General features: G+C 32.2%; 7 protein-coding genes and 1 pseudogene across 12 annotated transcripts; all 8 read left to right on the top strand.

Annotated features, from left to right (window-relative positions):
* Nucleotides 1–12447: 12447 nt before the first annotated feature.
* LOC137837157 (cystinosin homolog) lies at nucleotides 12448–28407 on the top strand. Of its 4 annotated transcripts, none has more exons than XM_068646044.1 (9): nucleotides 12448–12638; nucleotides 12724–12856; nucleotides 12967–13056; nucleotides 13167–13291; nucleotides 14832–14874; nucleotides 15459–15576; nucleotides 15662–15711; nucleotides 15976–16162; nucleotides 27489–28407. In XM_068646044.1, the coding sequence occupies exons 1-8, from the start codon at nucleotides 12520–12522 to the stop codon at nucleotides 16159–16161; spliced, it is 864 nt and encodes a 287-aa protein (XP_068502145.1). In that variant the 5' UTR covers nucleotides 12448–12519; the 3' UTR covers nucleotide 16162; nucleotides 27489–28407. The 4 variants fall into 4 exon arrangements, with proteins under 4 accessions (XP_068502145.1, XP_068502146.1, XP_068502147.1 ...); XM_068646045.1 differs by lacking the exon at nucleotides 27489–28407 and adding an exon at nucleotides 23753–23771; XM_068646043.1 differs by lacking the exon at nucleotides 27489–28407 and having other exon boundaries at nucleotides 12449–12638; nucleotides 15976–16380.
* On the top strand, nucleotides 23780–24400 carry LOC137838243 (uncharacterized). Its single transcript, XM_068647496.1, has one exon. The coding sequence runs from the start codon at nucleotides 23780–23782 to the stop codon at nucleotides 24398–24400; it is 621 nt and encodes a 206-aa protein (XP_068503597.1).
* Nucleotides 24205–27359, top strand: LOC137837156 (uncharacterized). Its single transcript, XM_068646042.1, has 2 exons — nucleotides 24205–24526; nucleotides 25585–27359. Exon 2 carries the CDS (start codon nucleotides 26191–26193, stop codon nucleotides 27112–27114), a length of 924 nt encoding a protein of 307 aa, XP_068502143.1. The 5' UTR covers nucleotides 24205–24526; nucleotides 25585–26190; the 3' UTR covers nucleotides 27115–27359.
* Nucleotides 28408–33859: 5452 nt separating the features above from the next.
* On the top strand, nucleotides 33860–36528 carry LOC137838242 (cystinosin homolog; annotated as a pseudogene).
* Nucleotides 36529–37392: 864 nt separating this feature from the next.
* On the top strand, nucleotides 37393–49735 carry LOC137837155 (uncharacterized). Of its 3 annotated transcripts, none has more exons than XM_068646040.1 (2): nucleotides 37393–37504; nucleotides 46912–49735. In XM_068646040.1, exon 2 carries the CDS (start codon nucleotides 47518–47520, stop codon nucleotides 48439–48441), a length of 924 nt encoding a protein of 307 aa, XP_068502141.1. In that variant the 5' UTR covers nucleotides 37393–37504; nucleotides 46912–47517; the 3' UTR covers nucleotides 48442–49735. The 3 variants fall into 3 exon arrangements, with proteins under 3 accessions (XP_068502141.1, XP_068502140.1, XP_068502142.1); XM_068646039.1 differs by lacking the exon at nucleotides 37393–37504 and adding an exon at nucleotides 41991–45854; XM_068646041.1 differs by lacking the exon at nucleotides 37393–37504 and adding an exon at nucleotides 41991–45854 and having other exon boundaries at nucleotides 46506–49735.
* Nucleotides 45109–45825, top strand: LOC137838241 (uncharacterized). Its single transcript, XM_068647495.1, has one exon. It carries the CDS (start codon nucleotides 45109–45111, stop codon nucleotides 45823–45825), a length of 717 nt encoding a protein of 238 aa, XP_068503596.1.
* Nucleotides 49736–55173: 5438 nt separating the features above from the next.
* On the top strand, nucleotides 55174–59189 carry LOC137837154 (cystinosin homolog). Its single transcript, XM_068646038.1, has 8 exons — nucleotides 55174–55395; nucleotides 55491–55623; nucleotides 55743–55832; nucleotides 55948–56072; nucleotides 57597–57639; nucleotides 58242–58359; nucleotides 58449–58498; nucleotides 58789–59189. The coding sequence occupies exons 1-8, from the start codon at nucleotides 55277–55279 to the stop codon at nucleotides 58972–58974; spliced, it is 864 nt and encodes a 287-aa protein (XP_068502139.1). The 5' UTR covers nucleotides 55174–55276; the 3' UTR covers nucleotides 58975–59189.
* Nucleotides 59190–65659: 6470 nt separating this feature from the next.
* Nucleotides 65660–69651, top strand: LOC137837153 (cystinosin homolog). Its single transcript, XM_068646037.1, has 8 exons — nucleotides 65660–65845; nucleotides 65931–66063; nucleotides 66180–66269; nucleotides 66385–66509; nucleotides 68010–68052; nucleotides 68670–68787; nucleotides 68874–68923; nucleotides 69213–69651. Exons 1-8 carry the CDS (start codon nucleotides 65727–65729, stop codon nucleotides 69396–69398), a joined length of 864 nt encoding a protein of 287 aa, XP_068502138.1. The 5' UTR covers nucleotides 65660–65726; the 3' UTR covers nucleotides 69399–69651.
* The last annotated feature ends 2438 nt before the right edge of the window (nucleotides 69652–72089 follow it).

Raw genomic sequence — 72089 nt, 5'->3', positions numbered from 1 at the left:
AACAATCGGTTGTTTCGACAAAACAATCGGTTGTTTTAACTTAGTTTGAAAACATTTTAATTTCACAAAGATTGAGATGCTTATGCTTTAGATTTAATCAAAGGGTGGATTACGACATCCAAACTACCCCAGAACTAAGCTAAACCAGCACAGCAACATCAAGCACAACAGAGGCTACAACATCCTTCAAAGGATTTGGATTCTTCAAAACTTGAACACCACGTGGTTCAACAATCTCCCCCTATTTGATGAAGACAAATCCCTTATGCTTGTGTTGTACCTGATTAAATCTGAAGCAGTTCCTGCAATAGAACTTTGAACAAAGCATAGAACTTCTGATATTTGGTTAGCACAGATAAACAGTAATAAACTTTAGAACTAAATATCAGAAAATATTTCTCATCCCAAACTGTTTTAACAATAATAAAAAGAAACTTAAACACAACAGAAACACAACATATATCTCCCCCTATTTGTCTTCACAAATAGACAATGAGAAGAGATAAAAACAAGATATTGTTTTGATTACATCAGAATTAAAGCAGTAACAACAGAAAGAAAGAAATTTAAAAAAACCAGAAATAACAGCCAAAAAGACAATTGATTGTTCCGATAACCAATCGGTTGTTTTTCCTTCATTCTTCTTCATCAACAAACTGAATATCAAAGATTTGATTCTGGACAGCTTCAATCTGTTCATCCAGAGTCATAAACCTTGCATCCATGTTGTCAAACCTGGTGTCAATCCTCTGGAAATTACTAACACAGAGATCATGGAGGCTCCTTTGATTTTCAGCAAAGCTATCAAGCCTATTCACCATGAGTCTTTCAAAAGGCGACATGGTTTGCATCCTTTCTCCTTGATTTCCAGCACCAACACTTGGTCCGACATCTTAATAATCTTCAGGTGGATCTTCATGTTGAACATCCATATCAGCAGGTTCATCTTGTTCAAGATTAGCAGCACCACTAGATGAGGCACCATGATCACCATCCTTGCTTATCCATTTTCCACCTACTTTTGTAAAACCCATTTTGCTGAGTGATCCATTGTTCAACTCTTGAGTTGACTTGACCAACTCAGATGTTTCATCTTCAAGGTTTACTTCAAAATAGAGTAGAAATTTAGATACCAAAACAACATATGGATAATGATAATCACCTAACCTCATGGCTTTTTGCATGTGCTCTTTGATGATGTGGATCCAATTGATTTTGATTTTCTTGGTGATGCAGAAGATATATACCAGATCTTCTTCAGTTAGAACAGAATGATTACTCCCCCTTGGAGTTAGAATCCAAGTTACAATGAAAGCAAGCAATCTCTCATCAAGCTTTAAACCTCCAACCGAGCATGTACTTACTTGAGCATGTTAATTCTTCAAGCAACTCTTGTAGAAACTCTTGTAGAGTTGGATTTTGTTACAATCCTCCACCACTCCAAGGTTTCCCTTGTTGATTCTAAGACAAGAGAACTTGAGACCAGCAACAACAGTTCATACTTCATGAGTTATCTCCATTTCTACTCCCTTCACATGAGAAACTAGATTGTTTCCCTCAAACTTTAGGTTTGTGTAGAACACCCTCACTAAATCTGGATATATGTTTCCCTTCATCACCAATAACTTTTTGAGAGATTGATCCTTGAGCAGCCTTCTCACATTATCAAGCTTTTGACTTTTCAGCCAATCAAAGCATACAATCTTGGGGTTGTTTATCTTCTTGATATTTGTTTCATACCTATATCTCTCATTGTCTCCAGAAAACCAGCCTTCTAGCCTTCCTCCAGACCTTACAGCCCTGGTTTTGACTCTCTTTGAGGTGGGAGGAGTTGATTCCATGATGGCAGAGAAGAAAACAGAGAAGAACTCACTTCACAGATTTTTGCAAGAGATGTTGCAATTGGTTGTTCTTGTGGAAGAGATCAGCTGCACCAGATTTTATAGCAGAAAAAGAATCAATTTGCATTTAATTTTATTCAGTGGGTACCTAATTTTCAGAGAGAGAGGACTTGACTCTGCTTTTCACAGAAAATGTCAGAAAAAGCTGAGAATCACATGATCCTCACATGTGATCTTTGACTAGTCATTAAGGCTCTTGAATTTCCAAGATTTTGGAATATTTTCCTTTATGACTGTTGTAACTCCTCTTTGAACATAATCAACTTTCAACACAGATTCTTTGACCAAGATTCTCTCTTTTGAATTGATCTGCAACAGATAGAAATTCAAAATAGCAATTAAAACAATTTCTTCATAGTGCTGTCAAACCCAAAACAATCGGTTGTTTCGAAGAAACAATCAGTTGTTTTTTTGCAGCAGTTAAAACTGTTTTTGAATTTTAACCATGAGCAGAAGAAGTTCAAAGCAGATGACATTGATCATAAAAAGATTGTATAACCATGAGAAAGAACTTTGAAACAGAAATTAAGAACAAATAAAGGAAAGTCTTATCCTTATGTTAATTCTTCAATGAGCCATGTGCTTTATGATCAAGAAGCCTCTTTTCACTATTGAGGTCTTTTGCATAGCATTGATTCAGCTTCAATGACTGTCTTTTTCTTAAAAAGCTTGATCAGATGACTCAGTCCCTCCTTTTTCTTTAGTTTTCCTGCATAAAAGATTTCAAGCAGCAAGATTTGGTCCCCTTACAAATTTGGGTCCGTTTGACTTTTCTTTGCAGTTAAAAACTTCACATCCCTTACGAATCCATTTCATAAAACCTCTTGGAACAGAATATATCCTTATTTTACAGAACCTAACAGAGTGGCCTTTCTTCATGCAGTAAAAGCATGTAACAACCGGTTGTTTCATCTTAACAATCGGTTGTTTTTATGATTTTCTTGAAAAACTTTTTGAAAACTTATCTTGCTTGTTCTGTGGATTAAAGCCTAAACCAGCCTTTCCAAAATCACAGCTTTGAGATGCCAAGACATTCTCAAAGTTTGATTTCCCTTTTGAAAGTTTGTCCACAATTTCAACAAGATAGTGAACCTTTTTCTCAAGATTTTCACAATTTTCGCAAATGAGAGTATCACACTTGCAAGAGGCATTTTTGAAATGATTTTCCAATTTTTCAAAATCACTTTTTGCTTTTTCCAGATCCTCTTCAAGTGATTTAACTCTCTTTTCAAGCCAACTGTTAAGATCTTTCAATCGATTGTTTGAAAGGACCAATCTATTAGCTTCATCATGTGTTTCTTGAAAAGCTTCAAGCAATTCACTGTAATTTTGTTCATTTAAGGAAGCACATGAATTTACCTCACTTGAGCTGCAAGATTCATCATCATTTTCAGCTACCAAACATATGTTTGTTTTTTCATCTTCACTTGATGAAGAACTTGATGATGACACCTCATTTTCATCCCAAGCTATGTAGGCTTTTTTTGTCTTGCGTTTCTTCTCTTTGTAGTTAGACTTTTTCTCTTTGCTCTTGTTTGGACAATCTGCCTTTATATGACATTGCTCACCACAACCAAAACAAGTATAGTTATTTGAATTGAAATCATTGGATTTCTTGTTTCCATACCTATCTTTGTTGTTGTCTTTGTTGCGGTTTCTCTTTAGGAATTTGCTGAATTTTCTTGACAACAAGCTGAGGTTTTCCTCATCACTATCATCACTGGAATCTTGCTTTCCCTTGTGCTTGGAAGCTTTTAAGGCTATGCTCCTTGTGTGCTTATCTTCACTCTCTTGAACATTGAGTCTATTCATCTCTAGCTCATGTTCCCTAAGCTTTCCAAACAAAGAAGCAACACTTAATGATGTTAGATCTTTAGATTCGGAAATAGCAGTTACCTTTGGTTGCCATGCTCTATCAAGACATTTTAAAGATCTTGATGTTCAGCTCTTCTTTATCAAAGTTCTTGTCAAGGCTCATAAGGTGATTGATGATGTGCGTAAATCTTTTATGCACCTCAACAATTGTTTCTCCTTTAAGCATTCTAAACATCTCATACTCTTCGATAAGAGCATGCTTTCTAGCTCTTTTCACCTCATTTGTTCCTTCATGAGTGACTTCCAAAGTGTCCCACATTTCTTTTGATGATTTGCATTGCGAGACCCTGAAAAACACATCAGAATTTAAAGCAGAGGTTATAATATTTTTGGCAATGCAATCAAATTTGGCCTTTTTGCTTTCTGCATCAGTCCATTGAGACCATGGTTTCTCAATGACAGATCCATCCTTTTCAAACTTTGGGACAAAAAAACCATTTTCAATTGCATCCCAAATTCCTTTGTCAAGAGATTCCATAAATATTTTCATTCTTACTTTCCAAAACTGGTAGTTCAAACCACAAAACAAAGGTGGTCTATTAATTTGAGCACCTTCCCCAAAAGGTAGTCTATCAGCCATTAAAAAAGATTTTCAAGATCAACTTGAATAACTTTCAAGAACCAAGCTCTTGATGCCAATTGTTAGAATAAATGGCTTTAAACTAGAGGGGGGGGGGTGAATTGTTTAAAGAGAATTTTCGTAAACTTAAAAAAAAAAAGAATGAAATTATCTCAAGAAATAATGGATTCAGAAATTCAGTTCGCCAAAACAGCAAGCAAAAGCTGCAGTACCAGAAAAACAATTGGTTGTTTCGCAGAAACAATCGGTTGTTTTGGTACTTAACAGTTCAACCATTTTAAAAACAGTTTTCAATCTTTTTCTCAAAACACCTAAGTACAAACAATCGGTTGTTTCGACAAAATAATCGGTTATTTTAACTTAGTTTGAAAACATTTTACTTTCACAAAGATTGAGATGCTTATGCTTTAGATTTAATCAAAGGGTGGATTACAACATCCAAACTACCACAGAACTAAGCTAAACCAGCACAGCAACATCAAACACAGCAGAGGCTACAACATCCTTCAAAGGATTTGGATTCTTCAAAGCTTGAACACCACTTGGTTCAACAAATAGGCCAATGCAATGTTGAGGTGGGATTTGAAGCAAGTAGAGTATACTACACTACCTCAACACAAAGATTTATTAATGTTGTTTTCAGAGTATTTATCTTTGAACTTTTTTATCTCCCAATAGTTTCAAAAGATCAATTCCTACTTGTTCACCAATTCAATTAGGTATAGTCTCCTTTATCCTAGCTTTGGTGAGCATATCACAAAAGTGTTTTTCTTACTTTAGCTTCATAAACATGTCAAATTTGTCACTCATCATGAGATACCAAAGTAACTCTAGCATGTAAAAAAAACATAAAATCAAATTCATCATAATAAAAGAATGTTTAGTATGGTAATTCATTAAAATTATTGTATGAAGTCACCTTAAAATATTTCCACAATTTAGCTTGGGCATCCTTAGTGATAACCTCGTACTAATGATTGAGACCCATAAATTGTGACCTAATTGTATGGCCAATTGTATCAATGGCATAATGATTAGGCGTCCAACTATTCAACATCCAAAGAAAAATATTAAGCATTAAGTTCCAAAATTAAAATGAAAAATCAATAATAAATAGATTTACCATTTATCCTTTGATTGTATGATGAACCTTCCATTATCATCACATTACATCTCCTCGTTGGAGACATTGTAGTCCACAATAGAACAATCATGTATATTTTTATCTTCCTCAGCGATAGTCGTTACAGGGGTGGGTTGGATTGGAAAAAAATGAGTGGGCTCGACTAGGAGAGCAAGGATGGGCTAAACTAGTGCAATAGTGACTAATAATCACACTCAAAGAGATGACACTACAAGAAAAAAATATTTTAACGGAGGTTTTTTAGCGAAGGTTGATATAACTTTAGAATTGATTTAATTAACAAAGGATTTTTTAACCTTCGTTAAGTTCCAAAGGTTACTCAAAAACCTCAAAAAAATAACCAAGGTTTTTTTAACCTTCGTTAAATTTCAAAGGTTTATTTAAAAACCTCAGCAAACTAGCGGAGGTTTTTTTAACATTCGTTAAATTTCAAAATATTTATTCTAAAACCTTAGCAAAATAACAGAGGTTTTTTTAACCTTGGTTAAATTCCAAAGGTTTTTTCCTAAAACCTCAACAAAATAATGGAGGTTTTTTTAACCTTTATTAAATTCCAAAGATTTATTGTAGAACCTCAATAAAAGACTCCAGATTTTTCAAAATTCAATAAATAAATATAATTAAATCTATTTATAAATAAATAATTAAAAACTACATAGTTTTAATATATTTTTATATATTTTATAACTAAATTCTCTAAAATTTTGAAAGTGTAACTTTACATTACAAATAAGTTTTCTAAAGTTTCAAAAATTTATTTTAAAAACTCAACAAAATAACCTTGGATAATAAGTATATCAACGATTAATCTTGGATAATAAGTATTTCAAGAGTATTTTCATATTTTTTTTATAATTGATGGTAATTGGTTTATATAATTCCTAATCTTTTTTGTTACGAGCTTATAGTTCAAAAAACTTGATTTATTTTGTTTTAGCTTTTGATGTACGTATATTTTATGTGCAATTTTGGTTTTAGTTATAATTGATAATATTTAATTCTCATAATTTTGAAATATTTTAAATTAAGGCTTTTATTTTAAAAATGCATCTAATAATTAGTGAGAAGTGATAATGTTAATTTCTCCTTGCAATATGTTCTTGCAATCTTTAGCCAAGAAAACACATGGCTTTGAAGCCCACATATGATAGATAATGCAATTATTTAGGATATATAAAGCAGTGATAAACACCAGCTGTGGTCGAGTTAGGTAACAGTAACTTATGACCCACGTTGAGACAATAAGGTTATGGAAGAAGTAATATTAGAGTAAGAAGGGGTTGAAGATGGGTGCAAATGGGGTTGAAGGTTATTTCAAATGGAAAGTCATAAATTGAGCCCATGGTATTTTACAGAAGTTTTAAAACTCATGGTATTTTACGGAGGTTTTTAAACCAAGGTATTTTATGGAAGTTTTGAGCCCATGGTATTTTACGGAGGTTCTTAAACCTATGGTATTTAACAAGGGTTCTGAAAGGCTTTTCCTGAGGTTTAAAAAAACTTCGGGGAACACGTTCCCTAATGATGGTTTAGAGAGGGAAACTGCAAGGGTAAACAACTTAATAGAGATTTTAACCTGGATAATATAAAAATAAACTCCCGTTAAAAACATTTTTTTCTTGTAGTGTGAAGAATGAAAAACTCTCAAAGAATGGGTAAGAAAGAATGTCTCATACATTCATAATTAATCACATACAAGTATCTTTATCGTACTTAAGCATCTTGTATCCTACAATAAACATGAACCTCCCATATAAAAAGCTACAATACATTACAAGTTAGTTAGAAGTACTCTAACCAACTCTTATAAAAAAATAGAATAAATTATACAATGATTATTGATCACTACATGTTGTATTATGAGTCATCAAATGTAATAAACAAATAAGACGAGTCTAAAGTTATTAGACATTCAACACCATAGTATTTACATAACTATTAGATGATACCTTAAGACGAGATATCTATTACCACTATATGTACATTTTAGAAAGTCTTTAGTACACCAAGATTTACATTTTGAAATCAATCAAACATGATGTGTTATTTTTCTTCAACAATTTATATTAACAAGAAAATACATTGAGCTTTTTTTCTTTCTTTAATTGAAAGTCACACATTTCCTTAATTGTCTTGAAGATATAAAGAGATAAAAAAGATAACATAAGCAAATAACATAAGAAAAAGATAAAAAGAGAGAAATTATTGCAATTGCATGAACATGAGAATTATTAACACAAGAATTGGTGGTAGCAAATTGGAAACACACTCTTAATAGTAATATAAAATATAAGAAATTCAAATTAAGATAAAGATAAAGAATTTAAATAACAAATTAGGAGAGTATTAAGGAAATAATAATTATCAAATTATATGCAATTATTGTATGCAATATTTGACGATATTGTACACAATTATATGCAATTAATTTAATAATTATAGAATCTCATGATTAGTATCCTACCTAATTAGATTGTAATTTGGGGAAGAGAACTCCCTATATATTTCCTATACATGAAGTGATGTAATATACACATAAGAGAATAAGAAACTTCTCTTCTTCTTACCATTTTTTATCATTTTCTTATATGGTATCAGAGCACCGATCTTGGTGCCCTGACAGCCTCTCCATTCTTATCCCCTAAATAAAAAATCATGTCTGGCAAAGAAGGCACCAGTAACAAGTCCGATAGAAACCTCGTACAACGCTTCAGTGTCGAGCAAATTCAGCAATTGGCAAGGGCTATTTACTCGCTCAACAATAACGGTAAAAGTGACACGTTTGTTAGCTCTGCCGGTCTGCTTGCCCATAACTCCTCTTCTAATTCTGCTTTTACAAAACCATGGATTTTGGATAGCGGAGCAATCCATCACATTGCATCTGATTCACAATTTTTCACACACACTTCATCATCATTTATTTCAAATGTTAATCTGCCCACAGGCTCAACTGCGCCTATCTCATCTACAAGCACAATTAAATTCAATGACAAAATCACTCTCAAAGATGTTCTTTGTGTTCCTTCTTTTAATTTAAATCTCATGTCCATTAGTAAGATAACCAGTTCACTAAATTGTTGTGTCGTTTTTACTCCACATGGTTGCGTTTTACAGGACTTGGCTACGGGGAGGATGATTGACTCGGATAAACAACACGCAGGCTTATACTACATCTCCCCTCTTCCAAACCAAGCCCACGCATCTCAAATATCGACCGATCCTGATTTATGGCACAAGCGCCTTGGACATCCTTCTCCGGCGTGTCTACAACTTGTATCTTCCTTACTACCTATCCCTATCAGTAAAAATCTCATTCCCATTCATAATCATTGTAGTATTTGTCCCAAAGCTAAACAGACAAGGCTACCCTTTCCTTTAAGCACAATAAAATCTCATTCTCCATTTAATCTATTGCATGTGACATTTAGGGTCCTCATAAAACCCCAACTCATTTTGGAAAACGTTTTTTTTCTCACTATAGTCGATGACTATACTAGATGTACTTGGCTATTTCTTATGAATCACAAATCTGAAACCCAACATCTCTTAGATTCATTCATTACATTTGCACAAAATCAATTTCAGGCATCTATTAAAACCATTCGTGTTGACAACGGACTGTAATTTATTTCAATGTATGATTTTTTTTCTTAAAAAAGGTATTGAATGTCAACGCACTTGCGTTTACACTCCTCAACAAAATGGAGTAGTAGAACGCAAACATAGACATGTTTTAAACACAGCACGAGCCCTCCTATTTCAGTTGAATTTACCATTAGAATTTTGGGGAGAATGTGTTTTAACCGCCACATATATCATTATCACCTTTACTAAAAAATAAATCACCTTTTGAGCTACTATATAATCAACTACCTTCACTTTCTCACCTACAAACTTTTGGTTGCCTCTGTTACGCAACTGTTGTTTCACCTAAGCAAAAATTTGATCCGCGCGCCTGACAATGCATCTTCATTGGTTATCCTCACAGTAAAAAAGCATACAAATTATTTGATATAGATGCAGACACTTTTTTTACAAGTCGGGATGTCATCTTCCATGAAAGTGTTTTCCCATTCTGCCAACAGTCACAGACACAATCCTCACCTCCATTACAAGGTATTTTGCCCACTATTGACATTGACTTACCCACTCCTACTCCTGTCCAACTTTCACTCGATCAACCTTCTTCTCTTACTCATCACAATGCACCTGAACCTCCATCAAACCAACCTTCTTCTCCTACTCGTCACAATACACCTGAACCTCCATCAAACCAACTCTCTTCTCCTACTCGTCACAATGCACCTGAACCTCCATCAAACCAACCTTCTTCTCCTACTCGTCATAATACACCTGAACCTCTAGTAGACCAACCTTCTTCTTCCATGCCAAGAAGTTTAGCACCCATTACCAAACCTTCTCCAACCGACCTTCCTGTTCGACGATCCAGTCGCACATCAACCCAACCTTCCTGGCTTCAAGACTACGTAACGGGATCCCAAGCCAATCATTCGACCACTGCCCAAGACCGACCGAATGGAACCAGGTATCCTATGCATCATTTTCTTTCTAATTCACGATTTTCTTCTACACATAGTGCATATCTTGCTAACATCACAGCCACCAAAGAACCTCACACTTATGCTCAAGCTATCCTTGATCCAAATTGGCAAAAAGCAATGGACGAAGAGCTTTCCACCTTGCTGCTAAATCAAAGGTGGACCTTGACACAGTTACCCGTTGGGCAGAAACCCATCAGATGCAAATGGGTCTATAAAATAAAGTACAACTCAGATGGTAGCGTCGACAGATATAAGGAGCGCCTTGTCGCAAAGGGGTACACTCAGATTGAAGGTGTCGACTATTCTGAAACTTTTTCACCAACAGCAAAATTAACAACTTTGAGGTGTCTCCTCACCATTGCAGCAGCCAGAAATTGGTTTACTCACCAGCTAGATGTGCAAAATGCCTTCTTACATGGCACATTGCATGAAATTATTTACATGGACTTGCCACCCGGGCATCATCGACAGGGGGAGAACATTGTATGTCGACTCAACAAATCCCTTTATGGTCTCAAACAAGCATCTCGAACATGGTTTTCAACATTTTCTCGTGTGATTAATATGTAGGATTTCAACAGTCCAAGACAGATTACTCTCTATTCACAAGACAGAATAACTCATCATTTACTGCCCTTTTGATTTATGTGGATGATATTCTTTTGACAGGAAATGATTTGACAGAAATTCAGCGTGTTAAAGATTGTTTATTACAACAATTTTGCATTAAAGATCTTGGAGACCTAAAATATTTTCTAGGGATTGAATTTTCCCGTTCCAAAGCTGGTATTTACATGTCCCAAAGAAAATATGCGCTTGATATTTTGCAGGATACGGGACTCATAGGTGCTCGTCCAGGCAAATTTCCAATGGAACAATACTTAAAACTCACACCAGACGATGGAGAGTTATTAAAGGATCCAGTCAAATACAGGCGACTCGTGGGACGACTAATATACCTCATGGTTACTCGGCCTGACATAGCATTTTCGGTTCGGACCCTAAGTCAATATATACAGGATCCACGGAAACCTCATTGGGATGCCGCAATTCGAGTCCTAAAGTACATCAAAGGATCACCAGGACAAGGATTGCTATTGCCATTCGAAAACAATCTGACATTGACAGCTTATTGCGACTCAGACTAGGGAGGTTGTCAGACAACTCGGAGATCAGTATCTGGATATTGCATTTTTCTTGGTTACTCTATTATCTCATGGAAGTAAAAAAAACAGACAAACGTATCAAGATCATCAGCGGAAGCACAATACCGCGCAATGGCAAATACTTGTTTGGAGATAGTTTGGTTGCGATATCTGTTGCAGGATTTAAAGGTGTCATGTAACTTGTCAGCTCAACTTTTCTGTGACAATCAAACGGCATTACATATAGCAGCAAACCCAGTATTTCATGAACGCACAAAACACATTGAGATAGACTGCCACATTGTGCGAGAAAAATTACAAGCTGGGATAATCAGTCCTTCATATGTGCCGACACAGTATCAGCTCGTAGATATTTTTACGAAGGCATTGGGTAAGGAACGATTTTTTACTCTACGACACAAGTTGGGGTTCTTGATCTTCACCTACCAACTTGAGGGGAGTATTAAGGAAATAATAATTATCAAATTATATGCAATTATTGTATGCAATATTTGACGATATTGTACCCAATTATATGCAATTAATTTAATAATTATAGAATCTCATGATTAGTATCCTACCTAATTAGATTGTAATTTGGGGGAGAGAACTCCCTATATATTTCCTATACATAAGAGAATAAGAAACATCTCTTCTTCTTACCATTTTTTATCATTTTCTTATAGAGAGTGGAAGAAAAATTATATATAATTATTGAAAAGTTGAAGGAAGAAACCAAATTTGTAGGGTTAATTAAAGATGGTCTCTTCTCACATGTCAAAGACGTGGACACCTCAACCTTTCTATGTTGTATCTTTGTTAATATAAAGTTTCAACCTTTCTTTTGGTTTCGATTTTTTTAATATAAGTACCACATCTCAATAATTTTGAATATATTAATTAATTACTTTGATCTTAACTACTAAGAGACTCATCTAATTATTATTTTATAGAAAGTTATGCAATTATTGATGCCACCACCTTATCCTTATTCATATCTTATTGGAACATACTATACACCAACTTATATATTACATTGCATATTGCATGTTTATATTTTTTATAATAACAAAAACAAAATCATTTAAAATATTTGATGTATTATTATTACAACAAAAAAAATAAAAATATAGACGTTGATGCACCTGTGTTTTCATATTTTTATTATATTGTCTTTTATATATATATATATACGAAAATATCATCTAAACAATAATTATAATAATAAGATTTTAGAAATATTTGGACGATTTAGACACCCATTGAAAGACAAACTCATTGATTCCTCTGTGGCAGAAAGAGAGACAAAGAAATGGTTCCTTGGAAGTCATTTCCATTAGAAGTGACTTACCAAGTATTTGGTTGGTTAGCTTTTCTTTCATGGGCAGTTGCCGGCTACCCACAAATCATCCTCAATTTTCGTAGGAAAAGGTGGTTTTTTTCATGTTCTATAATCATTGCTGTTGTTGTTTTTCCTTTGGGATGGATTCTTAAGTGGTTTTGTATTCAAACTCAGTGTGGTGGGATTAAGCTTGGATTTTGCGCTTCTTAACTTAACCAAGCAGTGTTCATATCTCATATACAATGCTTCCCTCTACTTTAGCCCTGTTGTTCAGAAGCAGTATTTTGAGAGGTATGGTTATGGACAGGTATGTTCTTTTCAACCAAGACTTTAACTTCAATGCCATCATACATAAGTTTATATTAGTATTTAATGATACAAATTGATTATGTATTTTTGGTTTATAACCTCTTGCAGATAATTCCTGTTGCAGCTAATGATGTTGCTTTCTCTAGTTATGCAGTCATATTACTTCTAATTATATTTTCCCAAATTGCTATGTTTGATGTAAGTATTATCACAAGTTCTTCTTAAGAGATTGTTCTCTCATGAATATACGTTTTAGCTTCTGGTCTTATTAATTCAAAGATAGTGAATGATCTGCTACTAATTTGCAGCGTGGAAATCAGAAATTTTCGTATTATTCCATTGCAATAGCTGTTGTTGTGTGGTTTTCTGGCGCTGTTTGCTTTTTCATAGCATTGCCTAGCCAATCCTGGCTTTGGCTAGTCTCCATCTTCAAGTAAGTTTCGCTACTTCTGTGATAAACGACTCCAAATCATGTACAAAAGTTCGGTTAGATGATGTGAAAGAGAAGTTAGATCATATAGTAAGTATTTGTTATAATTGTCTTAACGGTTTCTGTTTTGAATGATCTTCTATTACTTCTTCTACATAGGGTCTATATATATAAAGTTCTTGTGATCTTTGTAAAGATATTGTTGTCTGACCGTTCTTTGTGTATAGATATTTTGTTATCAAATAAAGTGTTTTCTTTAATCTTGTTTTTATTTGTTTTGCTTCATTATTATTGAGAACCCAATAATTGGCATTGTTTGTGAGGACAAAAAAAAAAGTCAAGAAGATAAAGAAATGACCACCAAGTTTGACATTGTTAAGTTTTTTTGGGAAGAACGACTTTGGGTTGTGAAGACTCAAGATGGAAGCCATCTTAATTCAACAAGGTTGTGTTGATGCTTTGAAGGATGAAACGAGAACATGCCAGCATCTATGTCTCAGAAGGAAAAGATTGACATGATCAACAGAGCCAAGAGCGTCATAATCTTGTACCTTGGTGATAAGGCACTGAGAGAAGTCACGAAGGAGAAGACTGTTGAGAAGACTGTTGCATCGTCGATGTGGGGAAGCTTGAGTCATTGTATATGACCAAGTCATTGACACATAGATTTTGTCCGAAACATAATTGTATTCGTTCAGAATGATCGATTAAAAAATATGGTTGAACAGTTGGTAGATTTCAATAAAATCTTGGATGAATTGAACAATATGGAGATGAAATTGGAAAATGAGGATAAGGTTTTACTTCTTATTACCCAAGACGTAAGAACATTTTAAAGAGTTTTGTTCGGAAAGGAGCAGGGTATTTGCTCAAAGTTCTAATGATACAAATAAATATAAGGCAACATATGTTGTTTCCCTTTTAAAACCTTTATTCCTATTGCTGGCGTTTATTAATCAAGGTTAAAAAAGGGCATCATGAATCTATTATTCTCAAGCACTTTATTCTGTTTTCAATATGTGATTATTGCACTCTTTGCACTTTCATTATTGCACTCTTTGCGCTTTCTAAGATTCACATTATGTGTGGGGTAAGCAAGATGCCACTGAGCATAGAGTACTTAATTAATGGTCAAGCTCAAACTTGGCTTAAAGAAATTTTGCAGAACTATGAAGTAGAGAGGCTATGGCTGAATAGTATGCAGTCTTTTCACATATTTATGACTACTGATATATACATTTCAAATGTGATTATTTCTCATATCTATGAATCAACTACCCTTGAGGATTCCTAACTTGTTCAAAAAGGAACGGTGTTATAAATTGAGTCACGTTTCCTTTTGGAATAGTTAAGTCATTTTAGTGTATCACAGTGCAAAACATCAACCTCTTGAAGGACTTTTGAATGGAATGTTGATATTTTTCTGTCTCTTCATATTTATTTATTTCTTAATATAATTGTTAATTTTATGGAGTTCTTTTTCTTTTTCTTTGCTATAATTTCATTTCTCTCTAATAATTTGAGGAAATCAATTATATTGCAGCCTAATTCAAGGAATTATGAGCCTCGTCAATTATTTTCCACAGGTCAGAATGCCTTAACCTCCTCTATATCATGTTCTATGCATAGCATGTGTAGAAAATTGGTACCATGCCCCAGAAGTGGATTTTCCTGTTGTTTACTCATAAGCAAATACCTTCCCACGTTTTGTAGCATAACTGACTTGATTTGATGTTTTCTTAATGAGTTTCCAAACATGCATATGATCTTAGAATTTGACTGCATTTGCTTACTTCAGATTTTCGTACTTTTTGGTGACACATTGGTAATATTCTGACAAATATTTTGTGTTTTTGCCATATTCTCAGTTAACAGAAGAAGATTGAATGTATTTCTAAATGTGTTTACAAATGTGATTTCAGTCAAAATTTATATACTATATAAATAATAGGTAATTAGACCTATAAATAACAGATAATTAAGGCTAGATAAATCAAATCAAATCATCAAAAGATAACAAATTTATCCTCATAAATAGAAAACAGAATCAGCACTAAGTTCTTACAGACTTTGTAGTTTGACAGAATAACACTGACAAACAAAAATAATAATGAAATAATATTTATCTGGTGTAGTTACTGAGTAATGGTTACTTGCTTATGAAATCTAGACATTCCTGAACTTCTCGAGGAAGAGCACAAATGGATTGAGCATTGGCACTATTCTACTTGATTTTTCTGGAGGTGTCTTTAATTATTCACAAATGGTTGTGCAGTCCATAGACCAAGGTGTGTGAAGTAATTATGAATTTGACCCTCTCATCAGATTTTATCTTTGAATATCTACAATGATTTCAATTTTATTCAAATGTAGATTCCTGGGTGAACTTCCATGGAAACATTGGGAAAGTACTTATATCCTTGGTATGAAATTCTGTGCTACTCCATATTCTTCTTGGGAAATCATTGTTGTCTCTTCAACTTAAATCATGTATTAAGTTTTACATTCTAAATGTTTTTTCAGATTCAACTACAAAAACTTGTTGAACATATTATTATTACATACTTTTAAGAAAAATGACACACTGAATGCAATTTCTTAGTTTTTGAATATTATAAAGACTCAGTGAACCACTTGTATCACAGATGATGTATATCATGAATTCTGATTTGTTTTAACCATTGTAGGTAACAATATTCTATGATTCTATCTTAATATGTCAACATTATGTTCTGTACCCTGATAACAAGAAAGGGCTTCCTTCTAAAAGTTCTGAAGAAATCAGGCAACCACTAATCTGTGCAAGTCCAATTGATCAAGAACAAATCAATGATTCAGTTATATCTTCACATCAATCTCCACCAGAAGTTTGAGGTATATATAACTTGGATCATGCAGTGCACAAATTTGTTGTTTCAGCTAGCTTTAATTATGTTGTTGAAGAGCATATAAAATTGAAATTTAGAAAAATTATGACATTGTCCTTGATTTGATCCAGAGGTGAGAATATCGATGATACTTATATTCTAAATCCTAAACACATACACATTTATAACTTTATGTGAAGTGATTACATTTTTCTATATGCGTTATATTATTGAGTTTTAAATTTTTTTTAGTACTAATAATAAATTGGGTTATTATTCATATTTTATTTTAATTTTATATTTTCAGTTCATCTCATTTTTATTTATTGTTTTGGTCATAAACTATTTGGTAGATTTCTTTTTAGTTAATTCTAGTTTTATTAGATTGTATATTTTTAGAGTTTCAAAATGAAAATATGATTTGTTTTTTTAGTTCTCTACTATATTTTATGACTTTTTTGAAGTTGAGATAGATTTGCTAAAATCTTATAAATCAATCCATGTAGATTAGTTTTTTCTCATATTAGTTTAAACTTTTGTAATTGAACTTATTGACCTACTTAAGCCTATATTTAGGTTCGTATTTACTTTAGATTTCTGACCATTTAAATAGTGTAGATGTACTCTAAACCTATACACAAAAATAATTTTACTAAATTTCAGAGCTTCATTTATTATCTCCTCATCTTTTTTTCTCTCTTTTCTTTCATTTTTGGTTTTGTCTCTTTCTTTTTGAATTTCTTCTTTTGGCTTGGTGTTCTTCATCCATGGAGAACTAAATCTTGACAATCAATCTACATAATCAAAATTAAACAATTCGAATTGAGTTTTGCATTGATCGTTTAATCTTCTGAGTTTACTCTTCTCTTCTCTAATCTCGATTTTATTTTTGTGATTGCAAAATTTGCGTTTCTGAGTTTAGAATCAAATTAGAAATCAATTGAATCTTGATTTAATTATTAAATATGGATTAAATTGAATGATATTTTGATTTAATTTATATAACTAATTTAGTTGATTAATTGACTCGATTGATTATTCAAACTTGGATGTAAATCTTTAGAGAACTATTATAAGAGGATGGTTTAATTCTTGAATATAAGAGGATGGTTTAGTTCTTGAATATGTGGATTGGTTTCTTTTCATCTAGTTGATTTTTGCTTTTAATCTCTCTATCATTTCCAATTTGCATTTTACCTTCTTAAACCTCTAAACTAATTTGTACATAAAAAATACTAAAAATTGAATGCAACAAATATGTGTTTTTTTTTTTGGAGAATCAACCTAAGAAGTTGTATTCTATTTTACAAAATCTTAGGATAAACTTAAAATGTTTGAAAATCAAACCTAAGAATCACACTTCATATAAAAGAGAATAGGAGAATGATCTTATAATTATTACCATCTTTGTTGTCTCATAGCTGTTGGGAAAAACGGGTAATTTTCCCACTAAAACAAAACCCTAACAGAGCTACCCGACAGATAATATTGAATAAATAAAGCGGAATAATAAAAGAGATAAAGAGGAAAGAACACACCCGAAAATTGTTAACGGAGTTCGGCCTGTTTAGCCTAATCTCCGAGCACAGCAAAAACAGCTCACTTTTATTACTATGAGAGAAGATATTACAAATTGGGATATATAACAGTGAAGGAGGGGATGTTAATATATAACCCTCAAACCTCCTTCCCAAACAATGAACCCACCGATGTGGGACTTGAGATTAAGCCAAAATCAACAAATCTCCACCTTGGCTTAATTTCAAGTCCCACCTAAAACAAATCTTCTCAAAACATAACAAAAACAAAACTTTACAGTGCTTCAAATTTGCGCCTCTGGGCGCCAACTTCAAATGTGCAAAATATTAACCAAGTCTAAACAATGTTCAAACTTGGCCCTTGTAACCACCTTGGTGAGCATATCTGCAGAATTCTCCGTAGTGTGAATCTTCTGGAGAACAATCTCCTCTTCTTCGAGAATCTCACGCACAAAGTGATAGCGAACATCAATGTGCTTCGTCCGTGCATGAAAGACTTGATTCTTTGCTAAATGAATAGCACTCTGACTGTCAGAATATAACTCAAGTTGTTTCTGACCAACTCCCAAGTCTTTAAGCAACCCATGAAGCCAAATTGCTTCCTTCACAGCCTCTGTAATCGCCATATACTCTGCCTCTGTCGTAGACAAAGCCACCGTAGACTGCAAGGTAGACTTCCAACTGACTGGCGCTTTTGCTAAAGTGAACAAATAGCCAGTTGTAGACCGTCGCTTATCCAAATCACCTGCATAATCAGAATCACAATATCCAACTATGCATTGACCAAGTGATTCATATTGCTCAAATGCCAATCCAACATCTAAGGTATTTTGGAGGTACCGTAGAATCCATCTCACAGCTTGCCAATGACCCTTGCCCGGATCATGCATGTACCTGCTAACAACACTCACAGCCTGTGAAATATCTGGTCTTGTACACACCATTGCATACATCAAGCTTCCAACTACATTTGCATATGGGACTTTCGCCATGTATTCTCGTTCTTCATCAGTCGTCGGAGATAAACGACTACTCAATTTCAAATGAGGAGCAAGTGGGGTACTTACAGGTTTTGTATCTTCGTGTATACCAAAACGTTGTAGTACCTTCTGCAAATACTGCTTCTGTGACAGCCAAAGTTTTCCCCTCTCTCTGTCCCTATTTATCTCCATGCCGAGAATCTTCTTGGCTTCCCCCAAATCCTTCATCTCGAACTCTTTACTCAACTGAGCCTTTAACCTATCAATCTCAACTTGGCTCTTTGTTGCAATCAGCACATCATCAACATATAAGAGTAAGTAAATGTAGGAACCATCTTCAAGTCTGCGCAAATACACACATTGATCATATTTGCTTCTCTTGTACTTCTGATCCTTCATGAACTTATCAAATCGTTTGTACCACTGTCTCGGAGATTGTTTTAGTCCGTACAACGATTTGCTAAGTTTACAAACCCAATCTTCTTTACCATCAACCTTGTATCCTTCTGGTTGAGTCATATAGATTTCCTCATTCAAATCACCGTGTAGGAACGCGGTCTTTACATCAAGTTGAGCAAGCTCCAAATTCAACTGTGCTACCAAGGCCAACAAAATTCGAATGGAGGAATGTTTAACAACTGGAGAAAATACCTCATTATAATCAATTCCCTCCCTCTGAGCAAAGCCTTTAGCAACCAACCTTGCCTTGTAGCGAACATCTTCTTTATTAGGAAATCCTTCTTTCTTTGCAAATACCCATTTGCACCCAATTGCCTTCTTACCTTTCGGTAATTGTGCCAGCTTCCACATCTTGTTCTTCTTCAAAGACTGCATCTCCTCTTCCATCGCACCTGCCCAATTACCACTCTCTGAACTCAGAATGGCTTCTGGGTAAGTGGATGGAATGTCATCAACAACTGGAAGTGCATAGGCAACCATATCCATGAAACGAGTAGGCTTCTGAATGTCTCGTCTCTGTCTTCTAACTGCAATTGGCGCTGATTGTTTTTTAGATTCTTGGGTAGGAACCTCTTCCTCATCTGACTCTTCTTCTGCCATAGGAGAGTGACTTGTGGTATTTCGTGTTGGGATCACCACTGTCGGCTCAAACTCCACCTGCTTCCGGGCACACTCCACCTGTTGTGGAGTACTATCAGCTCCTTCTGGATTTACCTTCTTTAACATGGCAGATTCATCAAAGGTAACATCCCTGCTGATAATCGTCTTCTTTGCCTCTAGACACCACAAACGGTATCCCTTCACTCCAGGACTAAAGCCCATGAAAAGAGCTTTCTTTGCCCGTGGATCCAACTTTGATTCAATCACATGATAATATGCAATAGAACCAAAAATATGCAAAGAATCATAATCAGTTGCAGGTTTTCCAGACCATACCTCTAACGGGGTTTTGCCATCTATAGCAGATGATGGCAAACGATTGACGAGATGTTGAACGTATGTCACAGCCTCAGCCCAAAACTCTCTGCCTAACTCAGCATTAGACAACATACAACGAACTTTCTCCACAAGTGTCTTGTTCATACGCTCCGAAACCCCATTCTGCTGTGGTGTTTTTCTAACAGTGAAGTGCCGAACTATGCCACAATCTTGGCATACATTCAGGAACGGATCACTCTTGTATTCTCCTCCATTATCTGTTCGGAGAACCTTAATCTTCCTTCCTGTCTGGTTTTCAACTTGAGCTTTCCACTTAAGGAAAATTCCAAGCACATCATTTTTGTTCTTCATAGTAAACACCCAAACTCTCCTGGAAAAATCATCAACAAAAGTGACAAAATAATGCCTACCTCCGATTGACGGAGTCTTGGCAGGTCCCCACACATCTGAATGCACATAATCCAGAATACCCTTGGTATTGTGAATTGCAGTGCCAAACTTCACTCTTCGTTGTTTTCCCAGAACACAATGCTCACAAAATTCAAGTTTGCAAGCCTTCGTACCTTTCAACAGTCCCTGCTTGGTAAGAATTTGCAAGGATTTCTCTCCAGCATGTCCTAACCTCATATGCCACAACTTCGCTGCCTCAGCATCCTTCTTAGAGCTAGAAGTTGCTGTCGCTACTGTCCCCACCACTGTACTACCTTGATAGTAATACAAATTGTTCTTCCTCACACCTTTCATCATCACCAGTGCTCCTGAAGTTGCTTTAAGAATTCCATCTCGCATCGTCACAACTAGGCCTTTAGATTCTAAAGCCCCCAATGAGATAAGATTCTTCTTCAACTTTGGAACGTACCGTACATCCCGCAAAATTCTAGTGGATCCATCATGATTCCGCAACTTGATTGAACCTATCCCGACTGTCTTACATGGATTATCATTACCCATGTAAACAACCCCGCCATCGAGTTCTTGAAAATCAAAGAACCACTCCCGAATGGGACACATATGATAGGTACAACCTGAATCCAATATCCACTCATCTGGATGCAATGATGCTGAAAGCGAGACAATCAACACATCACTTTTGCTTTCTGCAACATTTGTATCTTGCAGAGCCTTCCCTTCTTGATCTTTATTTGCCATTACAAACTCACAATATAATATTCAATATTACAAATAATTTCAAACAACCCAAGGCGAACCTTCGGCTCTTGATACCACTTGTTGGGAAAAACGGGTAATTTTCCCACTAAAACAAAACCCTAACAGAGCTACCCGACAAATAATATTGAATAAATAAAGCGGAATAATAAAAGAGATAAAGAGGAAAGAACACACCCGAAATTGTTAACGGAGTTCGGCCTGTTTAGCCTAATCTCCGAGCACAACAAAAACAGCTCACTTTTATTACTATGAGAGAAGATATTACAAATTGGGATATATAACAGTGAAGGAGGGGATGTTAATATATAACCATCAAACCTCCTTCCCAAACAATGAACCCACCGATGTGGGACTTGAGATTAAGCCAAAATCAACAATAGCAAGCTCCAAAACAATCTACCCTTTGAGTCTCAAATTAGACCCACGACATAAATAAAATTAACGACTAAATATAGTTTTTTTAAATTAGATTGTTTAATATTTGAGGTTTGGTCGAGAACCAATTTAGTTTTCTACCATCATATTCATAAATTGATATTATATACATTTCTAAATTTAAATCCAAACTTTTATAATATTGTTGGAAGAATACAAATTGAACTACACAATTTCCAAATATAAATCTTGTACATGTTAACATCAAAATCCAAATTCAATTTACCATTTTTAAATCAAAATTGAATGTTGTTACAAAGTGTTAGGAGAATCCAAATTAAAAATTAAGCATTTCCAAATTTAAATTAAACTTTTCAAATTAAAATTTTAATATTTCCAAATTTAAATTAAACTTTTCAAATTGAAATTTTAATATTTCCAAAAGAAATGTTGCAAGACGTGAAGGAAAAGAGATATATACCTAAATATAAATAAAGACAATCTCATAATACAACATTATTGAGAGAATCCAAATTCAATTTTACCATTTCCCATACATTATGATTAACTAGGAGCGGTCTTTCTTACTTTCATATGTAGATAGTGAGGACATTATCAATCATGTTATCAAAGCATATAACAATTTTTGTTTACCTTAAAATTGTTGATCAAGAGTGATCAAGTGCTTTGAAGAATCCAAATCCAAGGTGTTTGATGAAAGGCTGGTGTTATTGCTATGTGTGGGTGGAATCTGGGTAGATTAAAGTGTGATCCACTCTTTTGTTGAATCTAAAACAGATGTGAATTAAAACCTTTTTGAAATTCTATGTTTTTTCAACTAAGTGAAAAACAACCTGTTATTTTTTCAAATCAACTGGTTGTTTTTTCAAATCAACTGGTTGTTTTGTAGTTAGATGTTTTTGAAAAAAGTTGAAGGTTGTTTGACTTGGTTGACTAAACTGTCAAACCAAATCAATCGTTTGTTTCGTGGTTTCAACTTATTGTTTCTCTGAAAATCCTAACAAAATTTTGTTTTTGATTGGTGAATCTGTTTTAAATGATTTCTAAGTAAATACGCTCCTTCATTAAATGTTTTGACCAATCTTTGGAAAATATAAATAGTTTGTTATATGTTTCTAAAGGGTAAGAAACAATTTTGAGAAATTCAATTTTGACATATTTGATCTCAAGTTTTCAAGATTCACATCAAGCTTTGGATTTTCAAGAGAGAGTGAAATAGGATTGCAATTGTATTCTTTTCAGATTTTTCTTTGATTAGGTGTAATCTTTTGTCAATCATTCGTATTTCTGTTGTTGTATTGCCAAGGAGTGTTGTGTGTTCTTGAGGTGTTCAAGATCAATACTCTCGGTGTGGTTTGCCAAAGGTAGTGTGTTTCTTGAGGGGTTCAAGGTCACTAATTTGATGTGTGGTGATTTGTAATCTGGTTTGATTGCTTAGTGGATTACCCAGTCGTTTCTGGGAACTAGATGTAGCTCTTGTTATAAGAGTGAACTAGTATAAACTGTTTGTGTGCATTTCTCTTTCCATTAAACTCCTTTAAATTATTTTTTTAAGTTTTGACTGGTATAACCAACCAATTGATTCGAAGAAACAACCGATTGTTTTTCTGTGCTTTGCTTTAAAAGAGTTTGTGTTCTTGGCTAACTTGATTCCTCTTCTGGATTTCTACACAAAATTTTATTGAACCTTCAAAAGTTTTTGAAAATCTCTTATAAACAATTCACCCCCCCCCCTCCTTGTTTAAGGCCATATATTCTAACAATTGGCATCAAGAGCTAAGTTCTTGTAGTTACTCAAGTTTTCGATCCTAAGTCTTTTTTCTATGGCTAAAAACTACCTTTTGGGGATGGTGGCTCAATTAACAGGCCACCTTTGTTTGTGGTTTGAACTATCACTTTTGGAAGGTTAGAATGAAAATTTTTGTTGAATCTCTTGATAAAGGGATTTGGGATGCAATTGAAAATGACCCTTTTATTCCAAAATTTGAAAAGGAAGGTGCTTCTATTGAAAAACCTTAGTCCCAATGGACTGATGCTGAAAATAAAAAGGTCAAGCTTGATTGCATTGCCAATAATATCATAACCTCTGCTTTGAACTCTATTGAATTTTTCAAGATCTCACAATGCGCATCGGCTAAGGAAATGTGGGATACTCTAGAGGTCACCCATGAAGGGACTAATGATGTGAAAAGGGCAAGGAAACATACTCTAATACAAGAGTATGAGATGTTCAGAATGCTCAAAGGAGAATCAATTGTTGAAGTGCAAAAGAGATTCACTCACATAGTCAATCATCTTATGAGTCTTGGAAAAATCTTTGACAAGGAGGAGTTGAACATCAAGATTATAAAGTGTCTTGATAGATCTTGGCAACCAAAAGTTACTGCCATCTCTGAGTCTAAAGATTTGACATGCTTAACCATAGCCTCCTTGTTTGGAAAGCTTAGAGAACATGAGTTGGAGATGAATAGACTCTGTGTTCAAGAAAGTGAAGACAAGCATGTAAGGAACATAGCCTTGAAAGCTGCCAAGAAGAAAAATAAACAAGACTCAAGTGATGAAAGTGAGGGAGAAACTCTAAGTTTGCTATCCCAAAAATTCAACAAATTTTTGAAGAGAAACCGCAACAAAGAATCCAACAAAGAAAGGTATGGAAACAAGAAAACTAGTGATTTTAATCCTAACAATTACACTTGTTTTGGTTGTGGAGAACAAGGGCATATGAAATCTGAATGCCCAAATAAAGAAGGCAAGGAAAAATAGTCAAGCAAGAAAGGGAAATGAAAAAAGGCATACATTGCTTGGGATGAAAATGAAGTCTCCTCATCAAGTGAAGATAAAAAAGCAAATTTGTGTTTGATGGCAGAGGGAGAAAATGATTCAAGCAGTGTAAGTTCTTGTGCCTCTTTAAATGTTGAAAACTATAGTCAATTGCTTCAAGCTTTTAAAGAAACTCATGAGGAAGCTAACTGATTGGCTCTCTTGAATAACTGGTTGAAAGGATTGAACAACTGACTTGAAAATAGAGTCAAGACTCTTGAAGAATAATTAGAAAATTCAAAAACTGATTTTGAAAATTTTGAAATGCATTGCGAAAATTCTTCTTGCTTGTGTCACTCAAAAGCTTGTAAAAACTGTAAAACTCTTGAGAGTAAAGTCCACTATCTTGTAAGAACTGTGGATAAACTTTCAAAGGGTAAATCTAACTTTGAAGATGTCTTGGCATCCCAAAAATGTGTTTTTGAAAAATCTGGTTTGGGGTTTAATCCTCAAAGCAAGAAAAATGTGATTTCAAAGCCTTTTTCAAAAGTGCCAGAAAAACAACCAATTGAAAAATCGAAACAACCGGTTCTTACATGCTTTTATTGCATGAAGAGATGCCACTCTGTTAGATTTTGTAAAATTAGGAAATATTTTGTTCCTAAAGGTATTATGAGATGGATTCCCAAAGATTCTGAAGTTCCTAATCATAAATGTAAATCAAAAGGACCCACTTTTGTAAGGGGACCAAATCTTGTTGCTTGAATTTATTGTGTTGTAGGAATTCTAAGAGAAGCATGGACTCTTGAGTCATCAAATCAAGCTTTTTGAAGGAAAAGACCCTGTCTGGAATTGAACTAAGTATTTTGTACCAGCTTAAGTCTTCTTAAAAGCCAAAAGAAGTTCTCTTGATCATGCATTATGTCTTATTGAAAAGGCTCTATGACAAAAGAATAAGGCTTTCTTTGTTTCTGTTGTTTTTCTTTTCTTAATTTGTGTTAAATCTTCATCTAAATTGTGATATATCTGGAGCAATAACATTTTGATTCTTCTCTGTTATTGAAAATTGTAATTTGTTGCTAATTCAGAAAAACAACCGATTGTTTTCTCGAAACAACCGATTGTTTCTTCTCTGACAGCATTGCATAAAATTGATTTGATTTCTTTATGCATTCTATCTTTTACAGATTTCAATCTTGAAGGAATTATGAGTCAATAAAGCAGTCATAAGAGTCTGATTTGGTTCAAGAGGAGGTTACTTCTTGTCATAAAAGGAATATATTCCATATCTTGGAAATTCAAGTGCCTTTATGACTAGTCAAATCCACATGTGTTGACCGTGTGTTTTCCTGGTATGGGCTGATGTGGTTACTGTGCAAGCTTGGACCAGATTCCTTTTCTTGAAGACTGAAACCCACTGCAACCAAAGGATAAAAAAGGATTTTAGTTTTGCTATAAAACCCTTTGCAACTGTTTTTCTACACAAAAACAACCCATTAGCACATCTCTTGCCGCATCTCATATTTTTCTCTGTTTTCTTTTTCTCTCATTCTGTTATCATGGATTCCACTCCTCCGTCATAAAAAAGGATTAAAACTAGGGCAGTAAGAACAAGAAGGCGTCTTGAAGGCTGGTTTTCAGGAGATAATGAGTTGATTGAAAAATATCGCTTTGAAACAAGTAGAAAAGTGATAAACAACCCAAAAGTTGTCTCTTTCAGCTGGTTAAAAAGTCAAAAGTTGGATGATGTAAGAAATCTTCTCAAAGAACAGCTATTGAAGAGGTTCTTAGAGATGAAAGGGAACATTTATCCTAATCTTATTCGGGTTTTCTACACCAACTTAAAGTTTGTTGGCAACAACCTTGTTTCTCATGTCAAAGGTGTGGATATGGAGATTACTCATGAGGTATGGACTGTTGTAACTGGTTTAAAGTATGTTGGGCTGAGAATCAACAAAGGGAATATTGGTGTAGTGGAAGATTTCAACAAGATTCAGTATTATAAAAGTTGTTTTAAGAATCCTCAAGCACAAGCAAGAACTTGTTTTGTTGGAGGGTTGAAGTTGAATGAAAGGTTGTTGGCTCTCATTGTAACTTGTATTCTAACACCAAGAGGGAGAAATCATTATGTTCTCACTGAGGAAGATCTTATCTACATATACTACATTATGAGCAAAGTCAAGATAAATTGGATCCATATCATCAAGGAACACATGCAGAAATCTATGAGGTTAAGTGACTATCATTATCCTTATGCCATCTTAATTTCTAAAATCTTAAACTATTTTGAAGTAGATCTTGAGGAAGAAACATCTGAATTAGTGAAATCAACACATGAAGTGAACAATGGTTCACTATGCAAGATGGGTTTTATCAAGATTGGTGGAAGATGGGTAAGCAAGGATGGTGAACATGGTGGTTCCTCAAGTGGTGCACATGTTGAACATGATGAAGAAGATCAAAAAGTTGCTGAAGGTGCTGATGTAGATGCTCAAGATGAAGATCAACCTGCTGCTAACATAGGTGTTGGAACAAGTGCTGAAAATCAAGGAAATAGAATTCTCTCAAGGTCTCCTTTTGAGAGATTCATGGTCAATAGGTTGGACAGCTTTGCTGAAAATCAAAGGAATCTTCATGATCTTTGTGCTACAAACTTTCATAACTTTGACAACAGATTTCGAAGCATGGATACACGTTTTCAGACCCTTGATGAATAGATTGAAGCTATTCAAAAGCAACTTTTTGAGTTGTAGTGTGGGAAAGAAGATTGAAGCCAAGTTTTGTTAAAATTCTATGTTAGTATTGCTTTATTTTTGAACTATTCTATTATTATCTCTTCGTAAATTCTATTTGTGAAGAAAAATAGGGAGAGAATATGGTTTATGTGTTGTCTTAAAACAGCTATAAACTGCTATAACTCTGGTTTAAGTTTTTGTTGCATATGACATATGTTTTGGTGCTGTAGTTTGGTGTGTTTTGGCATAGTTCATGGCTGGTTTTTCTACTCTTTTGATTACGAAGAAAACTGGTTGATGTGTAATCATAACCTGCTATTAGAGATGGTCTGGATTGCATAGTTTCTGTTTTGCAGGTGCTGCTTCAGATTCAAAAAGATCAACACAAGCAACCAAGGATTTGTCTTCATCAAATAAGGGGAGATTGTTGATCAAGAGTGATCATGTACTTTGAAGAATCCAAATCCAAGGTGTTTGATGAAAGACTGGTGTTGCTGTTGTGTATGGGTGGGATCTGGGTAGATTAAAGTGTGATCCACTCTTTTGTTGAATCTAAAACAGATGTGAATTAAAACCTTTTTGAAATTCTAAGTTTTCCAACTAAGTGAAAAACAACATGTTGTTTTGTCGAATCAACCGGTTGTTTTGTTCTTAGATGTTTTGAAAAAGGTTGAAAGTTGTTTGACTTGGTTGGCTAAACTGTCAAACCAAATTAATTGGTTGTTTCGTGGTTTCAACTGATTGTTTCTTTGAAAATCCTAACAAAAATTTGTTTTTGATTGGTGAATCTGTTTTAAATGGTTTCTAAGTGAATACGCTCCTTCATTAAATGTTTTGACCAATCTTTGGAAAATATAAATAGTGTGTTATATGTTTCTAAAGGGTAAGAACAATTTTGAGAAATTCAGTTTTGACATATTTGATCTCAAGTTTTCAAGATTCACATCAAGCTTTGGATTTTCAAGAGAGAGTGGAATAGGATTGGAATTGTATTTTTTTCATATTGTTCTTTGATAAGGTGTAATCCTTTCTCAATCATTTGTATTTTTGTTGTTGTATTGCCAATGAGTGTTGTGTGTTCTTCAGGTGTTCAAGATCAATACTCTTGGTGTGGTTTTCCAAAGGTAGTGTGTTTCTTGAGCGGTTCAAGGTCACTACTTTGGTGTGTGGTGTTTTGTAATCTGGTTTGATTGCTTAGTGGATTACCCAATGGTTTCTGGGAACTGGATGTAGCTTTTGTTATAAGAGTGAACTAGTATAAGTTGTTTGTGTGCATTTCTCTTTCTCTTAAACTCCTTTAAATTCTATTTTTAAGTTGTTTAAGTTTTAACTGGTATAAACAACCGATTGATTCGGAAAAAAACAACCGATTGTTTTTTTGTGCTTTTCTTTAAAACAGTTTGTGTTCTTGGCTAACTTGATTCCTCTTCTGGATTTCTACACAAAATTTCATTGAACCTTCAAAAGTTTTCGAAAATCTCTTATAAACAATTCACCCCTCTTTTTGTTTAAGGTCATATATTCTAACAAAAATGAGGTTGAAGTTCAACTCAAAGGTTGGTTTCTAAAGTATTTAGCATGGTGAGGATGCACTTAATTAGTGACAGTTCAAACTATCTCGAATTTGTTGTTTTAAACCCATGTCTATTGTTCTTGTATAATCTCCATTCTCTTCTCCAATAATGCATACCTTTTATTTGCCTGAAAGTAAGCATATAGTTGTTGCATTATCTCTTTCATATACTTCTTTAACTTCTTTAAAAAAAAATTAGTCTCAGCTAATAGTTTGTGTTTGACCAGCGATAAGAACTAAAGTTGAGGGTTGAGTGCGGGATGACACATTATGTCAAGTCCCAAGTGTCATATGTTAGAATGTGTGACCAAAACAAGATGGGGGTGAATGTTTTGACAAGATTTTTCGCAAAGTTTGGAAGTAGAGTAAAAAGTTGTGAAAAATCAACCAATTATTTCCTGTTCAACTGGATAAAATTTCAGTTTTATAGTTCTTTACAGAAATTCAACTGGTTGTATAAGAACAATGATGAAAATAATGTATAAGAGAAGGGATAGAGAGATTCACACAAAGCGATTTATATTGATTCACTCTTAACCAAGAGCTACATCCAGTCCTCATTTAAGAATTCACTATGCAATCAAAACTAGATTACAAAAACACACTAAGAATGTTGATGTTGAACCCCTAGAGAACACACAACACTTCTTAGCCAAAACCACACAAAGAATGTTGATCTCGAACCTGTCAAAAACACACAACACTCCTTGGCAACACCTCAATTTACAGAAAGTCTTTCTGAAACTGATTTACACATATTACAACAGATTTACAGTGTTCAAAAGAAGAAAATCGAGTACACCTGGGATTTACAAAGTAGTGGTACAAAAGTATACAAAAACCCAGTCCTATTTCACACACAATGATGATCCCAAACTCTTGATTCTCTTGAAAATATTTTTTATAAGCTCTCTATCTTATTTTTTTTTAAAACATCATCAAACAGTCTTTAAAACTGTTAGATCATAAATCAAAAGCAGTTGGAATCATTTAAAAACAATTTCAAACTCTTAACAGAATTGTTATAAAAAACAACAGATTGCTTTACAAAACAACTGATTGAAATAATTTTTCTGTTAAGGATTCAAATAAACATCTAGTTGTTTTATCGAAATAACTAGTTGTTTCAGTTTGACAACAAAGACAAAAGAAAACAAAACTTTTCCAAAACATTTTGAAAACCATTAAGTGTCAAACAACCAGTTGTTTCGACAATTCAACAGGTTGAAAAACTTGCTTTAGCCTCAATACCTTTGAGTAACATCCTTTTCAACTGGTTGATTATAAAAACAACTGACTAAAATTTCTTGGCTTTAGTAAGAAAAACAACTTACTATGTTAATTTATGAAAATTATTGGTATGAAGTCACCTAAAATATTTCCACAGTTTAGCTGGACATCCTTAATGATAACCTCATACTAATGATTGGGACCCATAAATTGTGACCTAATTGCATGGCCAATTGTCTTAATGACATAATGATTAGGTGTCCAACTATATAATATCCAAAGAAAAATATTAAGCATTAAGTTCCAAAATTAAAATGAAAATTCAAACAATAATAGATTTACCATTTATCCTTTGTTTGTATGATGAACCTTCCATTATCATCACATTACATCTCCTCATTGAAGACATTTAGTCCACAATAGGACAACCATGTATATCTTATCTTCCTCATCAATAGTCGTAAGAGGGGTGGTTGGATTGGAAGAACATGATGGGCTCGACTAGGAGAGCCAGGAGGATTAAACTAGTGCAATAGTGACTAATAATCACACTCAAAGAGATGACACTACAAGAAAAAAAGATTTTAACGGATGTTATTTAGCGGAGGTTGATATAAACCTTAGGAATTGATTTAATTAACAAAGGTTTTTTTTTAACCTTCGTTAAGTTCCAAAGGTTATTCAAAAATCTTAACAAAATAACAGAGGTTTTTTTAACCTTCATTAAATTTCAAAAAGTTTATTTTAAAACCTTAGCAAAATAGCAGAGGTTTTTTTAACATTCGTTAAATTTCAAAGATTATTCTAAAAAATTAGCAAAATAACAGAGATTTTTTAACCTTAGTTAAATTCCAAAGGTTTTTTCTAAAATCTCAGCAAAATAACAAAGTTTTTTTTAACCTTCGTTAAATTCCAAAAAATTATTGTAAAACCTCAATAAAAGACTCCAATTTTCAAACTCAATAAATAAATATAATAAATTAATTTATAAATTAATAATTAAAAAACTACATAGTTTTAATATATTTTTATATATTTATAACTAAATTCTCTAAAAATTTTGAAAGTGTAACTTTACATTACAAATAAGTTTTCTAAAGTTTCAAAAGTTTATTTAAAAAACTCAGCAAAATAACCTTGGATAATAAGTATTTCAACAATATTTGCATAATTTTTTTTATGATTGATGGTAATTGGGTTAGATAATTCCTAGTTTTTTTGTAACGAGCTCATACTTCAAAAAAAATTGATTTATTTGTTTTACCTTTTGATGTAACGTATATTTTATGTGCAATTTTAGTTTTAGTTATAATTGTTAATATTTAATTCTCATAATTTTGAAATATTTTAAATTAAGGCTTTTATTTTAAAATGCATCTAATAATTGTGAGAAGTGATAATGTTAATTTCTCCCTCGCAATATGTTCTTGCAATCTTTAGCCAAGAAAACACATGCTTTGAAGTCCACGTCTGATAAATAATGCAATTATTAGGATATATAAAGCAGTGATAAACCCAGTTGTTGTCGAGTTAGGTAACAGTGGCTTGTGACCCAAGTTGGGGCAGTAAGGTGGTGGAAGAAGCAATGTTGGAGTAAGAAGAAGATAGTGCCTTATTTAATGTTTCTTCTCCTTATATATACTAGACATAAATGTGGCTGAATTGTGATTCCTTGTTAGGACTGTCGTCCGGCGGCCATTGAGCCTATGTCAGAGAGAAGTGTGTCTAACGTGGAAGAGAGAAGTCAGGAGGATCGTTAAAGATGGTGGAAAATGGGATGAAGGTTATTTCAAATGGCAAGTCATTTACAAAGATTTTGAAAACTCATGGTATTTTTACTAAGGTTCTTAAACCCATGATATTTTACGGAGATTTTTAAACCCATGGTATTTTACGAAGGTTTTTAAACACATGGTATTTTATGGAGGTTCTTAAACCTATGGTATTTAACAAATGTTCTTAAAGGCTTTTCTTGAGGTTTAAAAAAACCTCGGGGAACACGTTCCACATGAATGGTTTAGCGAGGAAAATGCAACCTTAGGTAAATGACTTAATAGAAGTTTTAACCCTGAAAAATATAAAAATAAACTCCTGTTAAAACCATTTTTCTTCTAGTGTGAAGAATGAAAAACTCTCAAAAAATGGGTAAGAAAGAATGTCTCATACATTCACAATTAATCACATACAAGTATCTTTATCATACTTAAGTATCTTGTATCCAACAATAAATATGGACCTCCCATATAAAAGCTACAAAACATTACAACTTAGTTAAGTACTCTAACTAACTCTTATAGAAAAATAGAATAAATTGTACAATGATTATTGGTCACTAGATGTTGTATTATGAGTCATCAAATACTCCAAACAAATAAGATGAGCTTAAAGTTATTAGACATCCAACACCATAAGTATTTACATAGTTATTAGACGATACTTAAGAACGAGATTTCTATTACAACTATATGTACATCTTAAAAAAGAGTTTATTATACCAAAATTTGCAATTTGAAAATCGATCAAACATACAAAGTATGTGTTATTTCTCTTCAACAATTTATATTAACAAGTAAATAAATTGAGTGTTTTTTTCTTCAATTCAAGGTCACACATTTCCATAATTCTCTTCAAGATATGGAAGATATGGACATTTGAATATTTTTCTTTATATATTTTATGAAAGTCATAGAGTTTAACAAATGTCTCTATTAAGACTATAGTGTTTTTAGAATAAACTATCCATCTAATAATACTAATTTTGAAAAAGAAATCAATCCATTTTAAAAAAAAAATGTACATTTTATTTTTGATAAAAAAAGTAAATCAATTTTTAAAGTAGCAAAAAATTTATTTAACTCTTGATATTTTATTTCATTCTGTTTGAATATGTAATATTTTATAATTATATATATATATTAATCACTTAGAATGAGAAAAATATTAATATATGAAAAATGACATGTAATAATTATAGGACACATAAATAATAGTAATAATAATAGTTATTATTATTATTACAGATAAATATACATATACTTGTGAAATTATAATAAAAGAAAAATAAGCAATAAGTGCTCTGTTAAAGAAAATATATTTTATAAAGTTAGAAAATTTGAATTGTGAGAAAATCAAGAGACAAACATTAATAGAATTTCAATAATAATTAATAATAAAATAAATCGAATAGATTATAACGATATCTTTTTATCAATACTTTTTGAATTATTTATCATACGTTATATAGACAGAAGAATCTAACAAATCTACAAATGTATACCAAGCAAATAACATAAGCAAAAAGATAAAAAAGAGAGAAATTATTGCAATTGCATGAACATAAGAATTATTAACACAAGAATTGGTGGTAGCAAATTGGAAAAACACTCTTAAAACAATATAAAATATAAGAAATTCAAATTAAGATGAAGAATTTAAATAATAACTTAGGAGAGTGGAAGAAAAATTATAATAATTGAAAAATTTAAGGAAGACGTGGACCTATGTTGTAGCTTTGTTAATATAAAGTTTCAACCTTTCTTTTGGTTTGTATTTTTTTAATAAAAGTACAACATCTCAATAATTTTGAATATATTAATTAATTACTTTGATCTTAACTACTCAGAGACTCATCTAATTATTATTTTATAGAAAGTTATGCAATTATTGATGCCACCACCTTATCCTTATTCATATCTTATTGGAACATACTATACACCAATTTATATATTGCATTGCATGTTTATATTTTTTATAATAAAAAAAAAATCATTTAAAATATTTTATGTATTATTATTAAAAAAATAATATAGACGTTGATGCACCTGTGTTTTCATATTTTTATATATATATATATATATACACGAAAATATCATCTAAACAATAATTATAATAATAAGATTTTAAAATATTTGGACGATTTAGACACCCATTGAAAGACAAACTCATTGATTCCTCTGTGGCAGAAAGAGAGACAAAGAAATGGTTCCTTGGAAGTCATTTCCATTAGAAGTGACTTACCAAGTATTTGGTTGGTTAGCTTTTCTTTCATGGGCAGTTGCCGGCTACCCCACAAATCATCCTCAATTTTCGTAGGAAAAGGTGGTTTTTTTTCATGTTCTATAATCATTGCTGTTGTTTTTCCTTTGGGATGGATTCTTAAGTGGTTTTGTATTCAAACTCAGTGTGGTGGGATTAAGCTTGGATTTTGCGCTTCTTAACTTAACCAAGCAGTGTTCATATCTCATATACAATGCTTCCCTCTACTTTAGCCCTGTTGTTCAGAAGCAGTATTTTGAGAGGTATGGTTATGGACAGGTATGTTCTTTTCAACCAAGACTTTAACTTCAATGCCATCATACATAAGTTTATATTAGTATTTAATGATACAAATTGATTATGTATTTTTGTTTATAACCTCTTGCAGATAATTCCTGTTGCAGCTAATGATGTTGCTTTCTTTAGTTATGCAGTCATTACTTCTATTTATTCCCAAATTGCTATGTTTGATGTAAGTATTATCACAAGTTCTTCTTAAGAGATGTTCTCTCATGAATATACGTTTTAGCTTCTGGTCTTATTAATTCAAGATAGTAATGATCTCTACTAATTTGCAGCGTGGAAATCAGAAATTTTCGTATTATTCCATTGCAATAGCTGTTGTTGTGTGGTTTTCTGGCGCTGTTTGCTTTTTCATAGCATTGCCTAGCCAATCCTGGCTTTGGCTAGTCTCCATCTTCAAGTAAGTTTCGCTACTTCTGTGATAAACGACTCCAAATCATGTACAAAAGTTCGGTTAGATGATGTGAAAGAGAAGTTAGATCATATAGTAAGTATTTGTTATAATTGTCTTAACGGTTTCTGTTTTGAATGATCTTCTATTACTTCTTCTACATAGGGTCTATATATATAAAGTTCTTGTGATCTTTGTAAAGATATTGTTGTCTGACCGTTCTTGTGTATAGATATTTGTTATCAAATAAAGTGTTTTCTTTAATCTGTTTTTTTTGTTTTGCTTCATTATTATTGAGAACCCATAATTGGCATTGTTTGTGAGGACAAAAAAAAAAGTCAAGAAGATAAAGAAATGACCACCAGTTTGACATTGTTAAGTTTTTTTGGGAAGAACGACTTGGGTTGTGAAGACTCAAGATGGAAGCCATCTTAATTCAACAAGGTTTGTGATGCTTTGAAGGATGAAACGAGAAATGCCAGCATCTATGTCTCAGAAGGAAAAGATTGACATGATCAACAGAGCCAAGAGCGTCATAATCTTGTACCTTGGTGATAAGGCACTGAGAGAAGTCACGAAGGAGAAGACTGTTGAGAAGACTGTTGCATCGTCGATGTGGGGAAGCTTGAGTCATTGTATATGACCAAGTCATTGACACATAGATTTTGTCCGAAACATAATTGTATTCGTTCAGATGATCGATTAAAAAATATGGTTGAACAGTTGGTAGATTTCAATAAAATCTTGGATGAATTGAACAATATGGAGATGAAATTGGAAAATGAGGATAAGGTTTTACTTCTTATTACCCAAGACGTAAGAACATTTTAAAGAGTTTTGTTCGGAAAGGAGCAGGGTATTGCTCAAAGTTCTAATGATACAAATAAAATAAGGCAACATATGTTGTTTCCCTTTTAAAACCTTTATTCCTATTGCTGGCGTTTATTAATCAAGGTTAAAAAAGGGCATCATGAATCTTATTCTCAAGCACTTTATTCTGTTTTCAATATGTGATTATTGCACTCTTTGCACTTTCATTATTGCACTCTTTGCGCTTTCTAAGATTCACATTATGTGTGGGGTAAGCAAGATGCCACTGAGCATAGAGTACTTAATTAATGGTCAAGCTCAAACTTGGCTTAAAGAAATTTTGCAGAACTATGAAGTAGAGAGGCTATGGCTGAATAGTATGCAGTCTTTTCACATATTTATGACTACTGATATATACATTTCAAATGTGATTATTCTCATATCTATGAATCAACTACCCTTGAGGATTCCTAACTTGTTCAAAAAGGAACGGTGTTATAAATTGAGTCACGTTCCTTTTGGAATAGTTAATCATTTTAGTGTATCACAGTGCAAACATCAACCTCTTGAAGGACTTTTGAATGGAATGTTGATATTTTCTGTCTCTTCATATTATTTATTTCTTAATATAATTGTTAATTTTATGGAGTTCTTTTTCTTTTTCTTTGCTATAATTTCATTTCTCTCTAATAATTGAGGAAATCAATTATATTGCAGCCTAATTCAAGGAATTATGAGCCTCGTCAATTATTTCCACAGGTCAGAATGCCTTAACCTCCTCTATATCATGTTCTATGCATAGCATGTGTAGAAAATTGGTACCATGCCCCAGAAGTGGATTTTCCTGTTGTTTACTCATAAGCAAATACCTTCCCACGTTTTGTAGCATAACTGACTTGATTTGATGTTTCTTAATGAGTTTCCAAACATGCATATGATCTTAGAATTGACTGCATTTGCTTACTTCAGATTTCGTACTTTTGGTGACACATTGGTAATATTCTGACAAATATTTGTGTTTTTGCCATATTCTCAGTTAACAGAAGAAGATTGAATGTATTTCTAAATGTGTTTACAAATGTGATTCAGTCAAAATTATATACTATATAAATAATAGGTAATTAGACCTATAAATAACAGATATTAAGGCTAGATAAATCAAATCAAATCATCAAAAGATAACAAATTTATCCTCATAAATAGAAAACAGAATCAGCACTAAGTTCTTACAGACTTTGTAGTTTGACAGAATAACACTGACAAACAAAAATAATAATGAAATAATATTTATCTGGTGTAGTTACTGAGTAATGGTTACTTGCTTATGAAATCTAGACATTCCTGAACTTCTCGAGGAAGAGCACAAATGGATTGAGCATTGGCACTATTCTACTTGATTTTTCTGGAGGTGTCTTTAATTATTCACAAATGGTTGTGCAGTCCATAGACCAAGGTGTTGGAAATTATGAATTTGACCCTCTCATCAGATTTTATCTTTGAATATCTACAATGATTTCAATTTATTCAAATGTAGATTCCTGGGTGAACTTCCATGGAAACATTGGGAAAGTACTTATATCCTTGGTATGAAATTCTGTGCTACTCCATATTCTTCTTGGGAAATCATTTTGTCTCTTCAACTTAAATCATGTATAAGTTTTACATTCTAAATGTTTTTTCAGATTCAACTACAAAAACTGTTGAACATATTATTATTACATACTTTTAAGAAAAATGACACACTGAATGCAATTTCTTAGTTTTTGAATATTATAAAGACTCAGTGAACCACTTGTATCACAGATGATGTATATCATGAATTCTGATTTGTTTAACCATTGTACGGTAACAATATTCTATGATTCTATCTTAATATGTCAACATTATGTTCTGTACCCTGATAACAGAAAGGGCTTCCTCTAAAAGTTCTGAAGAAATCAGGCAACCACTAATCTGTGCAAGTCCAATTGATCAAGAACAAATCAATGATTCAGTTATATCTTCACATCAATCTCCACCAGAAGTTTGAGGTATATATAACTTGGATCATGCAGTGCACAAATTTGTTGTTTCAGCTAGCTTTAATTATGTTGTTGAGAGCATATAAAATTGAAATTTAGAAAAATTATGACATGTCCTTGATTTGATCCAGAGGTGAGAATATCGATGATACTTATATTCTAAATCCTAAACACATACACATTTATAACTTTATGTGAAGTGATTACATTTTCTATATGCGTTATATTATTGAGTTTTAAATTTTTTTAGTACTAATAATAAATTGGGTTATTATCATATTTTATTTTAATTTTATATTTTCAGTTCATCTCATTTTTATTTATTGTTTTGGTCATAAACTATTTGGTAGATTTCTTTTTAGTTAATTCTAGTTTTATTAGATTGTATATTTTTAGAGTTTCAAAATGAAAATATGATTTGTTTTTTTAGTTCTCTACTATATTTTATGACTTTTTGAAGTTGAGATAGATTTGCTAAAATCTTATAAATCAATCCATGTAGATTAGTTTTTTCTCATATTAGTTTAAACTTTGTAATTGAACTTATTGACCTACTTAAGCCTATATTTAGGTTCGTATTACTTTAGATTTCTGACCATTTAAATAGTGTAGATGTACTCTAAACCTATACACAAAAATAATTTTACTAAATTTCAGAGCTTCATTTATTATCTCCTCATCTTTTTTTCTCTCTTTTCTTTCATTTTTGGTTTTGTCTCTTTCTTTTTGAATTTCTTCTTTTGGCTTGGTGTTCTTCATCCATGGAGAACTAAATCTTGACAATCAATCTACATAATCAAAATTAAACAATTCGAATGAGTTTTGCATTGATCGTTTAATCTTCTGAGTTTACTCTTCTCTTCTCTAATCTCGATTTTATTTTTGTGATTGCAAAATTTGCGTTTCTGAGTTTAGAATCAAATTAGAAATCAATTGAATCTTGATTTAATTATTAATATGGATTAAATTGAATGATATTTGATTTAATTTATATAACTAATTTAGTTGATTAATTGACTCGATTGATTATTCAAACTTGGATGTAAATCTTTAGAGAACTATTATAAGAGGATGGTTTAATTCTTGAATATAAGAGGATGGTTTAGTTCTTGAATATGTGGATTGGTTTCTTTTCATCTAGTTGATTTTTGCTTTTAATCTCTCTATCATTTCCAATTTGCATTTTACCTTCTTAAACCTCTAAACTAATTTGTACATAAAAAATACTAAAAATTGAATGCAACAAATATGTGTTTTTTTTTTTGGAGAATCAACCTAAGAAGTTGTATTCTATTTTACAAAATCTTAGGATAAACTTAAAATGTTTGAAAATCAAACCTAAGAATCACACTTCATATAAAAGAGAATAGGAGAATGATCTTATAATTATTACCATCTTTGTTGTCTCATAGCTGTTGGGAAAAACGGGTAATTTTCCCACTAAAACAAAACCCTAACAGAGCTACCCGACAGATAATATTGAATAAATAAAGCGGAATAATAAAAGAGATAAAGAGGAAAGAACACACCCGAAAATTGTTAACGGAGTTCGGCCTGTTTAGCCTAATCTCCGAGCACAGCAAAAACAGCTCACTTTTATTACTATGAGAGAAGATATTACAAATTGGGATATATAACAGTGAAGGAGGGGATGTTAATATATAACCCTCAAACCTCCTTCCCAAACAATGAACCCACCGATGTGGGACTTGAGATTAAGCCAAAATCAACAAATCTCCACCTTGGCTTAATTTCAAGTCCCACCTAAAACAAATCTTCTCAAAACATAACAAAAACAAAACTTTACAGTGCTTCAAATTTGCGCCTCTGGGCGCCAACTTCAAATGTGCAAAATATTAACCAAGTCTAAACAATGTTCAAACTTGGCCCTTGTAACCACCTTGGTGAGCATATCTGCAGAATTCTCCGTAGTGTGAATCTTCTGGAGAACAATCTCCTCTTCTTCGAGAATCTCACGCACAAAGTGATAGCGAACATCAATGTGCTTCGTCCGTGCATGAAAGACTTGATTCTTTGCTAAATGAATAGCACTCTGACTGTCAGAATATAACTCAAGTTGTTTCTGACCAACTCCCAAGTCTTTAAGCAACCCATGAAGCCAAATTGCTTCCTTCACAGCCTCTGTAATCGCCATATACTCTGCCTCTGTCGTAGACAAAGCCACCGTAGACTGCAAGGTAGACTTCCAACTGACTGGCGCTTTTGCTAAAGTGAACAAATAGCCAGTTGTAGACCGTCGCTTATCCAAATCACCTGCATAATCAGAATCACAATATCCAACTATGCATTGACCAAGTGATTCATATTGCTCAAATGCCAATCCAACATCTAAGGTATTTTGGAGGTACCGTAGAATCCATCTCACAGCTTGCCAATGACCCTTGCCCGGATCATGCATGTACCTGCTAACAACACTCACAGCCTGTGAAATATCTGGTCTTGTACACACCATTGCATACATCAAGCTTCCAACTACATTTGCATATGGGACTTTCGCCATGTATTCTCGTTCTTCATCAGTCGTCGGAGATAAACGACTACTCAATTTCAAATGAGGAGCAAGTGGGGTACTTACAGGTTTTGTATCTTCGTGTATACCAAAACGTTGTAGTACCTTCTGCAAATACTGCTTCTGTGACAGCCAAAGTTTTCCCCTCTCTCTGTCCCTATTTATCTCCATGCCGAGAATCTTCTTGGCTTCCCCCAAATCCTTCATCTCGAACTCTTTACTCAACTGAGCCTTTAACCTATCAATCTCAACTTGGCTCTTTGTTGCAATCAGCACATCATCAACATATAAGAGTAAGTAAATGTAGGAACCATCTTCAAGTCTGCGCAAATACACACATTGATCATATTTGCTTCTCTTGTACTTCTGATCCTTCATGAACTTATCAAATCGTTTGTACCACTGTCTCGGAGATTGTTTTAGTCCGTACAACGATTTGCTAAGTTTACAAACCCAATCTTCTTTACCATCAACCTTGTATCCTTCTGGTTGAGTCATATAGATTTCCTCATTCAAATCACCGTGTAGGAACGCGGTCTTTACATCAAGTTGAGCAAGCTCCAAATTCAACTGTGCTACCAAGGCCAACAAAATTCGAATGGAGGAATGTTTAACAACTGGAGAAATACCTCATTATAATCAATTCCCTCCCTCTGAGCAAAGCCTTTAGCAACCAACCTTGCCTTGTAGCGAACATCTTCTTTATTAGGAAATCCTTCTTTCTTTGCAAATACCCATTTGCACCCAATTGCCTTCTTACCTTTCGGTAATTGTGCCAGCTTCCACATCTTGTTCTTCTTCAAAGACTGCATCTCCTCTTCCATCGCACCTGCCCAATTACCACTCTCTGAACTCAGAATGGCTTCTGGGTAAGTGGATGGAATGTCATCAACAACTGGAAGTGCATAGGCAACCATATCCATGAAACGAGTAGGCTTCTGAATGTCTCGTCTCTGTCTTCTAACTGCAATTGGCGCTGATTGTTTTTTAGATTCTTGGGTAGGAACCTCTTCCTCATCTGACTCTTCTTCTGCCATAGGAGAGTGACTTGTGGTATTTCGTGTTGGGATCACCACTGTCGGCTCAAACTCCACCTGCTTCCGGGCACACTCCACCTGTTGTGGAGTACTATCAGCTCCTTCTGGATTTACCTTCTTTAACATGGCAGATTCATCAAAGGTAACATCCCTGCTGATAATCGTCTTCTTTGCCTCTAGACACCACAAACGGTATCCCTTCACTCCAGGACTAAAGCCCATGAAAAGAGCTTTCTTTGCCCGTGGATCCAACTTTGATTCAATCACATGATAATATGCAATAGAACCAAAAATATGCAAAGAATCATAATCAGTTGCAGGTTTTCCAGACCATACCTCTAACGGGGTTTTGCCATCTATAGCAGATGATGGCAAACGATTGACGAGATGTTGAACGTATGTCACAGCCTCAGCCCAAAACTCTCTGCCTAACTCAGCATTAGACAACATACAACGAACTTTCTCCACAAGTGTCTTGTTCATACGCTCCGAAACCCCATTCTGCTGTGGTGTTTTTCTAACAGTGAAGTGCCGAACTATGCCACAATCTTGGCATACATTCAGGAACGGATCACTCTTGTATTCTCCTCCATTATCTGTTCGGAGAACCTTAATCTTCCTTCCTGTCTGGTTTTCAACTTGAGCTTTCCACTTAAGGAAAATTCCAAGCACATCATTTTTGTTCTTCATAGTAAACACCCAAACTCTCCTGGAAAAATCATCAACAAAAGTGACAAAATAATGCCTACCTCCGATTGACGGAGTCTTGGCAGGTCCCCACACATCTGAATGCACATAATCCAGAATACCCTTGGTATTGTGAATTGCAGTGCCAAACTTCACTCTTCGTTGTTTTCCCAGAACACAATGCTCACAAAATTCAAGTTTGCAAGCCTTCGTACCTTTCAACAGTCCCTGCTTGGTAAGAATTTGCAAGGATTTCTCTCCAGCATGTCCTAACCTCATATGCCACAACTTCGCTGCCTCAGCATCCTTCTTAGAGCTAGAAGTTGCTGTCGCTACTGTCCCCACCACTGTACTACCTTGATAGTAATACAAATTGTTCTTCCTCACACCTTTCATCATCACCAGTGCTCCTGAAGTTGCTTTAAGAATTCCATCTCGCATCGTCACAACTAGGCCTTTAGATTCTAAAGCCCCCAATGAGATAAGATTCTTCTTCAACTTTGGAACGTACCGTACATCCCGCAAAATTCTAGTGGATCCATCATGATTCCGCAACTTGATTGAACCTATCCCGACTGTCTTACATGGATTATCATTACCCATGTAAACAACCCCGCCATCGAGTTCTTGAAAATCAAAGAACCACTCCCGAATGGGACACATATGATAGGTACAACCTGAATCCAATATCCACTCATCTGGATGCAATGATGCTGAAAGCGAGACAATCAACACATCACTTTTGCTTTCTGCAACATTTGTATCTTGCAGAGCCTTCCCTTCTTGATCTTTATTTGCCATTACAAACTCACAATATAATATTCAATATTACAAATAATTTCAAACAACCCAAGGCGAACCTTCGGCTCTTGATACCACTTGTTGGGAAAAACGGGTAATTTTCCCACTAAAACAAAACCCTAACAGAGCTACCCGACAAATAATATTGAATAAATAAAGCGGAATAATAAAAGAGATAAAGAGGAAAGAACACACCCGAAATTGTTAACGGAGTTCGGCCTGTTTAGCCTAATCTCCGAGCACAACAAAAACAGCTCACTTTTATTACTATGAGAGAAGATATTACAAATTGGGATATATAACAGTGAAGGAGGGGATGTTAATATATAACCATCAAACCTCCTTCCCAAACAATGAACCCACCGATGTGGGACTTGAGATTAAGCCAAAATCAACAATAGCAAGCTCCAAAACAATCTACCCTTTGAGTCTCAAATTAGACCCACGACATAAATAAAATTAACGACTAAATATAGTTTTTTTAAATTAGATTGTTTAATATTTGAGGTTTGGTCGAGAACCAATTTAGTTTTCTACCATCATATTCATAAATTGATATTATATACATTTCTAAATTTAAATCCAAACTTTTATAATATTGTTGGAAGAATACAAATTGAACTACACAATTTCCAAATATAAATCTTGTACATGTTAACATCAAAATCCAAATTCAATTTACCATTTTTAAATCAAAATTGAATGTTGTTACAAAGTGTTAGGAGAATCCAAATTAAAAATTAAGCATTTCCAAATTTAAATTAAACTTTTCAAATTAAAATTTTAATATTTCCAAATTTAAATTAAACTTTTCAAATTGAAATTTTAATATTTCCAAAAGAAATGTTGCAAGACGTGAAGGAAAAGAGATATATACCTAAATATAAATAAAGACAATCTCATAATACAACATTATTGAGAGAATCCAAATTCAATTTTACCATTTCCCATACATTATGATTAACTAGGAGCGGTCTTTCTTACTTTCATATGTAGATAGTGAGGACATTATCAATCATGTTATCAAAGCATATAACAATTTTTGTTTACCTTAAAATTGTTGATCAAGAGTGATCAAGTGCTTTGAAGAATCCAAATCCAAGGTGTTTGATGAAAGGCTGGTGTTATTGCTATGTGTGGGTGGAATCTGGGTAGATTAAAGTGTGATCCACTCTTTTGTTGAATCTAAAACAGATGTGAATTAAAACCTTTTTGAAATTCTATGTTTTTTCAACTAAGTGAAAAACAACCTGTTATTTTTTCAAATCAACTGGTTGTTTTTTCAAATCAACTGGTTGTTTTGTAGTTAGATGTTTTTGAAAAAAGTTGAAGGTTGTTTGACTTGGTTGACTAAACTGTCAAACCAAATCAATCGTTTGTTTCGTGGTTTCAACTTATTGTTTCTCTGAAAATCCTAACAAAATTTTGTTTTTGATTGGTGAATCTGTTTTAAATGATTTCTAAGTAAATACGCTCCTTCATTAAATGTTTTGACCAATCTTTGGAAAATATAAATAGTTTGTTATATGTTTCTAAAGGGTAAGAAACAATTTTGAGAAATTCAATTTTGACATATTTGATCTCAAGTTTTCAAGATTCACATCAAGCTTTGGATTTTCAAGAGAGAGTGAAATAGGATTGCAATTGTATTCTTTTCAGATTTTTCTTTGATTAGGTGTAATCTTTTGTCAATCATTCGTATTTCTGTTGTTGTATTGCCAAGGAGTGTTGTGTGTTCTTGAGGTGTTCAAGATCAATACTCTCGGTGTGGTTTGCCAAAGGTAGTGTGTTTCTTGAGGGGTTCAAGGTCACTAATTTGATGTGTGGTGATTTGTAATCTGGTTTGATTGCTTAGTGGATTACCCAGTCGTTTCTGGGAACTAGATGTAGCTCTTGTTATAAGAGTGAACTAGTATAAACTGTTTGTGTGCATTTCTCTTTCCATTAAACTCCTTTAAATTATTTTTTTAAGTTTTGACTGGTATAACCAACCAATTGATTCGAAGAAACAACCGATTGTTTTTCTGTGCTTTGCTTTAAAAGAGTTTGTGTTCTTGGCTAACTTGATTCCTCTTCTGGATTTCTACACAAAATTTTATTGAACCTTCAAAAGTTTTTGAAAATCTCTTATAAACAATTCACCCCCCCCCTCCTTGTTTAAGGCCATATATTCTAACAATTGGCATCAAGAGCTAAGTTCTTGTAGTTACTCAAGTTTTCGATCCTAAGTCTTTTTTCTATGGCTAAAAACTACCTTTTGGGGATGGTGGCTCAATTAACAGGCCACCTTTGTTTGTGGTTTGAACTATCACTTTTGGAAGGTTAGAATGAAAATTTTTGTTGAATCTCTTGATAAAGGGATTTGGGATGCAATTGAAAATGACCCTTTTATTCCAAAATTTGAAAAGGAAGGTGCTTCTATTGAAAAACCTTAGTCCCAATGGACTGATGCTGAAAATAAAAAGGTCAAGCTTGATTGCATTGCCAATAATATCATAACCTCTGCTTTGAACTCTATTGAATTTTTCAAGATCTCACAATGCGCATCGGCTAAGGAAATGTGGGATACTCTAGAGGTCACCCATGAAGGGACTAATGATGTGAAAAGGGCAAGGAAACATACTCTAATACAAGAGTATGAGATGTTCAGAATGCTCAAAGGAGAATCAATTGTTGAAGTGCAAAAGAGATTCACTCACATAGTCAATCATCTTATGAGTCTTGGAAAAATCTTTGACAAGGAGGAGTTGAACATCAAGATTATAAAGTGTCTTGATAGATCTTGGCAACCAAAAGTTACTGCCATCTCTGAGTCTAAAGATTTGACATGCTTAACCATAGCCTCCTTGTTTGGAAAGCTTAGAGAACATGAGTTGGAGATGAATAGACTCTGTGTTCAAGAAAGTGAAGACAAGCATGTAAGGAACATAGCCTTGAAAGCTGCCAAGAAGAAAAATAAACAAGACTCAAGTGATGAAAGTGAGGGAGAAACTCTAAGTTTGCTATCCCAAAAATTCAACAAATTTTTGAAGAGAAACCGCAACAAAGAATCCAACAAAGAAAGGTATGGAAACAAGAAAACTAGTGATTTTAATCCTAACAATTACACTTGTTTTGGTTGTGGAGAACAAGGGCATATGAAATCTGAATGCCCAAATAAGAAGGCAAGGAAAAATAGTCAAGCAAGAAAGGGAAATGAAAAAAGGCATACATTGCTTGGGATGAAAATGAAGTCTCCTCATCAAGTGAAGATAAAAAAGCAAATTTGTGTTTGATGGCAGAGGGAGAAAATGATTCAAGCAGTGTAAGTTCTTGTGCCTCTTTAAATGTTGAAAACTATAGTCAATTGCTTCAAGCTTTTAAAGAAACTCATGAGGAAGCTAACTGATTGGCTCTCTTGAATAACTGGTTGAAAGGATTGAACAACTGACTTGAAAATAGAGTCAAGACTCTTGAAGAATAATTAGAAAATTCAAAAACTGATTTTGAAAATTTTGAAATGCATTGCGAAAATTCTTCTTGCTTGTGTCACTCAAAAGCTTGTAAAAACTGTAAAACTCTTGAGAGTAAAGTCCACTATCTTGTAAGAACTGTGGATAAACTTTCAAAGGGTAAATCTAACTTTGAAGATGTCTTGGCATCCCAAAAATGTGTTTTTGAAAATCTGGTTTGGGGTTTAATCCTCAAAGCAAGAAAAATGTGATTTCAAAGCCTTTTTCAAAAGTGCCAGAAAAACAACCAATTGAAAAATCGAAACAACCGGTTCTTACATGCTTTTATTGCATGAAGAGATGCCACTCTGTTAGATTTTGTAAAATTAGGAAATATTTTGTTCCTAAAGGTATTATGAGATGGATTCCCAAAGATTCTGAAGTTCCTAATCATAAATGTAAATCAAAAGGACCCACTTTTGTAAGGGGACCAAATCTTGTTGCTTGAATTTATTGTGTTGTAGGAATTCTAAGAGAAGCATGGACTCTTGAGTCATCAAATCAAGCTTTTTGAAGGAAAAGACCCTGTCTGGAATTGAACTAAGTATTTTGTACCAGCTTAAGTCTTCTTAAAAGCCAAAAGAAGTTCTCTTGATCATGCATTATGTCTTATTGAAAAGGCTCTATGACAAAAGAATAAGGCTTTCTTTGTTTCTGTTGTTTTTCTTTTCTTAATTTGTGTTAAATCTTCATCTAAATTGTGATATATCTGGAGCAATAACATTTTGATTCTTCTCTGTTATTGAAAATTGTAATTTGTTGCTAATTCAGAAAAACAACCGATTGTTTTCTCGAAACAACCGATTGTTTCTTCTCTGACAGCATTGCATAAAATTGATTTGATTTCTTTATGCATTCTATCTTTTACAGATTTCAATCTTGAAGGAATTATGAGTCAATAAAGCAGTCATAAGAGTCTGATTTGGTTCAAGAGGAGGTTACTTCTTGTCATAAAAGGAATATATTCCATATCTTGGAAATTCAAGTGCCTTTATGACTAGTCAAATCCACATGTGTTGACCGTGTGTTTTCCTGGTATGGGCTGATGTGGTTACTGTGCAAGCTTGGACCAGATTCCTTTTCTTGAAGACTGAAACCCACTGCAACCAAAGGATAAAAAAGGATTTTAGTTTTGCTATAAAACCCTTTGCAACTGTTTTTCTACACAAAAACAACCCATTAGCACATCTCTTGCCGCATCTCATATTTTTCTCTGTTTTCTTTTTCTCTCATTCTGTTATCATGGATTCCACTCCTCCGTCATAAAAAAGGATTAAAACTAGGGCAGTAAGAACAAGAAGGCGTCTTGAAGGCTGGTTTTCAGGAGATAATGAGTTGATTGAAAAATATCGCTTTGAAACAAGTAGAAAAGTGATAAACAACCCAAAAGTTGTCTCTTTCAGCTGGTTAAAAAGTCAAAAGTTGGATGATGTAAGAAATCTTCTCAAAGAACAGCTATTGAAGAGGTTCTTAGAGATGAAAGGGAACATTTATCCTAATCTTATTCGGGTTTTCTACACCAACTTAAAGTTTGTTGGCAACAACCTTGTTTCTCATGTCAAAGGTGTGGATATGGAGATTACTCATGAGGTATGGACTGTTGTAACTGGTTTAAAGTATGTTGGGCTGAGAATCAACAAAGGGAATATTGGTGTAGTGGAAGATTTCAACAAGATTCAGTATTATAAAAGTTGTTTTAAGAATCCTCAAGCACAAGCAAGAACTTGTTTTGTTGGAGGGTTGAAGTTGAATGAAAGGTTGTTGGCTCTCATTGTAACTTGTATTCTAACACCAAGAGGGAGAAATCATTATGTTCTCACTGAGGAAGATCTTATCTACATATACTACATTATGAGCAAAGTCAAGATAAATTGGATCCATATCATCAAGGAACACATGCAGAAATCTATGAGGTTAAGTGACTATCATTATCCTTATGCCATCTTAATTTCTAAAATCTTAAACTATTTTGAAGTAGATCTTGAGGAAGAAACATCTGAATTAGTGAAATCAACACATGAAGTGAACAATGGTTCACTATGCAAGATGGGTTTTATCAAGATTGGTGGAAGATGGGTAAGCAAGGATGGTGAACATGGTGGTTCCTCAAGTGGTGCACATGTTGAACATGATGAAGAAGATCAAAAAGTTGCTGAAGGTGCTGATGTAGATGCTCAAGATGAAGATCAACCTGCTGCTAACATAGGTGTTGGAACAAGTGCTGAAAATCAAGGAAATAGAATTCTCTCAAGGTCTCCTTTTGAGAGATTCATGGTCAATAGGTTGGACAGCTTTGCTGAAAATCAAAGGAATCTTCATGATCTTTGTGCTACAAACTTTCATAACTTTGACAACAGATTTCGAAGCATGGATACACGTTTTCAGACCCTTGATGAATAGATTGAAGCTATTCAAAAGCAACTTTTTGAGTTGTAGTGTGGGAAAGAAGATTGAAGCCAAGTTTTGTTAAAATTCTATGTTAGTATTGCTTTATTTTTGAACTATTCTATTATTATCTCTTCGTAAATTCTATTTGTGAAGAAAAATAGGGAGAGAATATGGTTTATGTGTTGTCTTAAAACAGCTATAAACTGCTATAACTCTGGTTTAAGTTTTTGTTGCATATGACATATGTTTTGGTGCTGTAGTTTGGTGTGTTTTGGCATAGTTCATGGCTGGTTTTTCTACTCTTTTGATTACGAAGAAAACTGGTTGATGTGTAATCATAACCTGCTATTAGAGATGGTCTGGATTGCATAGTTTCTGTTTTGCAGGTGCTGCTTCAGATTCAAAAAGATCAACACAAGCAACCAAGGATTTGTCTTCATCAAATAAGGGGAGATTGTTGATCAAGAGTGATCATGTACTTTGAAGAATCCAAATCCAAGGTGTTTGATGAAAGACTGGTGTTGCTGTTGTGTATGGGTGGGATCTGGGTAGATTAAAGTGTGATCCACTCTTTTGTTGAATCTAAAACAGATGTGAATTAAAACCTTTTTGAAATTCTAAGTTTTTCCAACTAAGTGAAAAACAACATGTTGTTTTGTCGAATCAACCGGTTGTTTTGTTCTTAGATGTTTTGAAAAAGGTTGAAAGTTGTTTGACTTGGTTGGCTAAACTGTCAAACCAAATTAATTGGTTGTTTCGTGGTTTCAACTGATTGTTTCTTTGAAAATCCTAACAAAAATTTGTTTTTGATTGGTGAATCTGTTTTAAATGGTTTCTAAGTGAATACGCTCCTTCATTAAATGTTTTGACCAATCTTTGGAAAATATAAATAGTGTGTTATATGTTTCTAAAGGGTAAGAACAATTTTGAGAAATTCAGTTTTGACATATTTGATCTCAAGTTTTCAAGATTCACATCAAGCTTTGGATTTTCAAGAGAGAGTGGAATAGGATTGGAATTGTATTTTTTTCATATTGTTCTTTGATAAGGTGTAATCCTTTCTCAATCATTTGTATTTTTGTTGTTGTATTGCCAATGAGTGTTGTGTGTTCTTCAGGTGTTCAAGATCAATACTCTTGGTGTGGTTTTCCAAAGGTAGTGTGTTTCTTGAGCGGTTCAAGGTCACTACTTTGGTGTGTGGTGTTTTGTAATCTGGTTTGATTGCTTAGTGGATTACCCAATGGTTTCTGGGAACTGGATGTAGCTTTTGTTATAAGAGTGAACTAGTATAAGTTGTTTGTGTGCATTTCTCTTTCTCTTAAACTCCTTTAAATTCTATTTTTAAGTTGTTTAAGTTTTAACTGGTATAAACAACCGATTGATTCGGAAAAAAACAACCGATTGTTTTTTTGTGCTTTTCTTTAAAACAGTTTGTGTTCTTGGCTAACTTGATTCCTCTTCTGGATTTCTACACAAAATTTCATTGAACCTTCAAAAGTTTTCGAAAATCTCTTATAAACAATTCACCCCTCTTTTTGTTTAAGGTCATATATTCTAACAAAAATGAGGTTGAAGTTCAACTCAAAGGTTGGTTTCTAAAGTATTTAGCATGGTGAGGATGCACTTAATTAGTGACAGTTCAACTATCTCGAATTTGTTGTTTTAACACCATGGTCTATTGTTCTTGTATAATCTCCATTCTCTTCTCCAATAATGCATACCTTTTATTTGCCTGAAGTAAGCATATAGTTGTTGCATTATCTCTTTCATATACTTCTTTAACTTCTTTAAAAAAAAATTAGTCTCAGCTAATAGTTTGTGTTTGACCAGCGATAAGAACTAAAGTTGAGGGTTGAGTGCGGGATGACACATTATGTCAAGTCCCAAGTGTCATATGTTAGAATGTGTGACCAAAACAAGATGGGGGTGAATTGTTTTGACAAGATTTTCGCAAAGTTTGGAAGTAGAGTAAAAAGTTGTGAAAAATCAACCAATTGATTTCCTGTTCAACTGGATAAAATTTCAGTTTTATAGTTCTTTACAGAAATTCAACTGGTTGTATAAGAACAATGATGAAAATAATGTATAAGAGAAGGGATAGAGAGATTCACACAAAGCGATTTATATTGATTCACTCTTAACCAAGAGCTACATCCAGTCCTCATTTAAGAATTCACTATGCAATCAAAACTAGATTACAAAAACACACTAAGAATGTTGATGTTGAACCCCTAGAGAACACACAACACTTCTTAGCCAAAACCACACAAAGAATGTTGATCTCGAACCTGTCAAAAACACACAACACTCCTTGGCAACACCTCAATTTACAGAAAGTCTTTCTGAAACTGATTTACACATATTACACAGATTTACAGTGTTCAAAAGAAGAAAATCGAGTACACCTGGGATTTACAAAGTAGTGGTACAAAAGTATACAAAAACCCAGTCCTATTTCACACACAAGTGATGATCCCAAACTCTTGATTCTCTTGAAAATATTTTTATAAGCTCTCTATCTTATTTTTTTTTTAAAACATCATCAAACAGTCTTTAAAACTGTTAGATCATAAATCAAAAGCAGTTGGAATCATTTAAAAACAATTTCAAACTCTTAACAGAATTGTTATAAAAACAACAGATTGCTTTACAAAACAACTGATTGAAATAATTTTTCTGTTAAGGATTCAAATAAAACATCTAGTTGTTTTATCGAAATAACTAGTTGTTTCAGTTTGACAACAAAGACAAAAGAAAACAAAACTTTTCCAAAACATTTTGAAAACCATTAAGTGTCAAACAACCAGTTGTTTCGACAATTCAACAGGTTGAAAAACTTGCTTTAGCCTCAATACCTTTGAGTAACATCCTTTTCAACTGGTTGATTATAAAAACAACTGACTAAAATTTCTTGGCTTTTAGTAAGAAAAACAACTTACTATGTTAATTTATGAAAATTATTGTATGAAGTCACCTTAAAATATTTCCACAGTTTAGCTTGGACATCCTTAATGATAACCTCATACTAATGATTGGGACCCATAAATTGTGACCTAATTGCATGGCCAATTGTCTTAATGACATAATGATTAGGTGTCCAACTATATAATATCCAAAGAAAAATATTAAGCATTAAGTTCCAAAATTAAAATGAAAATTCAACAATAATAGATTTACCATTTATCCTTTTGTTTGTATGATGAACCTTCCATTATCATCACATTACATCTCCTCATTGAAGACATTGTAGTCCACAATAGGACAACCATGTATATTCTTATCTTCCTCATCAATAGTCGTAAGAGGGGTGGGTTGGATTGGAAGAACATGAGTGGGCTCGACTAGGAGAGCCAGGATGGATTAAACTAGTGCAATAGTGACTAATAATCACACTCAAAGAGATGACACTACAAGAAAAAAAGATTTTAACGGATGTTATTTAGCGGAGGTTGATATAACCTTAGGAATTGATTTAATTAACAAAGGTTTTTTTTAACCTTCGTTAAGTTCCAAAGGTTATTCAAAAATCTTAACAAAATAACAGAGGTTTTTTTAACCTTCATTAAATTTCAAAAGTTTATTTTAAAACCTTAGCAAAATAGCAGAGGTTTTTTTAACATTCGTTAAATTTCAAAGATTTATTCTAAAAAATTAGCAAAATAACAGAGATTTTTTTAACCTTAGTTAAATTCCAAAGGTTTTTTCTAAAATCTCAGCAAAATAACATAAGTTTTTTTTTAACCTTCGTTAAATTCCAAAAAATTATTGTAAAACCTCAATAAAAGACTCCAGATTTTCAAACTTCAATAAATAAATATAATTAAATTAATTTATAAATTAATAATTAAAAACTACATAGTTTTAATATATTTTTATATATTTTATAACTAAATTCTCTAAAATTTTGAAAGTGTAACTTTACATTACAAATAAGTTTTCTAAAGTTTCAAAAGTTTATTTAAAAAACTCAGCAAAATAACCTTGGATAATAAGTATTTCAACAATATTTGCATAATTTTTTTTATGATTGATGGTAATTGGGTTAGATAATTCCTAGTTTTTTTGTAACGAGCTCATACTTCAAAAAAATTGATTTATTTTGTTTTACCTTTTGATGTACGTATATTTTATGTGCAATTTTAGTTTTAGTTATAATTGTTAATATTTAATTCTCATAATTTTGAAATATTTTAAATTAAGGCTTTTATTTTAAAATGCATCTAATAATTTGTGAGAAGTGATAATGTTAATTTCTCCTCGCAATATGTTCTTGCAATCTTTAGCCAAGAAAACACATGGCTTTGAAGTCCACGTCTGATAAATAATGCAATTATTTAGGATATATAAAGCAGTGATAAACACCAGTTGTTGTCGAGTTAGGTAACAGTGGCTTGTGACCCAAGTTGGGGCAGTAAGGTGGTGGAAGAAGCAATGTTGGAGTAAGAAGAAGATAGTGCCTTATTTAATGTTTCTTCTCCTTATATATACTAGACATAAATGTGGCTGAATTGTGATTCCTTGTTAGGACTGTCGTCGGCGGCCATTGAGCCTATGTCAGAGAGAAGTGTGTCTACGGTGGAAGAGAGAAGTCAGGAGGATCGTTAAAGATGGTGGAAAATGGGGATGAAGGTTATTTCAAATGGCAAGTCATTTTACAAAGATTTTGAAACTCATGGTATTTTACTAAGGTTCTTAAACCCATGATATTTTACGGAGATTTTTAAACCCATGGTATTTTACGAAGGTTTTTAAACACATGGTATTTTATGGAGGTTCTTAAACCTATGGTATTTAACAAATGTTCTTAAAGGCTTTTCTTGAGGTTTAAAAAAACCTCGGGGAACACGTTCCACATGAATGGTTTAGCGAGGAAAATGCAACCTTAGGTAAATGACTTAATAGAAGTTTTAACCCTGAAAAATATAAAAATAAACTCCTGTTAAAACCATTTTTTCTTCTAGTGTGAAGAATGAAAAACTCTCAAAAAATGGGTAAGAAAGAATGTCTCATACATTCACAATTAATCACATACAAGTATCTTTATCATACTTAAGTATCTTGTATCCAACAATAAATATGGACCTCCCATATAAAAAGCTACAAAACATTACAACTTAGTTAAGTACTCTAACTAACTCTTATAGAAAAATAGAATAAATTGTACAATGATTATTGGTCACTAGATGTTGTATTATGAGTCATCAAATACTCCAAACAAATAAGATGAGCTTAAAGTTATTAGACATCCAACACCATAAGTATTTACATAGTTATTAGACGATACTTAAGACGAGATTTCTATTACAACTATATGTACATCTTAAAAAGAGTTTATTATACCAAAATTTGCAATTTGAAATCGATCAAACATACAAAGTATGTGTTATTTCTCTTCAACAATTTATATTAACAAGTAAATAAATTGAGTGTTTTTTTCTTCAATTCAAGGTCACACATTTCCATAATTCTCTTCAAGATATGGAAGATATGGACATTTGAATATTTTTCTTTATATATTTTATGAAAGTCATAGAGTTTAACAAATGTCTCTATTAAGACTATAGTGTTTTTAGAATAAACTATCCATCTAATAATACTAATTTTGAAAAAGAAATCAATCCATTTTAAAAAAAAAATGTACATTTTATTTTTGATAAAAAAAGTAAATCAATTTTTAAAGTAGCAAAAAATTTATTTAACTCTTGATATTTTATTTCATTCTGTTTGAATATGTAATATTTTATAATTATATATATATATATTAATCACTTAGAATGAGAAAAATATTAATATATGAAAAATGACATGTAATAATTATAGGACACATAAATAATAGTAATAATAATAGTTATTATTATTATTACAGATAAATATACATATACTTGTGAAATTATAATAAAAGAAAAAATAAGCAATAAGTGCTCTGTTAAAGAAAATATATTTTATAAAGTTAGAAAATTTGAATTGTGAGAAAATCAAGAGACAAACATTAATAGAATTTCAATAATAATTAATAATAAAATAAATCGAATAGATTATAACGATATCTTTTTTATCAATACTTTTTGAATTATTTATCATACGTTATATAGACAGAAGAATCTAACAAATCTACAAATGTATACCAAGCAAATAACATAAGCAAAAAGATAAAAAAGAGAGAAATTATTGCAATTGCATGAACATAAGAATTATTAACACAAGAATTGGTGGTAGCAAATTGGAAAAACACTCTTAAAAACAATATAAAATATAAGAAATTCAAATTAAGATGAAGAATTTAAATAATAACTTAGGAGAGTGGAAGAAAAATTATAATAATTGAAAAATTTAAGGAAGACGTGGACCTATGTTGTAGCTTTGTTAATATAAAGTTTCAACCTTTCTTTTGGTTTGTATTTTTTTAATAAAAGTACAACATCTCAATAATTTTGAATATATTAATTAATTACTTTGATCCTTAACTACCCCTCAGAGACTCATCTAATTATTATTTTATAGAAAGTTATGCAATTATTGATGCCACCACCTTATCCTTATTCATATCTTATTGGAACACACTATACACCAATTTATATATTGCATTGCATGTTTATATTTTTTATAATAATAAAAAATAAATTCATTTAAAATATTTTATGTATTATTATTAAAAAAAATATATATAGACGTTGATGCACCTGTGTTTTCATATATATATATATATATATATATAGACACATACACACGAAAATATCATCTAAACAATAATTATAATAATAGATTTTAGACATATTTGGACGATTCAGTCATCCATTGAAAGACAAACTTATTGATTCCTCTGTGCCAGAAACACAGAGACAAAGAAATGGTTCCTTGGAACTCATTTCCATTAGAAGTGATTTACCAAGTATTTGGTTGGTTAGCTTTTCTTTCATGGGCAGTTGCTGGCTACCCACAAATCATCCTGAATTTTCGAAGGAAAAGGTTGTTTTTTTCATGTTCTATAATCATTTCTGTTGCTGTTTTTCCTTTGGGATGGATTCTTAAGTGGTTTTGGTTGGTTTTATATTCAAACTCAGTGTGGTGGGATTAAGCTTGGATTTTGAGCTTCTGAACTTAACCAAACAGTGTTCATATCTCATATACAATGCTTCCCTCTACTTTAGCCCTGTTGTTCAGAAGCAGTATTTTGAGAGGTATGGTTATGGACAGGTATGTTCTTTTCAACCAAGAGTTTAATTTCAATGCCATCGTCATACATAAGTTTATATTAGTATTTAATGATACAAATTGATTATGTAATTTTGGTTTATAACCTCTTGTTGCTGCAGATGATTCCTGTTGCAGCTAATGATGTTGCTTTCTCTAGTCATGCAGTCATATTACATCTAATTATATTTTCCCAAATTGCTATGTTTGATGTAAGTATTATCACAAGTTCTTCTTAAGAGATTGTATTTTCCTCTCATGAATATACGTTTTAGCTCCTGGTCTTATTAATTCAAAGACAGTGAATGATCTGCTACTAATTTGCAGCGTGGAAATCAGAAATTTTCCTACTATTCCATTGCAATAGCTGTTGTAGTGTGGTTTACTGCTGCTGTTTGCTTTTTCATAGCATTGCCTAGCCAATCTTGGCTTTGGCTAGTCTCCATCTTCAAGTAAGTTTCACTCTTTCTGTGATAAACGGCTCTAAATCATGTACAAAAGCTTAGTCAGACGGTTAGACGATGTACAGGAGAAAGTTAGATAATTTAGTACGTGTTTGTTATAATTGTCTTAACTGTTTTGGTTTTGAATGGTTTGCATAGGGTTTATATATATATATAAAGTTCTTGTGATTTTTTTTAAAATATATTGTTATGTGGCCGTTCTTTATGTATAAACCTTTTGTTATCAAATAAAGTGTTTTCTTTTGGCTTCATTATTATTGAGAAACCAATAATTGGCATTGTTTGTGAGGACAAAAAATAAAAGTAAAGGAGATAAATAAATGGCCACCAAGTTTGACATCGATAAGTTTTTTGGGAAGAACGATTTTGGGTTGTGGAGACTCAAGATGGAAGCCATCTTAATTCAACAAGGTTGTGTTGATGCTGTGAAGGGTGAAACGAACATGCCAGCATCTATGTCTCAGAAGGAGAAGATAAACATGATCAAAAGAGCCAATAACGTCATAATCATGTACCTTGGTCATAAGGCACTGAGAGAAGTCACGAAGGAGAACACTGTTGCGTCGATGTGGGGAAGCCTCAGTCATTGTATATGACCAAGTCATTGGCACACAGATTCTGTCTGAAGCATAATTGTATTCGTTTAGAATGATGGAGTCAAAAATGATGGTTGAACAGTTGGTAGATTTCAATAAGATCTTGGATGGCTTGGACAATATGGAGATGAAATTGGAAAATGGGAATAAGGTTGTACTTCTTCTTAACACCTTATCAAGATATTTTAAAGACGTTTTGTTGTTTGAAAAGTAGCAGGGTATTTGCTCCAAGTTCTAATGATACAGATAAATCAAATATAAGGGCACATATGTTGTTTCTCTTTTAAAACCTTTATTCCTATTGCTGCCGTTTATTAATCAAGGTTAAAAAAGGGCATCATCAATATATTATTCTCAAGCACTTTATTCTGTTTTCAATATGTGATTATTGCACTTCTGCACTTTCATTATTGCACTCTTTGCACTTTCTAAGATTCACATTATGTGTTGGGGTAAGCAAGATGCCACTGAGCATAGAGTACTTAATTAATGGTCAAGCTCAAACTTGGCTTAAAGAAATTTTGCAGAACTATAAAGTAGAGGCTATGGCTGAATAGTATGCAGTCTTTTCACATATTTATGACTACTGATATATAAAAGTTTGGAAGTATACATTTGAAGTGTGATTATTTCTCATATCTATGAATCAACAACTGTTGAGGCTTCCTAACTTGTTCAAAAAGGGACGGTGTTGTAAATTGAGTCAAGTTTCCTTTTGGAACAGTTAAGCCATTTCAGTGTATCACACTGCAAAACATCAACCTCTCGAAGGACCTTTGAATGGAATGTTGATATTCTTCTGTCTCTTCATATTTATTTATTTAATATAATTGTTAACATTATGGAGTTCTTTTTCTTTTTCTATGCTATAATTCCATTTCCCTCTAATAATTTGAGGAAATCAATTATACTGCAGCATAATTCAAGCAATTATGACCCTCATCAAATATTTTCCACAGGTCAGAATGCCTTAACCTCCTCTATATCATGTTCTATGCATATCATGTGTAGAAAATTGATATCATGCCCCAGAAGTGGTTTTTCCTGTTTACTCATAAGCAAATAGCTTCCCACGTTTTGTAACATAATTGACCTGATTTGATGTTTTCTTAATGAGATTCAAACATGCATATGATCTTAGAATTTGACTGCATTTGCTTACTTCAGATTTTCGTACTTTTTGGTGACTCATTGTTAATATTCTGACAAATATTTTGTGTTTTTGCTATATTCAGTTAACAGAAGAAGATTGAATGTAGTTCTGAATCTCTAAATTTATATCCTATTTACAGTCTAATTAAGAAAAAAAAAAGATAATTAGAACAAGAAATAACAGATAATTAAAGCTATATAAAAATCAAATCAAATCATCAAAAAGATAACCAATTCAGAATCAACACTAATTATGGAATAATTATCTTCCAAGGATGCAACATATCATCTTACTAAGTTCTTACACCTTTGTAGTTTGACAGAATAACACTGACAGGCAACAATAATAAGGAAATGATATTTATCTGGTGTAGTTACTGAGTAATGGTTACTTGCTTATGAAATCTAGACATTCTTGAACTTCTCGAGGAAGAGCACAAATGGATTTAGCATTGGCACTGTTCTACTTGATTTTTCTGGAGGTGTCTTTAATTATTCACAAATGGTTGTGCAGTCCATAGACCAAGGTGTGTGAAGTAATCATGAATTTGACCCTCTCTTCAGATTTTATCTTTGAATGAATATGTACAATAATTTCAATTTGATCCAAATGTAGATTCCTGGGTGAACTTCTATGGAAACATTGGGAAAGTACTTATTTCCTTGGTATGAAATTCTGTGCTTATACTCCATATTCTTCTTGGGAAATCATTGATGTCTCTTCAATTTAAATCATGTATTAAGTATTACATTCTAAACTGTTTTTTCAGATTAAACTACAAAACTTGTTGAACATATCGTTATTTATTATTACATACTTTTAAGAAGTATATCTTAGAAGATAAATGACACACTGAATGCAATTTCTTAGTTTTTGAATATTATAAAGACTCAGTGAACCACTTGTATCACAGATGATGTATATCATGAATTCTGATTTGTTTTAACCATTGTAGGTAACAATATTCTATGATTCTATCTTAATATGTCAACATTATGTTCTGTACCCTGATAACAAGAAAGGGCTTCCTTCTAAAAGTTCTGAAGAAATCAGGCAACCACTAATCTGTGCAAGTCCAATTGATCAAGAACAAATCAATGATTCAGTTATATCTTCACATCAATCTCCACCAGAAGTTTGAGGTATATATAACTTGGATCATGCAGTGCACAAATTTGTATATATAAGAAAACATTTATTGAAGAAGTGAGATACTTCAAATGATCCATTGTATATTGAAGAATTAATTCTTAACTTTCCAATCTGTATTGAAAATATAATACAGTATAGATATACTGTGTCCTCAATCCATACATTAAACCAGTAAATGATATTTAGTTTTGTTTCTTAATTAAATATTTTAGGATTGAAATTTAAGTCATACATTCTTTGTGTTTCAGCATACATATATCAAAGAATGACAATTTAGTAATATATATACATAGAAGGAATCCACTTATTCTAGAAATAATTATATGAACCTTTTATTTAGTTTTAGATTACCAGTGCAAATTAATGAAGAATAATAGAATAATTAGGTGTATTTTTCTTTTTCTCTTCATCAATATATATATATATATATATAATCTTTGTTAAAAATAAAGATAGAAGGTAATTTCTCATTATATATAAGGTTTATAAAAACAGAATTTAGTGACAGTAAAAAAGTAAATTGTGAGACCATGAAGAAGCTTATAATGTAATCTTCTCCTCCTCCAGCCACTTGTAATTTGTTTCCTTTGTATTCTTTTTCATCTTTTTTATTCTTTAATAGATGGTTGAATTTACTCTAGTATTGAGTTACAATTCTATAATAAACAATTTATAAAAAGTTGTAATTTATAGCATAGATTGTGGTGAACATTCCAAGTCAAATTATACATGTAAATAATTATTTTATTAACTAAGAAAAGTAATTTTCTTTATTAGGTTGGTAAACCAATAAATGTAATAACATGACCTGAAAATAAGAAAAGAAAATTAAATTATTATTTTTTATTGTAAGTTATACTGTTATGATCATGTTCTTCACATTCATGACATGCTTTGTTTTCCACTCATGACTTGTAAAGTGATATTTCAAGTCTATTCTTAAATCTAGTATCTTTGAGATATTTTTCTCCATTTATTCTTTCTTTATTTGCTATATATATGGATCTCTAAGAATTCAATGTAGTTTTTCACTTGCTACAATGTCAAATGTTATACTCTTTTTGAGATTTGGTTCTAAAAGTGACATTATGTCAACAATATTTAAAATTTTCTTGAATCTTAATTGTTGACGTATGAACTTAAACAAATTGTAAAATAATGAACTTATATATTTTATATATTTTTTTTAATTCTTCAATATTATCATGTAGTGTGTTTTCTTGTTGTTGTACATGCATCTTATTCCACACTGATCCAAAACTCTTGATTCTCTTGAAAATGTTTTTGATAAGCTCTCTATCTTAGGAGTTTTTCTTAAGATCATCAAACAACCTTTATATAGAGTTAAGCAAGTGGTTAAAATTGTTAGATCATAAATCAAAAGCAGTTGGAATCATTTAAAAACAGTTTCAAACTCTTAACAGAATTGTTATAAAAACAACTAATTGTTTTACAAAACAACTTATTGAAATATTTTTCTGTTAAGGATTCAAATAAAACAGTCAGTTGTTTTATCGAAATAATTGGTTGTTTCAGTTTGACAGCAAAAACAAAATAAAACATTTTGCAAACCCACTAAGTATCAAACAACCAGTTGTTTCGACAATTCAACAGGTTGAAAACTTACTTTAGCCTCAATACCTTTGAGTAGCAGTTTTTTCAACTGGTTGATTATAAAAAACAACTGACTAAAATTTCTCAGCTTTTAGAAAACATTTCTTTTAAAAGAGATAGAGTCAAGTGAGCTTGGATCAATACAAGGTGTGAATTAACAAGTCAAAAACTACTAGACAACACACACAAACACTAGAGTAGGTTCATCAAGTCTTCAAAGCCGTTTTGGAGACATCAAAGCACATTGTTCAACATCATAACATCTATGTTCTCTTTCCTCTAATAATATCATTCTAGGTTGAATCATTTTTATTCCATTTAAGTATGAAAGGTTGTCAATGAATCCTTTATAACTATCTGATTGAATGGTCTGCAACTACTTAAGATAAGTTTCCTAGTTACGAAGTGGACTTTAAGCCTAACTCAACCCCATAAAACCGGCTCATAGGGTTGAGGTTTGCACCCACTTATATACAATGAAAGGCACTAATCTCTAGTCGATGTGGGATCTCCAACACACCCCCTCACGCCGAGACTGCCAACTCGTGCGTGAGACTATATATTATGGGTGGTCCGATAGCGGGTGGCACGATAGGCCCAACAAATACTCGCTAGGATAGGCTCGAAATGGCTCTGATACCATATTACAGTAAATGAAGATGAATATTCCTTTGCTGATGTGATGCTTTAATGTAGCGTACGTAATCGCACGTAATCGTAATGAAGAAAGAGAGGTTTTGATGAACCCTAATTGTAGAGAAAAATAAATATAAAAGAAACTTTTATTCACTTGTATATTACAGAGTTAAATACATGGTGTATATATAAGAAAAAGATTAAGACCTAGCTGAAACAGAAAAGGAAAGTTGGGTCAAACAAATAAAGCCCAATAATTTAAAATTGAAAATTAAATATATTAACAATAATATTTAGAAATGCAAGTTAAAAATATAAATAACAACATTAAAATGAATAACTTGCATAGGTCTCACAGGCATGACCAATACTCAAACATTATCCTTCTTGGTATGAGTAGTGAGAAATAACTCATTTGGTTCCACTGTCGATCATATGTAATTTCATTACAAAAATTTATACAATTAAAAGCATTATATTTCCAATACATTATTTAATAACATATAAGGATATTTGCATAAGATTGAGTAGTTAATATGCCCAATGCAATGTTGAGGTGGGATTTGCAGCAAGTAACCTCAACACAAAGATCTATTAATGTTGTTTTAAGAGTATTTATATTTGAACTTTTTGGTCTCCCAATAGTTCAAAAGATCAATTCCTACTTGTTCACCAATTCAATTAGGTCTAGTCTCCTTTATCATAGCTTTGGTGAGCATATCACAAAAGTATTTTAGTGTCATAAACATGTCGAATTTGTCACTCATCATGAGATACCAAAGTAACTCTAGCATGTAAAAAAACATAAAATCAAATTCATCATAATAAAAGAATGTTTACTATTGTAATTCATTAAAATTATTGTATGAAGTCACCTTAAAATATTTCCACAGTTTAGCTTGGACATCCTTAGTGATAACCTCGTACTAATGATTGGGACCCATAAATTGTTACCAAATTGCATGACCAATTGTCTCAATGACATAATGATTAGGCATTCAACTATACAACATCCAAAGAAAAATATTAAGCATTAAGTTCCAAAATTAAAATGAAAATTAAATAATAAATAGATTTACCATTTATCCTTTGATTGTGGGATGATCATTCCAATATCATCACACTACATCTCCTCATTGGAGACATTGTAGTCCATAATAGGACAACCATGTATATTCTTATCCTCCTCAGCAATAGTCGTAACAGGGGTGGGTTGCATTGGCAGAACATGAGTGGGCTTGACTAGGAGAACAAGGGTGGGCTAAACTAGTGCAATAGTGACTAATAATCACACTCGAAAGAGATGACACTATAAGAAAAAAAGATTTCACCAGAGGTTATTTAACGGAGGTTGATATAACCTTAGGAATTGATTTAATTAACAGAGGTATTTTTAACCTTCGTTAAGTTCCAAATGTTATTCAAAAACCTCAACAAAATAACGAAGTTTTTTTAACATTCATTAATTTTCAAAGGTTTATTTTAAAACCTTAGCAAAATAGCAGAGGTTTTTTTAACATTTGTTGAATTTCAAATATTTATTCTAAAACCTTAGCAAAATAATAGAGGTTTTTTTAACATTAGTTAAATTCCAAAGGTTTTTTCTAAAACCTCAGCAAAATAATGGAGGTTTTTTTTAACCTTCTTTAAATTCCAAAGATTTATTGTAGAACCTCAATAAAAGACTCCATATTTTTCAAAAATCAATAAATAAATATAATTAAATCTATTTATAAATAAATAATTAAAAACTACATAGTTTTAATATTTTTTATATATTTTATAACTAAATTCTATAAAATTTTGAAAGTGTAACTTTACATTACAAATAAGTTTTCTAAAGTTTCAAAATTTTATTTTTAAAAACTCAACAAAATAACCTTAGATAAAAGTATATGAACCAAAATCTTGGATAATAAGTATTTCAACAGTATATGCATATTTTTTATGATTGATGGTAATTGGTTTATATAATTCCTAATTTTTTTGATACGAGCTCATTATTACAAAGTTGGGATCTCCAACACTCATACTTCAAAAAACTTGATTTATTTTGTTTTAACTTTTGATGTACGTATATTTTATGTGCAATTTTAGTTTTAGTTATAATTATTAATATTTAATTCTCATAATTTTGAAATATTTTAAATTAAGGCTTTTATTTTAAAATGCATCTAATAATTAGTAAGAAGTGATAATGTTAATTTCTCCTCGCAATATGTTCTTGCAATCTTTAGCCAAGAAAACACATGGCTTTGAAGCCCAAATCTGATAGATAATGCAATTATTTAGGATATATATATAAAAGCAGTGATAAACACCAATTGTTGTCGAATTAGGTAACAGTGGCTTGTGACCCAAGTTGGGGCAGTAAGGTGATGGAAGACAATGCCTTATTTAATGTTAAACACTAGTTGTTATCGATTAAGAAGAATATAGTGTCTTATTTAATGTTTCTTCTCCTTAGATATAATAGACATAAATGTGGTTGAATTGTGATTCCTTGTTAGGACTGTCAGCGGCGGTCATTGAGCCTGTGCCGGAGAGAAGTGTCTCTACGGTGGAAGAGAGAAATCAAGAGGATCATTAGAGATGGTGGAAAATGGGGTTGTAGGTTATTTCAAATGGCAAGTCATTTTATGAAAATTTTGAAACTCATGGTATTTTACGAAGGTTTTAAAACCCATGGTAATTTACAGAGGTTCTTAAACCTATGGTATTTTAACAGGGGTTCTGAAAGGCTTTTCTTGAGGTTTAAAAAAATCCCAGGGAACACGTTCCCCAAGGATAGTTTAACGAGAGAAACTGCAAACTTGGGTAAATAACTTAATAGAGGTTTTCACCCTGGATAATATAAAATTAAATTCCGTTAAAACCATTTTTTTCTTGTAGTGTGAAGAATGAAAAACTCTCACATAATGGGTAAGAAAGAATGTGTCATACATTCACGATTAATCACATTCAAATTCACAATTAATCATATACAAGTATCTTTATTGTACTTAAGTATCTTGTATCCAACAATAAACATGGATCTCCCATATAAAAAAACTACAATATATTACAAGTTAGTTAGAGGTACTCTAACTAACTCTTATAGAAGAAAAATAGAATAAATTGTACAATGATTATTGGTCACTAGATGTTGTATTATGAGTCATCAAATGCACTAAACAAATAAGACGGTCTAAAGTTATTAGACATCCAACACCATAGTATTTACATAACCATTAGACGACACCTTAAGACGATATATCTATTATCATGTAAATCTTAGTGTACATCTTAGAAAGACTTTAGTACACCAAGATTTACAATTTGAAATCGATTAAACATAAAAGTATGTGTAATTTTTCTTCAACAATTTATATTAACAAGTAAATAAATTGAGTTTTTTTTTTCATAATTTTCTTCATTCTCTATGGACATTTGAGTATTTTTCTTCAGATATAGATATATGAAAGTGATACGAGCTCTAGAGTTTAACAAATGTCTCTATTAAGACTATAGTGTTTTTAGAATAAACTATCCATCTAATAATGCTAATTTTGAGAGTGTCGGATCTACTTGAAAAAGAAACGTACATATTATTTTTGATAAAAAAAATCAATTTAAAGTAGCAAAAGATTTATTTAACTCTTAATATTTTATTTCATTCTATTTGAATATGTAATATTTTTAATAAAAGTACAACATCTCAATAATTTTAAATATATTAATTAATTACTTTGATCCTTAACTACTCCTCAGATACTCATCCAATTATTATTTGTTAGAAAGTTATGCAATAATTGATGCCACCACCTTATATTTATTCATATCTTATTGGAACATACTATACACCAATTTATATATTGCATTGCATGTTGATATTTTTAGAATAAATAAAAAATAAATTCATTTAAAATATTTGATATATTATTATTAAAAAAAATAGAGAGGTTGATGCACCTGTGTTTTCATATTTTTATTATATTGTCTTATAACTTTATATATATATATATATATATATACTTTATTTTTGTGTTATTTTATTTATTATATAGAAATAAGATAATTAAATATATTATTGTGAATTTTAATTATATTTTGACTTAAAAATAATACTAAGAGTAAAATAAAACAATATATGTCTATGAGAAACTCATTATATATTATAATAAATAAATAAAAAATCATCTAAACAATAAAATTGTAATAAAATATAAAATAATAATTATAAAAATTATTTAGTTTTGATTAACTATTATAAATAAAAAGTACTTATTTTATTATTATGTTGGTTAAGAAATATAAGAATTTAGCCAAATAAAAATAAAATAATATATATATATATATATATATATATATATATGTATAGACACATACACATGAAAATATCTTCTAAACAATAAATTATAATAATAAGATTTTAGACATATTTGGACGATTTAGACATCCATTGAAAGACAAACTCATTGATTCCTCTGTGGCAGAAAGAGAGACAAAGAAATGGTTCCTTGGAAGTCATTTCCATTAGAAGTGACTTACCAAGTATTTGGTTGGTTAGCTTTTCTTTCATGGGCAGTTGCCGGCTACCCACAAATCATCCTCAATTTTCGTAGGAAAAGGTTGTTTTTTTCATGTTCTATAATCATTGCTGTTGTTGTTTATCCTTTGGGATGGATTCTTAAGTGGTTTTGTATTCAAACTCAGTGTGGTGGGATTAAGCTTGGATTTTGCGCTTCTTAACTTAACCAAGCAGTGTTCATATCTCATATACAATGCTTCCCTCTACTTTAGCCCTGTTGTTCAGAAGCAGTATTTTGAGAGGTATGGTTATGGACAGGTATGTTCTTTTCAACCAAGACTTTAACTTCAATGCCATCATACATAAGTTTATATTAGTATTTAATGATACAAATTGATTATGTAATTTTGGTTTATAACCTCTTGTTACTGCAGATGATTCCTGTTGCAGCTAATGATGTTGCTTTCTCTAGTCATGCAGTCATATTACCTCTAATTATATTTTCCCAAATTGCTATGTTTGATGTAAGTATTATCACAAGTTCTTCTTAAGAGATTGTATTTTCCTCTCATGAACATACGTTTTAGCTCCTGGTCTTATTAATTCAAAGACAGTGAATGATCTGCTACTAATTTGCAGCGTGGAAATCAGAAATTTTCCTACTATTCCATTGCAATAGCTGTTGTAGTGTGGTTTACTGCTGCTGTTTGCTTTTTCATAGCATTGCCTAGCCAATCTTGGCTTTGGCTAGTCTCCATCTTCAAGTAAGTTTCACTCTTTCTGTGATAGACGGCTGTAAATCATGTAGTAAAGCTTAGTCAGATGGTTAGATGGTTAGATGATGTGAAGAAGTTAGATCATCTAGTACGTGTTTGTTATACTTGTCTTAACGGTTTTTGTTTTGAATGGTCTTGTATTTCTTCTACAATAGCATCTATATATATAAAGTTCTTGTGATCTCTGTAAAGATATTGTTGTGTGAGAGTTCTTTGTGTATAGACATTTTGTTATCAAATAAAGTGTTTACTTCAATCTTGTTCTTATTTTTTTCCTTTATTATTATTGAGAACCCAATAATTGGCATCGTTTGTGAGGACAAAAAAGAAAAGTCAAGAAGATAAAGAAATGGTCACCAAGTTTGACATCGATAAGTTTTTTCGGGAAGAACGACTTTGGGTTGTGGAGACTCAAGATGGAAGTCATCTTAATTCAATAAGGTTGTGTTGATGCTCTGGAGGGTGAAACGAACATGCCAACATCTATGTCTCAGAAGGAGAAGATTGACATGATCAACAGAGCCGAGAGCTTCATAATCTTGTACCTGGTTATAAGGCACCGAGAGAAGTCACAAAGGAGAAAACTGTTGCGTCGATGTGGGGGAAGCTTGAGTCATTGTATATGACCACATCATTGGCACACATATTCTTTTTGAAGCAATAATTGTATTCGTTCAGAATGATCGAGTCAAAAATTATGGTTGAACAGTTGGTAGATTTCAATAAGATCTTGGAGATAAGGTTTTACTTCTTCTTAACACCTTACCCTAGACGTAGGAACATTTTAAAGATGTTTTGTTGTTCGGAAAGTTGCAGGGTATTTGCTCCAAGTTCTAATGATACAAATAAATATAAGGGCACATATGTTGTTTCCATTTTAAAACCTTTATTCCTATTGGTGCCGTTTATTAATCAAGGTTAAAAAAGGGCATCATCAATATATTATTCTCAAGCACTTTATTCTGTTTTCAATATGTGATTATTGCACTCTTTGCACTTTCTAAGATTCACATTATGTGTTGGGGTAAGCAAGATGCCACTGAGCTTAGAGTACTTAATTAATAGTCAAGCTCAAACTTGGCTTAAAGAAATTTTGCAGAACCATGAAGTAGAGGCTATGGCTGAATAGTATGCAGTCTTTTCACATATTTATGACTACTGATATATAAAAGTTTGGAACTATACATTTGAAGTGTGATTATTTCTCATATCTATGAATCAACAACCGTTGAGGCTTCCGAACTTGTTCAAAAAGGGACGGTGTTGTAAATTGAGTCAAGTTTCCTTTTGGAACAGTTGAGCCATTTCAGAGTATCACAGTACAAAACATCAACCTCTTGAAGGACCTTTGAATGGGATGTTGATATTCTTCTGTCTCTTCATATTTATTTATTTAATATAATTGTTAACATTATGGAGTTCTTTTTCTTTTTCTATGCTATAATTCCATTTCCCTCTAATAATTTGATGAAATCAATTATACTGCAGCATAATTCAAGCAATTTTGACCGTCATCAAATATTTTCCACAGGTCAGAATGCCTTAACCTCCTCTATATCATGTTCTACGCATAGCATGTGTACAAAATTGGTACCATGCCCCAAAAGTTGTTTTTCCTGTTTACTCATAAGCAAATAGCTTCCCACGTTTTGTAGCATAATTGACCTTATTTGATGTTTTCTTAATGAGTTTCCAAACATGCATATGATCTTAGAATTTGACTGCATTTGCTTACTTCAGATTTTCGTACTTTTTGGTGACTCATTGGTAATATTCTGACAAATATGTTGTGTATTTTCCATATTCTCAGTTAACAGAAGAAGATTGAATGTGATTCTAGTCCAAATTTATATATTACTTACAGTCTAATTAAGAAAAGAAATAATAGGTAATTAAAGTAAGAAATAACAGATAATTAAATTAAAGCTATATAAATCAAATTAAATCTTCAAAAGATAACAAATTTGTCTTCATAAATAGAAAACAGAATCAGGGAATAATTATCTTCTAAGTATGCAACATACTCATCTTATAAGTTCTTACAGTCTTTGTAGTTTGACAGAATAACACTGACAAACAAAACTAATAAGGAAATGATATTTATCTGGTGTAGTTACTGAGTAATGGTTACTTGCTTATGAAATCTAGACATTCCTGAACTTCTCGAGGAAGAGCACAAATGGATTTAGCATTGGCAATGTTCTACTTGATTTTTCTGGAGGTGTCTTTAATTATTCACAAATGGTTCTGCAGTCCATAGACCAAGGTGTGTGAAGTAAATATGAATTTGACCCTCTCATCAGATTTTATCTTTGAATATCTACAATGAATTTCAATTTTATCCAAATGTAGATTCCTGGGTGAACTTCTATGGAAACATTGGGAAAGTACTTATATCCTTGGTATGAAATTCTGTGCTTATACTCCATATTCTTCTTGGGAAATCATTGCTGTTTCTTCAATTTAAATCATGTATTAAGTATTACATTCCAAATGTATTTTCAGATTAAACTACAAAACTTGTTGAACATATCATTATTTATTATTACGTACTTTTAAGAAGTATATCTTAGAAGATAAATGACAGAATGAATGCAATTTCTTAGTCTTTGAATATTATAAAGACTCAGTGGACCACTTGTATCACAGATGATGTATATCATGAATTCTGATTTGTTTTAACCATTGTAGGAAACAATATTCTATGATTCTATCTTAATATGTCAACATTATGTTCTGTACCCTGATAACAAGAAAGGGCTTCCTTCTAAAAGTTCTGAAGAAATCAGGCAACCACTAATCTGTGCAAGTCCAATTGATCAAGAACAAATCAATGGTTCAGTTATATCTTCACATCAATCTCCACCAGAAGTTTGAGGTATATATAACTTGGATCATGCAGTGCACAAATTTGTATATATAAGAAAACATTTATTGAAGAAGTGAGATACTTCAAATGATCCATTGTATATTTAAGAATTCATTCTTAGCTTTCCATTAAAAATTATAATGAACAGTATAGATATACTATGTCCTCAATTCATACATTAAAACCACTATAAAAAGACAGTAGAAAAGTAAATTGTTAGACCATGAAGAAGAGTGTATAATGTAATCTTCTCCTCCTCCAGCCCCTTGTATTTGTTTCCTTTGTATTTTTTTTTTATCTTTTATTTTTTAATAGATAGTTGAATTTACTTTAGTATTGATATAAAGTTGATAGCCACATTTATCTAAAAAAAATTAAGAATTTCTTTTACTTAAAAAATCATCAATATAAAGTTGATAGTCACATTTATCTAAAATGATAGTCACATTTATCTAAGTTGATAGTCATATATCTCTGAGTTCAATATATCAAAAATAAATGTATCAGGATCATAACAACAGGACACTTGATAGACAGTAGTAGAACTATCTCTCTTTATCTTATTATTAGTAAATCAGTTAATCTTCCCAAACTCATATTAAAATTTTTAAAAAAATTCCTTTAATAAATAGATGTAACATGGTGCTCAAAATTTGGATTTAATGCTCAAAATACAAGATTTGTGCCTAGATTTATAATATTTCCTTCTTTCTACCTCAACTAGCTATCAACTTCCTTTTCAAACTTCACAAATTTTTGGAGGGTTGTTCTTGCATGTACAAAAAAAGAATAAAAAAAAAAATATTTTCACTTCTTTATGTAGTATTCATCCCAACAAAAAAGATACTTATATTGTAAATGAGTGCCTATGATTCTTTAATGTTATATAGTTCTAGAAGTCATTCATTTCCTCTCAAATTATACTCAATCATTAAATAATTCCATTTTTCTTCAAATATTTGAATAATAGGTGAGTCTTAAATGTATTTTTTCTGATTTGAAAACAAATCTTATATGATATATTAGCTAACTTCTCAAGAAACTTCTTCATAATGTGCCACAAGGAAAGACAAAATACTTTTGTAATACCAACTCCAATTGCTAAATCTCGACCTGTCAGTATAGATAATAGTTGTTTCCCACCCATTGCCTCTAGTCAAGTATGAAACAACTATTTAAATGAACTCTCTTAGTTGTCTTGGAATAAGACACAACTAAACACAATGACTTATATTGATTATTTAATCCAATAAATAGGGCAAACAATATATTATACCTGTTAGTTTTGTATGTTGTATCAAAAGTTATAGCATTTTCAAATTGTTGGTAAACAATTTTTGATCTAGCATCCACACCAAAAATCCCATTTAAGACTATTCATCACATTGGTTTACACAAAAAAGTATTTGGATTTTCAACTTGTTTTCACTTACAATAATTGGAAGTGGCTTCAATATCTTCAACGTCTAAATCTTTCTTTGAAACATTCCTCGTACGATTCTAACTATCTTTATTAAATAATGATAAGTCATTATTGTTTAAAGCGGCATACACCTTTTCTATAGATAATCCTTCTTCCTCAAGGGTTGAGTTGTAGCTCTATTTTTGTTTGAGCGGAAAATCATTTGCTTGAGTGGAAATAAAGTTCGCTCAAACAAAAATAGGGTTGCAAGCAAGGTTGATTTTCAACTCTAATTTCACTTGAGCGAAAAATCATTCGCTTAAGGGAAAATATGGCTGAGAACAAAGTTTAAATTTTTGCTCTATTTTCACTTAAGTGAAAAATCCTTCGTTTGAGAAGAAATATCATAAAATCAACTTCATATAATAGAACCCAATATGTTTTCAAAGGTTTTATTCTAAACCATTTTAATGAAAACAACTTTTAAAAAATTCAAAATCATCAATACAATTCCTAATTTGCTCAAACATCACCCTTCACTCATTTCAATTCAACTATAATCATTCAAACTCTCTATATATATTTCCATTCTCATCAAACTCAAATTAATGTATGAGAAAACTATAGGAATTAACTATACTCATGTAAACCATATTCAAAACTCAGTTTAAGAAATTGTATACTTTAATGCAAAATTCAGTCATTGTCTCAGTATCTCAATAAGAGTATCATATCGAGAATATTTAAAAGTAATCCTCAATTAATAAAAAAAGTTAAACAATATTCTTACACTTGACTTCAAGTGTTGTGCTTATATTTTGAATAAGGTATTTTAAGACAAAATTAATAACATAGAACAAATTTCATTCCTTCAAACTATACAAATCTCATATCATTTAATATTCATCTAAAAAATTTAAACATTTAAAATATATAAAACGACACACAATCCTACATAAAACTCAAGATATTGTGATCACATCACTTTCACGTATAATAATCTATCATAAAGTTACATAAAAAAAACTTAAATAATTTCAATATCTATAATGTATTGTTTCTAAAGAAAGGTTAAGCTCAAATAAGAGAATGATTCAACATATAAAAATCTATAACAACGTATTCAAATATAATAAGAGTTGAGGAAAAGTTTAACCAAGTTGAAATATTAATATCAAATCTAAAAATAAAAAATATTTAAAATAAACAAAAAAGTTTACTTTATTTAAAAGTATGATCGATTAAAAGCAACTCTTAATTTTAATTACTTCGGATATGAGAAAAAAATTTAAAATAG

This window comes from Phaseolus vulgaris, chromosome 4 (assembly GCF_000499845.2).
Source record: "Phaseolus vulgaris cultivar G19833 chromosome 4, P. vulgaris v2.0, whole genome shotgun sequence".
NCBI classification, from domain to species: domain Eukaryota; kingdom Viridiplantae; phylum Streptophyta; class Magnoliopsida; order Fabales; family Fabaceae; genus Phaseolus; species Phaseolus vulgaris.
This window is presented reverse-complemented; position numbering and strand designations above follow the sequence as displayed.

Coding starts and splice junctions, on each gene's coding strand:
- LOC137837157 (XM_068646044.1), top strand. CDS start 12,520: ATGGTTCCTTGGAAGTCATTTCCATTAGAAGTGACTTACCAAGTATTT. Junction 13,292..14,831: donor TGGCTAGTCTCCATCTTCAA/GTAAGTTTCGCT, acceptor ATTATATTGCAG/CCTAATTCAAGGAATTATGA. Junction 15,577..15,661: donor TGTGCAGTCCATAGACCAAG/GTGTGTGAAGTA, acceptor ATTCAAATGTAG/ATTCCTGGGTGAACTTCCAT.
- LOC137838243 (XM_068647496.1), top strand. CDS start 23,780: ATGTGGGATACTCTAGAGGTCACCCATGAAGGGACTAATGATGTGAAA.
- LOC137837156 (XM_068646042.1), top strand. CDS start 26,191: ATGAAAGGGAACATTTATCCTAATCTTATTCGGGTTTTCTACACCAAC.
- LOC137838241 (XM_068647495.1), top strand. CDS start 45,109: ATGTGGGATACTCTAGAGGTCACCCATGAAGGGACTAATGATGTGAAA.
- LOC137837155 (XM_068646040.1), top strand. CDS start 47,518: ATGAAAGGGAACATTTATCCTAATCTTATTCGGGTTTTCTACACCAAC.
- LOC137837154 (XM_068646038.1), top strand. CDS start 55,277: ATGGTTCCTTGGAACTCATTTCCATTAGAAGTGATTTACCAAGTATTT. Junction 56,073..57,596: donor TGGCTAGTCTCCATCTTCAA/GTAAGTTTCACT, acceptor ATTATACTGCAG/CATAATTCAAGCAATTATGA. Junction 57,640..58,241: donor TCATCAAATATTTTCCACAG/GTCAGAATGCCT, acceptor TATGAAATCTAG/ACATTCTTGAACTTCTCGAG.
- LOC137837153 (XM_068646037.1), top strand. CDS start 65,727: ATGGTTCCTTGGAAGTCATTTCCATTAGAAGTGACTTACCAAGTATTT. Junction 68,788..68,873: donor TCTGCAGTCCATAGACCAAG/GTGTGTGAAGTA, acceptor ATCCAAATGTAG/ATTCCTGGGTGAACTTCTAT. Junction 68,924..69,212: donor GGAAAGTACTTATATCCTTG/GTATGAAATTCT, acceptor TAACCATTGTAG/GAAACAATATTCTATGATTC.